At 33.8% G+C, this 51,545-nt stretch overlaps 6 protein-coding genes and 1 long non-coding RNA gene across 17 annotated transcripts; 5 read left to right on the top strand and 2 right to left on the bottom strand.

Annotated features, from left to right (window-relative positions):
* Positions 1 to 1,309: 1,309 nt before the first annotated feature.
* On the top strand, positions 1,310 to 4,408 carry LOC131660905 (uncharacterized). The gene is made up of 7 exons (XM_058930262.1): positions 1,310 to 1,491; positions 1,588 to 1,657; positions 1,746 to 1,805; positions 2,941 to 3,055; positions 3,212 to 3,327; positions 3,603 to 3,727; positions 4,152 to 4,408. The coding sequence occupies exons 1-7, from the start codon at positions 1,415 to 1,417 to the stop codon at positions 4,273 to 4,275; spliced, it is 687 nt and encodes a 228-aa protein (XP_058786245.1). The 5' UTR covers positions 1,310 to 1,414; the 3' UTR covers positions 4,276 to 4,408.
* Positions 4,409 to 7,403: 2,995 nt separating this feature from the next.
* On the top strand, positions 7,404 to 10,080 carry LOC131660904 (pollen-specific leucine-rich repeat extensin-like protein 3). The gene has a single exon (XM_058930261.1). It carries the CDS (start codon positions 7,530 to 7,532, stop codon positions 9,846 to 9,848), a length of 2,319 nt encoding a protein of 772 aa, XP_058786244.1. The 5' UTR covers positions 7,404 to 7,529; the 3' UTR covers positions 9,849 to 10,080.
* A 245-nt stretch (positions 10,081 to 10,325) lies between these two features.
* Positions 10,326 to 13,564, top strand: LOC131660903 (uncharacterized). 11 transcript variants are annotated; one of them, XR_009301074.1, is made up of 9 exons: positions 10,328 to 10,709; positions 10,803 to 11,164; positions 11,409 to 11,533; positions 11,637 to 11,710; positions 11,790 to 12,272; positions 12,574 to 12,732; positions 12,889 to 12,983; positions 13,102 to 13,149; positions 13,278 to 13,564. It is a non-coding gene; the product is annotated as an uncharacterized LOC131660903 (long non-coding RNA). The 11 variants fall into 11 exon arrangements; XR_009301070.1 differs by having other exon boundaries at positions 10,327 to 10,709; positions 12,574 to 12,983; XR_009301078.1 differs by having other exon boundaries at positions 10,326 to 10,709; positions 10,803 to 10,942; positions 11,115 to 11,164; positions 12,574 to 13,564.
* Positions 13,565 to 20,996: 7,432 nt separating this feature from the next.
* On the top strand, positions 20,997 to 26,410 carry LOC131657845 (uncharacterized). The gene is made up of 2 exons (XM_058927201.1): positions 20,997 to 21,247; positions 24,022 to 26,410. The coding sequence occupies exons 1-2, from the start codon at positions 20,997 to 20,999 to the stop codon at positions 26,408 to 26,410; spliced, it is 2,640 nt and encodes an 879-aa protein (XP_058783184.1).
* Positions 26,411 to 31,720: 5,310 nt separating this feature from the next.
* On the top strand, positions 31,721 to 34,208 carry LOC131660902 (thylakoidal processing peptidase 1, chloroplastic-like). The gene is made up of 6 exons (XM_058930260.1): positions 31,721 to 32,736; positions 32,817 to 32,885; positions 32,991 to 33,059; positions 33,163 to 33,249; positions 33,336 to 33,403; positions 33,629 to 34,208. The coding sequence occupies exons 1-6, from the start codon at positions 32,056 to 32,058 to the stop codon at positions 33,753 to 33,755; spliced, it is 1,101 nt and encodes a 366-aa protein (XP_058786243.1). The 5' UTR covers positions 31,721 to 32,055; the 3' UTR covers positions 33,756 to 34,208.
* A 2,372-nt stretch (positions 34,209 to 36,580) lies between these two features.
* On the bottom strand, positions 36,581 to 39,212 carry LOC131660901 (serpin-ZX-like). Its single transcript, XM_058930259.1, has 2 exons — positions 38,688 to 39,212; positions 36,581 to 38,512 (listed from the first exon to the last, which is right to left on the bottom strand). The coding sequence occupies exons 1-2, from the start codon at positions 39,117 to 39,119 to the stop codon at positions 37,742 to 37,744; spliced, it is 1,203 nt and encodes a 400-aa protein (XP_058786242.1). The 5' UTR covers positions 39,120 to 39,212; the 3' UTR covers positions 36,581 to 37,741.
* Positions 39,213 to 42,147: 2,935 nt separating this feature from the next.
* Positions 42,148 to 45,012, bottom strand: LOC131655354 (protein NRT1/ PTR FAMILY 4.5-like). Its single transcript, XM_058925234.1, has 6 exons — positions 44,735 to 45,012; positions 44,527 to 44,605; positions 44,212 to 44,429; positions 43,395 to 43,841; positions 43,180 to 43,304; positions 42,148 to 43,079 (listed from the first exon to the last, which is right to left on the bottom strand). Exons 1-6 carry the CDS (start codon positions 44,735 to 44,737, stop codon positions 42,245 to 42,247), a joined length of 1,707 nt encoding a protein of 568 aa, XP_058781217.1. The 5' UTR covers positions 44,738 to 45,012; the 3' UTR covers positions 42,148 to 42,244.
* Between the last annotated feature and the right edge of the window lie 6,533 nt (positions 45,013 to 51,545).

The raw sequence follows: 51,545 nt of genomic DNA, 5'->3' as shown, positions 1-51,545 counted from the left end.
AAATCCATCAAAAGCCAAGTCAGATATTAAAAATCCATCAAGATTGTTAGGTAGACAGAAGTTGACTTTTTTTTAGAAAAATTAACGGAAAAGACTAATTTGACTAACAGAACAGTTTTCAAGGGATTACTATGTGATATTGTTTAGTTAAGAGACTAAAGTGAAACATTAAACTAAGTTAAAAGATCAAAAGATGCATTAAGCCTAAACACAACCAAAAATCATAGTTCTAAAAGGTTTATAGCATCACCACCCTTCTACATATCACGACACAAATGTGTCGAGTCTATCTTGATTTCATCACAACGACTACTAGAATAAAGATAAGAACCACCATAAGATTTGCTCCCTCCATCCCAAATTATAAGACACTTTGCACATTTCACACAAATTAAAAAACACAATAAATTTTGTACGTGAAAGAGAAATTATATATGATTTTAATATTGTCTTTTATTAATTATAAAGAAAAGAGAAATTAAGAGAATTGGAAGAAGGAAGAGTAATAAATAGTAAATGGGTATATTAGAAAAAAGACTATTAATATTGTATTAAAATTGTAGAATGCCTTATATTTTGAGAAAAAAAATTTCTTTAAAAAAAAACTTATAATTTAGCGTGTGTTTGGTTCTGCGGTGAGAAAAATTGATTTTGAGTGAATTAATTATGTGAAATTGATTTTAGATAAAAGTGAGTTAAAAGTAAAGTGATTTATGTTTGGAGAAATTCTTGCAAAAGTGAGTTGAACAATAAATCTCAGTATAAAAATCACGTTTGATCAAAAACTATAAATCCTAACTTCAAGTAAAATCAATTCTTGAAAGCATAATCATTTCTGCTTAAAATCAACCAAACACGTCAAAATCAATTCTAGACATCCAGAATCAATCCTGGATGTCTCAAACATGAAATCAAACATAGACTTAAGACTCTAAAATTTACAAGCACTCACTTATATTTTAATGTGTGTTATAATGAAGTAGGAGTGTCATTAATTCGTTAAAATGAGTTGTTTTAAGTAGTTTTTTTTAGACTTCTTTGCATTAATATTTTTTGTTTTTGTTTGAATGAATAGTTTTTCAAGTTTTTGAAATTAAAACTAATTTAATTTAATATAAATTTTTAAAACTTGTAAGTTTTATTTGTTGTAAAAAATTTTAAGTTATTTAAAAATAATCTTTAAATTATTTTATTTTAATCTTAAAGAAACATGTGACTAAACACATCTGGTAATTAAACTATAATATGTAAAAAAAATTGTGTAAAATACAATAGAGTAAAAGATTTAGATTAACGAAGAAGAAAAAAATATTATAAGAGTGGTTTGAGTTGGGAACGGGAAGGTGAAGTGGAAGTGAGCCTCTTGTTGTGTTTTTCGCCGTGAAATTTTGAAAACCAGAAGCAGAAAGATCAGATGACGGTGTTTCACTTCTTCAACTGCGCGATTCTCACCTTCGGCCCTCACGCCGTCTACTACTCCGCCACACCACTGTAAGTTTTTCATCCTCAACAAACCAGATCTATTCTTCAATCGCTTCAACAATTCATCTTTCAATTTTCAATTCCCCAATTCGATTGTTTATGCAGATCTGAGTATGATACACTCGGTACTTCTGTTAAAGCCGCAGTTGTTTATCTCGCAACTGCGTTAGTAAAGGTTGCTAATTACACTCAATTTGTTCAACTCTTTTGTTGCGTCTCGATTCTCGAAACCTAATTAACTGTTTAAGTTGTTTTTCTGGCAGCTTATTTGTTTAGCTACTTTTCTCAAAGTATCTGAGAGTGATAGCTTTGATCCATATCAGGTATTTTTTTTCTTTCTGAATTGTGTTAATTATGGTTTAATTCATAGTTTTACCCTAAATTATAAGGTCTAGGGATAGTGAAACTGATATAATTCGTGTTACGGTCTCTTGCGATTGCGCATTACTTGATAGAAGGAACATTAATCAAAACCTTTTTAACCAACGAAGCAGTAGAATGGGGTTCTTTCCTATGTAGGCTCAGATAGAAATGACCATTTCATGTCTGTTTTTCGGTCATACTGAGAGGCCTAACTCTTTGAATAGTCTGCAGTATCTCTACCAGTGTATAATTAGTGAGAGTAGGTATATTTGCTTATAACTGAATCTAAAGAGAGTATATGGTAAAGATAGACACCCTCCAGCGATTAGATCCTCTGTGACAATAAATGATATGACAGGCGTTGGGCTGAAGAGGTGAGATACAAGAGAATATTTTTGGCCTTGTGGGGAATTTTCTTGTAACTGTCTAGCTATGTGGCAGCAGGGGTTAGAGGAATGAGGAAGATATATATTTCCTGGTAGAGAAAATAGTTCAAACTTCAAAGCAGGGATAGGGAGAGAGGGAATGTGGCAGTCATCAAGTAGGGATTTGGGGCCACAGGACGGGAAGAAGCAAACCCCTTGAAGAGTCTGCAGTATCTCTACCAGTGCCATCTTTTCTTTATCCCTGAGATTTAACATTAAATTGCTTATACGTCTTCATCTAAAAGCTTAAGCTTTGCGCATATGTTGTTTATAATATTAACATATTAGAACTTGTGCAACGAAGTGGTCAAGACTCTAGCATTTGATCCTTTCTGTTTTCATTTATTATGATAAAAACTTAAATTTCAACATAAGTAGGCCGTCATGTGATATTATCCATGCCTAAAGCCAAAAGGGCTCTTGTGCAAGTGTACATATTAGATATGAAGTATATTAGTTATTACTAGTGTCCTTTCACTTAAAAGCTTTAGCATTCAGGTAGTTGGTTCACGACATTTCATTTGTTGTTTTGCTTATGTTTTGAGGAACTACAAATCTACAATGGTCTTCATTTGATTTTAGGAGTTGATTTTTGTATATTCTTATTGAAATTCAATTTTTATAATGCCTGCTGCTATCTTGAATAATAATAGATGGTTTTATTCTTCAGGAAATTTTGAAGGCCTTAATAGGTTTTATTGATGTTGCTGGGCTTTATTTTGCCTTAACCCAGTTGACTCACAGAAATATCTCTCAAAATCATAAATTTCAAGCAGTTGGACTAGGTATATAAATGACACACTATTTCATTTTAAACGTAAATTAATTTGAATCTATGTATCTTGGAAGCGATGTTCTCTTTCCTAGATCAGCCTCCTGTGTTTCTTGTGTTAATCTGCTTCTCTAATCTTCATTTGTTGGTGCCACTTTTGTTTTGGCAGGCTGGGCGTTTGCTGATTCTGTACTGCATAGGTTGGCTCCTCTTTGGGTGGGTGCCAGAGGATTAGAATTTACCTGGGAGTACATTTTACAGGGTCTAGAGGCTAATGCAAATTTGGTACGTTGTCAAAAGTCCCTTTTCTCTCCCAGATAATGTTTTGTGGCTGCCAAGTCAGTCAGTCTTTAACTCAAACTGAATAGTTTAGTCTCTAATATTCTTCCAGAGTTTGGATCTTTTTATAATTTAACATTAATTGAAATGATACAGCAGTTTGTCAATGTTGTTTTCTGGTATAGGTGAAAGCACTGAACAAATAACACTTTGCTTGCAGTTTGTCTTATATGATTCATTTATCTAGAATCTTAAAGGTTTCTGAACTTGTATTTGTACAGGTTTTGAGCATATCCCTCGCCGCACTTGGATCTTTGATGTGGCTCCGAAAGAATAAACCCAAGACCCTCATTCCTATTATATACTTGTGTGCTGTGATTGTAGCTACCATGCCATCTATCACAAGGTCTTTAACAACTGACTCATTACACTTACTTATTATGACGTTGATGTGAAAATGCGCTATTTAATTATAACTTAGTATTTTCTCTTTAAAATCATTATTTTGAATCTAAACCAAGCATAAAAGCTTGAATTGAAAACACCAACCTCTACCTCTCCTTCCACTTAGACTATTGCTGCCAAATACATCATCTTTCTTTGACCCATATTTTTGCTCATAATTAGAAATGGAAAGAGAGAGAATCATTTACCTTATCACGTCCCTGCATAAATGGCATAAATATTCTATCATGATATAAAGACATGTTGTTTTGAATACAAGCACCGGTCTATTAGACATGTTGCTTGGTAGTGATTATTTTGAAAATCACAACATGGATTTTTATGTGCCATTTACTGTAGTGTTTTCTAAACTGTGTTTTCTGCAGCTACTTGAGACGTGGATTGGGGTGGCAGCTTCCCAAAGTTGTAGGTTTTGAGCTCTTCACATCCCTGGTGATGGCCTTCATAAGTTGGCAACTATTTTCTGCATGTCAGAGACCTTCAGTATGAGAAAGATTGTTACCTAGTGATTAAATCCTACATAACTATTTTCTGACTAGAGTTGTGCTCCAATGTATACTTCTTTTGGCAGCAGCCATGCAGTTTCCTTAAGTTTCATTATTTATCAATTGCAGTTTTTCAATATTTTGGTCTTATTTAACACGATTACTAATTTTTCTTGTTGTAGAATGTTGGCTGCAATTCATTAGAAATTTTTGTCCCAGAAAATGATAGGCTATAATCCCACCCGTGTTTGGAATGATTCGTAGTTAAACAAATTATCTTTGAGACTTGTTGAATGTCTCTAGTGTTATCTCTCTTCATTAATTTTTTAATTTTCCGCTTAATTTCTACTACATTTTAAATGTTTATTTAAAATATTTTTAAACTCTATTTTAGAAGATATATTTATTTTAAATTATCAATTTTAAAATCTCCATGATTTACCCCCTTTTATATATGAAGTTGCATGTTCAAAAAATTTTGTTCTCGAGCTTTGGCCAAGAAAGTCCATGAGTTGGGTACTATAGGTCAACCATGGTTCAAAATGCTAAGGATTATGTGAAGAGATGTGAGGAATACCAACGACTCAGAGACATTGACAGCGCTCACTGTCATAGCTGCACAATTCACATTGGCTTTTTTCACAGTGGGGCATGAAATAAAACTGTAGGCAGATAAATGATGAAACAAAATTGTAGGAGGATAAACGATTGAACAAAATCATTGGAAAACAAAGCGATAAAACTAAATCATAGACAAACAAGCAATACAACACACTAGAAAAAAAAAAGCAAATAAAATACATGAAACAAAAGTCTTGTTCAAAGTAAATTGCAGGAACCTTAAAGACATTAAAAATATTACAAAACCATCTCACTTCCTCCTCAGTCTCCTCGTGGTCGCTGACGATTTCCCCATTAGCAACCTTCTTTTGTAGGTGGCCTCAACATCCGTTTCTCAAATCCGATGAAGGATATCCCGAGTTTCTACAGAGTAAAAACTCATTATTAAAAAAAAAGGATATGACACCTATCAAAAAAGTTGCAGATCCTTTGCTAGTATCAACATGTTAGAGAAAGGACCCATTGTACGTGAGCATCCACTTTATTAACACTACTAAAATAAAAGATTATCCCCACCAGTTCGGTGTCCGTCTAGTGATACTGGCGAGTGTCCGCCGACTCCACTAAACCTGTCAATCCACGTCAAACCAATGCCTCCCGACTATCATGAAAAATGTAATGTTGGTCAGAAACTATAGATATATTCTCCAAAAAGTATGGTGGTCTCTAATCTCTATGTCACTAGGGTCCCATCCATGTATTGCCCTAAAGGTAATAACTAAATAGTGAGCTCCTTATTCATTTCGAGTTGCTATAGCAATATTTGGATCTGTCTGAGACGTGGTAGAGGAATAAGATTGTCAAAATTCCTCTCTCCATCTTCTTCAAAAGATCCATCAACACTCTCGATCAAACCCTCAACAAGCATAAAAATATCACCAAGTACAACAAGATTGGGGCTGAGACGGTTAACCTCTAAAGGGTCAGAGCTTGGGACTTTTATATATTTCTGATAATATAGAGTTTCCACTATCAGGTTCATTCATTAAGTTCCTAGGTATATTTTATATATTTGCTCTGGTGAAGACAAGAAAACAAAGCAATAACTATAAGGAAAATGAGCTAGAAATGGTACCTGAGTAAAGAAGTAGAGTGAAGAAACAATTAGAAGCAAAAGAAACTTGAAAATAAGGATGAATCTGAAACAATGGACCCAAACATCAAAGACATGTAGCACAGTCAAAGGTTACCAGGTCTTCGAAAAAGAAGAAAGACTTTGAAAGAAACGTAAGTCTTAGTTGAAAAAAGGAACGTAAGTTGTTTGAAAGGTCATGACAAGTGACAACCTTTATATAATGAAGTATGATTGATGAATTAACGCTGCAGATTGAAAGAAAATGGAAAGATGAAAAAACAACAATCACATTTCACCTAAAAAAATGTAATGGCACTTGAGTACACTCGAGCACCCTAGAGGGATGTGTCATGCCCTAACCTAGGGTCACATGTGAACAGACAAAACATCTCAATGATGAGACTAACATTTAATGCAATTGTCCCTAAATCTCTTCCACTTCTCAATGCAAGATTTCGACTAAGAGACCTAACCCAGTTCCTTGAAAGCCTTCTCGTACATCACGTCACGACAAGCCTTGGTGCCAAGTGTTATGGGTCGGCCGCAAGTTCAATCCCGCGCAAGCCCAATTGTCATTCATAGTATATAATTCACTAAGCATATATCCAAAGGTATGATTCTATTCATAATTGACTATATCTCTTTTCATTCATTCAGTGACTTGAACGTTAAAGTGTTAATTTTATAGGTTCATTCCGCACAACTGCATCATAATAGTCTGCACCACCACATCAAAAATCAACATCAATAATTATGGTTCTTGAACAGAACATATTTATTACCAAATATGATTATTTTAGTAAAACTATTATGTCAATTTTTTTATTTTATTTTAATTTTTGAATGACTATCATCATGTACATTGTATATTTGAATTTTTGTTATGTTTTGATACAACATATATTTGAAATTTATTGACGTATTTGTTGAAGTCCTATCCATACATTCCATGCAAACTAAACTTTTTCACTTCTTTTCAAGACTATAATAAGACATTTTAATCTTGCTTTAATGGTTGTCAAATTTATATCTCTTTAACCAACACTAGATTACTAGTAAGTGACCAAAATAATTTCTAAAATTTGTCACTCCCGTAAAATTCAGTTATATATAGAAAAACAAACAACCACTAGAGAGAAAATAGGAAAACAGAAGTGTTTGTGAAACACTCTTCCAAATTTAGAAAACCAAAACTAAATGCAAATAATCATAGGCCTATTTCCCTCTTAGATATTAACCTCTAATATGCATTACATGAATCGCAAATTTAGGTAATGAAAACATTTAATTGCCAAATTAAGCCTAACAAAACCATAGTTGAAACCACCCTCTAAAAATAGAGACACGACAACGTTGGGTTGAGAATATGAGACAAAGAACAAACCTTCTAATTTTATGTCACCAACGTTTTGTATAAAGCTTGTTACATTGTGGATCCACAAATATTTGCATAGCCTCTCGTAAATGGCTTAAAACACAAGTTTTCTTTCTCTCTCAAAAATAATTATAACCCTTTCTAATTTACTTCCCTCTTGGAGGTATACTGGTGGCATTGTCACAAAATGCAAGCCTCTGGCTGCTTTTTCTTGTTCTTATTCTTCCTCTTTTCTTCGACATCTTTTCTCTCACACGCAATCTCCAATGACGAAGCATCTTCTATCGCCCGTCGTCAGATGTTACACCTAGAAGAAAACGACGATTTGCCGGACAATTACGCGGAAATTGTTAAGACAGAATTCACTTTTCCTAATCCCAATCTTAAACGCGCTTATGTAGCGCTTCAAGCGTGGAAGAAAGCGATCTATTCTGATCCAACGGGTGTGACCGAGAATTGGGTTGGTGCTGATGTTTGTTCCTACAAGGGAGTTTTCTGTGCACCTTCTGTTAATGATCCGAAAATCGAAGTTGTGGCTGGGATTGATCTTAATCATGCAGACATTGCAGGCTACATTCCTCCTGAGATTGGTTTGTTAACAGATCTTGCTCTCTTTCACATTAACACAAACAGATTCTGTGGGATTATTCCGAAAAGTTTTTCCAAGTTAGTACTTTTGCATGAGGTTGATATTAGTAACAACCGTTTTGTTGGAGAGTTTCCTCAACCTCTTCTTCCGCTTCCGGATGTAAAATTTATAGATATTAGGTTCAATAATTTCGAAGGAGAACTTCCGGGCGAGCTTTTCAATAAACCGCTCGACGCGATATTCTTAAACGACAATAGATTTACACATACAATTCCAGAGAATCTTGGAAATTCTCCGGCATCCGTTGTTGTTATTGCCAATAATGAGATCAGCGGTTGTATTCCTTCGAGCATTGGCGAGATGAAAACTACATTGGATGAGTTTGTTGCAACCAACAACAACCTTACCGGTTGTTTACCGGCTGAAGTTGGAAAGCTTGAAACAGCATACGTATTTGATGTGAGTGAAAATACGTTGGTTGGTGTGTTGCCAAGGACTTTGAAGGGAATGCAGAAAGTGGAAGTTTTGGCTATTGCGGATAATAAACTAACCGGTTTTGTTCCGAAGAGTGTGTGTACTTTGCCTAGTTTGGTAAACTTTACATTCTCTACAAATTATTTTAATGGTGAAGAAGAAGGTTGTGTGCCTCCAGGAAAAGATGTTTTGTTGGAGGATAAGGATAATTGTATACCTGGGAGGCCTAAACAGAAGACAGCAAATGATTGTAATGTGGTTATAAGTAAACCTGTTGATTGTAGCAAGGCACAATGTGGTCATGGTAGTGGAAGTGATCAAAAACAAACACCAAGTGAGAACCCATCACCTTCTGTGCCTAAGCCAGAGCCACAACCTACACCTTCTCCTTCAAAGCCTGATCCCAAACCTACACCTTCACCTTCACCTTCTAAACCAAGTGAGACTCCAACACCAATTCCGCAACCCAAACCAACTCCATCAAATGATAAGCCGGAACCCGAACCAACTCCATCCAAGCCGGAACCCAAACCAACTCCGGAACCTAAACCAACCCCAACTCCGTCGAAAGAAAAGCCGGAACCAGAACCTACCCCATCTAAAGAGAAGCCGGAACCAGAACCCACACCAACCCCAGAGACACCCAAAGCAGAACCACCTGAAGAGGATCCTCACAATGAAGCACCCAAAACAAGAACAAGATCTCCACCGCCGGTTCAATCCCCACCACCACCAGTTCAATCTCCACCACCTCCGGTTCAGTCACCTCCTCCACCAGTTCAATCTCCACCACCTCCTGTCAAATCACCTCCTCCACCAGTTCACTCTCCACCACCTCCGGTTCATTCACCACCACCTCCCGTCAGTTCACCTCCTCCACCAGTCCACTCTCCACCACCTCCAGTTCATTCACCACCACCTCCAGTCAAATCACCTCCTCCTCCAGTTCACTCTCCACCACCTCCGGTTCATTCCCCACCACCTCCCGTTAAATCTCCACCACCACCAGTCCACTCTCCACCTCCACCAGTACATTCTCCTCCTCCTCCAGTCCACTCCCCACCTCCACCAGTAAAATCACCACCACCTCCCGTCCACTCTCCACCTCCACCAGTAAAATCACCCCCACCTCCCGTCCACTCTCCTCCCCCACCAGTCCATTCTCCACCACCCCCAGTTCACTCTCCACCACCACCAGTTAACTCTCCACCTCCACCAGTCCACTCCCCACCCCCACCAGTAAAGTCTCCACCACCACCAGTCCACTCCCCACCACCACCAGTTTTCTCACCTCCACCACCAGTCCAATCTCCACCTCCACCGACTCAATCCCCTCCTCCTCCAGTTCAAGCACCACCTCCAGATTACGAAGATGTCATTCTCCCACCAGACTTTGGCTCTTCCTACGCTTCACCACCTCCACCAATCATCGCTGGATACTAAATCCAAAGATGATCCGCAACTTTATTAGATCCTATTCTAGTCTCGAAAGCTGATGCATCATCACAGTGCAACAAGAATCTTCTTTTTTGTCTTGTGAAATGTAAACTGTTGTACATTCGCTTTTATTACAAAAGCAAAACCAAGACTTTATGCAGATAAATGTTTCTAAATTGTAATTTACCATTTCCATTTTTTTGTTCTATCAAATTATAATATTAACCATATAGTATAATCTATGGTAGAGATAGAAGTTTCAGGAATGAATTTTCATCATACAATTGTATATGATTGATGAGATTAAGTTTAAATGAAACCATTCTTACTTATTTTTGCATAATCATACTAATTAACTCATGATAACTTGTTTGAACTACTTTGTTTAAAGTTAATTATTGTCTCAAATTATTTTATTTACATTTTGATGTAAAAATGTCTGAAATTTACTATACTTGAATCAAAATCAACTATCTACCCAATACTAAAGTGTTGCCCAAACTGACCTTTTCGCCCTTCCAAGCAAATATTTTTTCCCATGCTAAAGGTTATTCCAGTAATTAACAAAATAAAAATAGCTTCATGCCAATTGTTCTCTTCTCATTGGTCACTTCAATGATCTGTTGTACTTTCAGTTTACTTTTCATCTCACACGTTTTCTCTTCTCTCTCACACGTTTTCTCCCCTCTCTCACACGTTTTCTCTTTTCTCTTTCCTTTTCCCTTCAAACCCTAGCACAGCCACCCCTTTCTCCATCTTCAGCGCTGCTGAAACTATTTGGGAAAAGGAGGACGAAGCAACTCGCAACAAATCTTTGATTTCAGAAGAAAGAAACAACTAAGCAATACATCTTTTCAGTGGATAGCAGTATACATCCTGGTCTCCATTTCACCTGATATGAATTTCCAACTTTGAATTTATATTAGGTTTTGAAACAGTTTTCTATTTTGATTTTTGCAGAATGTTTTTTGATAATTTTAACACACAACATACTTGGGACTACAACAAACTCACAACTGCAGATTTCTATGGTTGAGTTTGATGGTGAAGAAACTGGATCTGGATCTAAGGTTTTCAAGTACCATGTCCAAGTGAGTTAGGTATGTGCAAACAAAGATCTAAGGTTTTCATTCATTGTTATACACACAACATAAAATGGATTCAACATATAATGCATTTCGAAACTATTTCACATGGCCTTTCTATTCATCACACGGTCTACATCTCTATCTGCTGGTGTTGGCGATGACGGGGTTTTTCGTTCATCGATAGCTTATGTCTTTGTCATGTCCATACATCTCACTGATACCACACATGAAAAGGTAATCACAATTTCTTGAGTTGCCTAGGCCCTCAGATTCGAGAAAAATTATATTTTTGTAGAGATATCACTTGTCTAACTATAAAAAGTTAACTCACTGCAAGGTTATTCTTTTTTGTGGAACAGTGGAAGCATTATTGACCATTTGTTTGTAAAAGTAGTTCTTTGATTAATACTTACTTTCACGTTTCTATGTTATTTATTTTTGTAAGTATAGCTTAATTTTTGTTTCCCTCACCTTCTAGATCTTCGAACTTATTGACGTTGTCTAAGACATGGGATGAGCAGTTGATAAAACAAGTTATCGGTTTCTTCGTTCTTGAAAACATGAGGGTGGATGTTGTCTCAAAGTTGATTCGTAACTCTGAAGGTGAGTTCTTTTTTCTACTTTGTCTAATCTGCAATTGCATAATAAGCCTTTTTCCATTTATCTACATCATTGTGATAGAAACTTGTATTCTCTAATATTTCAGGTTTCTGATTATGCAAAGGAATTGGTGGAGATGAAACATGAAGGAAAGCAAGCATTTATTACAGAACTATGAAGGTTTGTATGAGCTAGCCTATTATATTTAGCACTATATTTTAGTTTCTTGCCTAAAATTGTACTTCTTTTATACCTGCAGAGTAAGCAATGGTTATGCTAGAGGAACTTCCAAATATACTTTTACATTGGTCCACACTTTATGAAGGTTCGAGCTCAAAATCATGTTGGAGAAAGGATTGAAGTTTGAGAATGAAGCTTTATCCGTGCACGCACTTTCATTCTTGACAGTCTTATATACCATCCAAAATTCACGGTCAAGTTTACATCTAGCATGTTCCAGAAATAGGCTTGTGCACAAGTTGTATGCATTTCATTATGTTCCATTTATTAAACTTTTTGGAAGATCAATGCACTCCTCTATTTCAATTTAAATGTTTTATTGCATATTGGTATTCCACATTTGTGAGGGATTGTTGTTATTGTCTTTTGCAGATGACAGTTATGTGGACAAGTGGATATGGTATAACTGAAGCTACAACTTTTGTTGAATGGGGTTCTGAGGGAAAAACACACGGGCAAAGTCCTGCTGGAACATTGACATTTGATCGTAATAGCATGTGTGGTATGGTTTATTTAATCTACTTAGCAGGGCATTACATTAGATTATTAATATGTCCGGCTATAGCATGTGTGGTATTTTTATTGTATCACATGGTATTTTAACATAACCTATTTCTTGATTGTGCCCCTTGGAATCTAATTTGAAATGCTAATCATGTATTTGCTATATGTTAAAAAGTTAGAATTCTGTATTGCTGTTTTTTTATCATTTCCAAAACGGTTCTCTTTCAATAGAAACTTAGAGTGGACTCTTTTGTATCGGCACTGCATAATCTGGTCTGTTTCTTACTTCCACTTTGCAGGTTCACATGCCCAAACGGTTGGTTGGCGTGACCCTGGTTTCATACACACAATTTTTCTCAAAAATCTGTGGCCAAATTTAGTGTATGCATTCATAAATCAATTTATGTTCATGACACAACAAGCATTTGCAGAGTTTGTTTTATAGTTTTCTTCAAACTGTGAGTATATAACACCTCTTAAGAATTAAGATCCTACATATTTTACATCTCTTCTACATTGATTATTGTTGAAAATCTAAGATATAAAAAAGTCCATTTCTTGATAATGCATTTATATTTCTGATGAACAGCTTATTTTATGTATGTTGCTTTCAGATTTTGATAACTATTATTTTGGATTGTTTTCTTTTCAATTCAAACATCCATTGCCGCTAATACATGGGTTGTTAGTGGTGCTCCTCAAACCAAAGGTAAGATAATACACACTTCATATATTTACTAGGCATTGCTGCTAATACACGGGTTGTTAATGGTGCTCTTCAAACCAAGAGTAAGATAATACACTCACTTACTTCATATATTTACTAGGCATTGCTGCTAATATATGGGGTGTTAATGGTGCTCCCTAAACCAAGAGTAAGATAATACACTCACTTCATATATTTACTAGCCATTGCTTCCCACTATTTATATAATGTAGTGCTTGTCTTTTGGCTGATTATTTACCGTCGTATGAAACTAAAATTTAATTTTCCCTAATGCAGAATTGCAGGACATACTCCCTAGCATTGATGAGTCACATGCTTCTATTTTACTTACTTTTCTTATTATACCAATATTGTTAAATTGTGTCTCTAATGGTTCTACATCATATCAGTATTAGATGCAATTCACAATTGTTTTTGACAGTTGCATAGCAGAATGAGCAAAACTAGGATTTTATGTGATTTTCCATTGACAACATTGTACTAAATATATCTGCATGTTGATGGATATTCATGTATCTGTAACCACTAATTACAATTTATTTAAACTTTAAAATATTTTATGATGTTCCTATTTTCTGTTATTTGACAGGTGCTTTTGTATTGTAAATCTATATTTGTTTGTGTAGTGTTGCACATGTATATTTAGTGTGTATCAGTTTCTAATAGCTTACTAGGTTTTAATAAGTATCATGCCATTTCTTATTACATCAGTATTGTTAAACCGCGGCTCTAACGGTGCTACATCATATTGGTATTTGAACAAATTCACCACTGTTTGTGACAAAGTTGCATAGCAGGGGGAAATTCATGTTTAAATAGCAGGTACTAATTAGCTCCTTCAAAAAAGAAAGGGTAAAAAGAAAGGTTGAATTTCTTAACAAATTCATGTGCATCAGTTGAAAATCTTTATATATGTGGAATAATTCTTCATCATTTGGACTAATCTAATGTAAAGTAAAATTTAAGAGTTAGTGTGGTATGTTCATTTAATCATTTGGACAAATACTTCAATTTATTATTCAAAAAATAGTATGGCCACTAATAATTGTGATGGAAAATTTATTATTCAAATGCTTTATTATAAAAAACATTCAGTTTATTAGTAATGTTGAGGTTTTTCTTTAGAAGTTAAGATAATTATTCTTTGTTATTCCATAGTACTTCACTTCGAACGAAATTAACTCATTTATATTTTATCTGGTTTTTTTTAAGTATAACAAATAGAAATGATTCTTTTTTATGAGAAAAAACCAAAACGAAAAATTATTCTATCAGTGAATATCTCATCACATTGGATTTAGAATTTAACTTATATTAGTTAAAAGTAGTTGAGTATAATTTTGTAAATATTAGTACAGTCACTCAAGATAGTTTTAAACACTTAGACATTCACAAAACTTCGTAGGATAAATTATAATAAAATGATATTGATTTAAAAACTAACGATTTAAGATATAAATTAATTATCTTGTGTGGATATTGATTTGAAAACTAACGATTTAAGATATAAATTAGCTATCTTGTGTGGACATCTGAGACATTTTACGGAATATTATAAACATATGCACGAGTCATTTCACGGAAAATTATAAATACGATATTTATTTTATTTTAGTCAACAAATATCTTTATTTAAGAAACAAAATTCTAATTTTTAAATGTCAAATTTTTTTTTTGTATGGTTATTTAATTCAATTGAACTCATGATTATTGTTTAACTTAAAATTAAGTAATTTATTTCAAATTTAGTATCTAAATATATTTTATATCGCAACAAATAAACTTACCCGTACAGATGCACCAGTCATAACCAATTAGATCCAAACAAAAAAGTATGCGTAAAAATTACTCTTGATGATGAATATTTTTTTAGTTAATAATTATATTTATTTGATAGACAAAATACTTATATTCAAATGTTAAACTTTTAATTAATATAATTTAATTTTACGATAATTTTATATTTTATAATTAAATAACTTATTTTAAATTTACATGTGTATCTAAATATATTTTATACAATATTAAATAAATTTATATTTTATTAGGCTGTATTTTACGGGTCACTATCAACATAACATTTAAGTATTTAATTAATAATTTTTTCCATCTTATAGGTCAATTTTTTGGGTGTAATTATTTAATAATTAAGTAATTCATTTCGAATTTATTTGTATTTAAATAATTTCATACCATATCAATTGCATGATAGTTAAATGTATTTTTTTAATTTAATAATATTAAAAATATATTTATCTCAAATTTTGTATTTATATCTAAAATTTTATATTTGCATTTGATAATATCTAAGTGTTATGACATTAAGACCCATTTATGTGTTATCACATTAACAAATATTTTGTTTTTTATTTTTATTTCAGGATTATTATTTGAAGATTCTAAATTATTACATTTTTTTTAATTATTTACACAATATCATAATTCAATTACCCGTGCGGGAGGACGGGTCTCTTACTAGTTTATATTATACAATTTTTAACGGTCCTACCATGTAAAATTTTAGTGATCAAAACACACTAGTTATGAATTTTGAAAATAGTTTGTCAATTTGCCCTAAAATATACAAAGAGTTTATGGATAATGTATTTTAACATAGTACTATTTGAATGTATAGAGGCTAGGTTGAGAAACAAAATAAATTTTGTATGGTCACGAATCACGATACTAAACATAAATAGTTTAGACACAATCATAAAATATTAACTTCATTTATTTATACTTATTTCAGAAACCATTATAAACTCATTCTAAATTTTTGTTTTTTTAATATAAACTATGTCTAAACTCATAGAATACTTGCTCTGACAGACAATATATGTTTATGCATAATTTTAGTTTCTATAATATATATGACTTTTGTAAGTTTTTTTTTTTCTATTTAAATTTAGTCTTTACAAATTCAAAAGCAAGTGCTTTCAATTTTTGAATTTCCGATAATCGATTCTAAAAAAAAAAAACTTACTTGCATGTATAATAACTTCTTTTTTATTTATAAATTTAATTTTAATAGTGGGAATTAATTTAATTTGTTATTATAATATTTATTATAAATTGTTAACAAAATTAAAAGTTAAAAATATATTTAGAAAAAACAATTAATACAATTAAAATTTTAAAATATATATAAGAAGAGAAAAAAGTTTAATATATATATATATATATATATATATATATATATATATATATATATATATATATATATATATATATATATATATATATATATATATATATATATATATATATATATATATATATATATATATATATATATATATAAAACAAATAAAGTAGAATTATAAATGTTAATTTATTCAATAATAAACGACAAGCTTTATAGCTTTTCTCTACTGTAAATTCTTTTATTAATTAATTGTATTGTTAGATATATGTGTGTGTGATATAATAAAACAATAAATTTTATGTTCGACCAATTTGTCCTGTTTGATATATCAAAGATATTATGTATTATACAATATTATAATCTAAATATTTTATGTTTATTTAATAAAAAATAGATATATAATATATAAGGGTTGTTAAAAGTCCACGCAATAATAGGAAGCGAATCAAGACATGCATAAGATGTAGACATGGCAACAAAATTCATACCTGCGGGTATCCGACCGAACCCGCCTCGAAGTTAACGGGGAAAATCCACTTTGATTGGATTTGGGTTCGGGTTCGGGTTTTCCCCGATTATAAAATATGAGGTTGGGTCAGGTAATGGGGATACTAGTACCCACCTGAACCCGTCCCCGAACCCGCCCCGTTTATTTCATTATGTACATTATTATTTATATTTGATACTTTATATCATTAAATATGTGACTAATGTTTTGATAATATGATTTGTATTTATTATTTAAAATATTTGAAATGTATGTATGAAATTTTTTGAGATTTTTTTATTTTATTATTTATAATATAATTTGATTTTTGAAAAAAATAAATATTTGTATTAAAAAATTGATTTTATTAAATGGATGGTGGCGGGGCGGGGATATCCGAGCCCGTTTGGGACGGGTATGGGTTTTAATTACTCATCTCTGATTAGGTTTGAGGCGAGGAACGGAGATTGTGTGGGGATTTGGGTTTGGGGAGGTAAAAACCGTCCCCGACCCGCCTCGTTGTCATGTCTAATAAGATGAAAAGAAAAAGCAAATAACATGAACACAAACGATAACAAAGTCTCAAATCAAGCAAAGATGTAAAGCATCTGGCCTAATAAAACATATAGACAAAACAAAAAACACAACACCAAAGAAGATCTACAAAAATTAGATCTCACACAAAATGAATCGCCATTAATAGGAAAAAAATTCTTCCATAGAAAACACCAAGAATATTTTACCACAAGATAAAAACAATCAAACTGCTATTGCTTCAACTAGAGAACACGGTTTATAAGCCAAGCATAGAAGAAAATATATGAGTTAATCACATACTTACCGAGATACTATTTTTAAGTTAGAAAGATTTTCTTCCAAGTCTTTTTGAGTAATAGGCGTACCTGAAAACACAATCATTATAGGATTTTCATATTGACTACACATTTGTCTTCCGAATTACAAAGATGTCACCCTTAATCCTTCACAATCTCCCAATAGAATAAACATATTAAATATAAACAAGTGATTCATATGAAGAATTAAACACCATTCTCAATCATCTAAAGACGTTAAATTAGACAAACGTCACACCTCACAAGTTGCAAATATATAAGAGGCTGACACGAACATCCCATGCACATAGGATAAAAAACACCCTCCAGATTCACTAGAATCCTTCATTTGAGCAAGTTCTCTCTGTTAGGAACTTTATCTTGAATGAGTTGTAAAAAAAACACAACCACCGTGGAAGGAGCCTAATTATTTCAAACGCGAGAAAGAACTAAGTCAACATGATTAAGTGGAAAACACTACGAAAATCAAGCTCGAGAAGGGATGAATAATCTGTGTCTATTAAATGAATATCATCCTTAGCATGCCGCCACCACCACCTATCATTATTGAACTTGTAAAAAGTATAGTACATGACAACCCCTAGTGATTAAGGGTTGTCAGAAGCTTTAGAGTTTGTTGTAGGGCTTGGATCTAGCTCACATAGGGAGCTGAGAAGCTATGTGTATCTAGTATTTGTATTAATCAAAGATCCTCCATCTCAACCTCTAGGTTGAGGTATTTATAGGAGCTTTTGGTCTTGGATCACATGCGTCTAGGTAGTAACAACCACTCCTTAGAGAACGTGGGAACACATAGTTAATCCAATATTGTTCATGAGAGTATGGTTAATTTCCTATGACTTTTTCCAAACCGTTGTGGACTAAGGAGACGTCACTTTCCACGTCTTCCCGCTTCGAATGAGTTATACCGGAAATGGGTGACATATTTGAGGAAGGGGCGTCATATCTAATGAATATGCGATTGATCTAAAATATGGACGATCAAGAAGGAGTTGTAGGCAAGGTGTTCCATCATTTTACTTCCACATTTCTCCTTGTAGGCCCTTCAGAAATGTATCAATACATAGTCCCTCAAGCACGAGAGCTTGGAAAGGACAAAATGACTTAATCTCATTTTTCCTCCCCTGATCTTGATGAACCCATATTGCATGAGGAAATTTCCTTTTGTACGAGGTGAGTCCCTATTAGACTAATCCCTCTTGTATGAAACGAGTCCCTCTTGTATGAGGTTGGAATACATCTCCAAGTGTCAAAGATGTGAATCCTACGTCAGTTGGTGAAGCTCCCTAAATGTCACCTAAGGGAAAATCGTGCGAAGTATTAATGCTATCAATGATGACTTAGTCTTAAGACACCAAATTGGATTTAATCTCTCACGTGTGTCAGAAACGTGAATAGCCTTTTTTTATGTGTGATGGGAAACCTATGAAACTCTAGGTCATTCCTAATTTCCCAACCCCATTAAAGGGATTCAACCTTAACTCCTTCACCTTTTCACACAATTTCTCATTGAAGCTCTGATGAAATTTTAATTAAGTGGGTAAAATATTTTATATCGTCTCCACATGGATTAGAGCAATATCACCGTCATTCCATAATTACTTTGATTTTAAGTTAAGGTTTGAAAGGGTTTTGGTTATGAAGTGTATCAATTGCATGAAAATTATGTAAAAACATTAAAAGATTGAGAATTTAATGGTTAAAGAGAACATGTCAAGATTAGATTTCATTAATCTATTTCGTATATATTTAAATAATCTAGCATGTGAACTTGTTATTAATCAATATAATCATGTATCACTCATTAATACCGCTTACGTCTAATCGGTGTTACGGGTTTTACTGTATTATTTAATCGATGATTGTAAGAATAAGATTTGGTTTTGCATCTGGCCTTATGTTTTGATGATAACATTACATGATACCTTAGAGAATAATTTAGTACTCTAATGATTTTAGTCTAGTGCGTAGCTATTGATAACAAGTTCTAACTCTAAAGAAAAGACGTGTGACGTCATCAGGTTCTGGAATAAAAACACTTTGACTTTACAAGAAACCAGTGGTGTTTACAGACCCAGTCAAGTTCTTTAATGCTTATATAACAACAATTATGATGAACGTTAGTGATAGAACTTTTTGATCGCGACTTTTGTGGAAGAGCTTCTATAGACTCCTTTAGCTCTGAGATTTTATTGTCTAAGTTCTGAAGATTCCGAATACAAGGTTCTAGAAGAACAAGTTCTGAAGATTCTGAAGACAGGGATATTGAAGACAGAGATTATGAAGACCAAGTGTTGAAAGACTCTGAAGACAAGGTTCTAGATGAACAAGTTCTCAAGACTCTGAAAACTTAGGTTCTGAAGATTCAAGTTTTCGTCCTTCTAAACATGCTTCATCATCAACTATCAGAAGCCTTTGAAGATTAGAAGATAAGATTAAAATTGGTTTACGTGAGGAAATAATATGAGGTACATATGTTTCCACTACCCAGATAGGGTGGCACAAGGACTATTTTATGGTACTATGTTGTCGACCCCCCCCCCCCCTCATTAACCGTTATTTATGGGCAAAACAGCTGGAATTAAGTATTTTTATTCTACCCTTCACCGAATTTCTTTTTTGCTATAAAAGGAAGACTTAAAAGATTGAAGAAAATGGTGCAAAAAATAATCAAAATACAAAACTTACGCTAAAACGCTGCATAATTTTCTCTGATTTATTCTTTGTATAGTTTTGTAAGCAAGTGAACTTTTGTTCATTAGCTTGCAGCAAGTGAGCTTTTGTTCATAAACTTGCTTAATACTTTTGTGTTATTTGGTTGTATTAAAATTTGTGTAATCTACTTTCAAGAAGTATCTCTGTAAACATAACCTTTGCATTCAACTTTTAAGTTGATAGTTCCTTGAGAGACTAGGGTATAGTCAGATTTTTCAAGAACACATTGACGGGTAGTCTTTGTGGTTTCCAACATTGATAGTTGGTCTTTGTTGTGGTGTATGTAATTATTTCGGTTATTGTGGATTAAGTCATTATTGAAAAGGCAAAACCACCTTGGTGGATGCACTGGATTAACATCTTTAACAGTGAACCAGGATAAAAATAATTGTGTCATTTATTTTTGTTCTTGTGTTCTTTGTTTTTGACTTAGGAGGACTTTGATTTTAAACCTTGAAACCCAATTCAAACCCTTTATTTCTTGTGTTTCATGCACCTTCAATTGCCATCAGAGCTCTAGTTCTAGTATTGATTTTTTTCAAACACTTAACCGTATGAGATAAAGATCCATAATTTTTCTATGGAACACTATAGCCATTCCACCATCACCGCCACCAGTTATCAATGAAAAAGATCATTATGACGCCAAACCTCCGATCTTTGATGGATAAAGATGTGATTACTAGAAGGACATAATATAAAGTTTCTTTCGTGCTTATGATGTTGATCTATGAGATATGGTAGTTGATGGCTAAGAAGATCATGTTGATGCAAGTGGAAACATTATTGAAAGAATGATGAACGATCAACAAAAGAAAGAGTATAAGAATCATCATAAAGCAATAACCATTCTGTTGAATGCAATTTCTTATAATGAGTATGAAAATATAACAAACAGAGATTTTGCTAAGTCTATATTTGATTCTTTGAAAATGACTCGTGAGGGTAACACTCAAGTAAAGAAGAACAAGGTGCTTGCCTTGATTCAGAAGTATGAAGCCTTCAAGATGGAAGACGATGAAACTATCGATAACATATTCTCAAGGTTACAAACTCTTGTATTACGATTAAAGGTTTTTAACAAAGGGTGTTCTACTTCAGATCACGTGAAGAATATTATCAAAATCTTGCCAACCAGATGAAGGCTGATGGTAACTGCACTCAAACTTGCCAAAGATCTGAACAACATTTCTCTTGAAGAACTTACTAGTTCTTTAAGAAGTCATGAAATAGAGCTGAAGCAAGATAAACCTTGGAAGAGAGGAAAATCTATTGCTCTAAAGTGTGGCAGAAAGTCTAAGAAGACTAAATCTTTTCAAGCTAAAGAGGAGAAATAATCAGAAGATTCTGATGAAGATGAAAATGAGATATCATTTATTTCTATAAGGTTCAACCAACTCTAGAAGAGGAAGCAAGGCAATAAGTTCAAAGGAGCAAGAAGTACAAGTGGCCGCTTTGAGTCTACATCTGGACTAAAGAAGTCGAGTATCATCAAAGATGTTACTTGCTATGAGACAAAGAGCCATGCCATTTCAAGAATGAGTGCCCCAAGCTCCAGAAGGAGAAGCCAAAAAACATCTTCAAAGGCAAGAAGAAAAGGCTTATGGCAACATGGGATGATTCTGACTCTTTAGAAGATGACTCCGAAGAATAGTAAGTTGATGTGCATTAATGGCCAACATTAAAGGATCTGATGAGAAGATCGAACCAGAAGTTGAACCAGATATGACTTAGATGTAGAAGAGGTATTTTCTGACGTATCTCATTCTGATTTAACTTATTCTTTATTTGAGATTTTGGATAAACATCAGGAATTTCATGTAAGGACGATATTTGGTTCTGCATCTGGCCTTATGTTTTGATGATAACATTATATAATATCTTAGAGAATAATTTAGTACTCTAACAGTTTTTGTCTAGTGTGTAGCTTTTGTTAATAGGTTCTGACTTTGAAGAAAAGGTGTGTGACTTCATTAGATTTTGAACTCAACACACTCTGACTCTAGAAGAAATCAACGGGGTTTACAAAGACTCAGTCAAATTCTAGAATGCTTCTATAATAATGGTTATGATGAACGTTAGTGATAGAGCTTCTGTTCGTGACTCTTGTGTTAGAGCTTCTGAAGAATCTTTATACATAAGTTTCTGTTGTCCCAGTTCTGAAGATTCTGAATACAAGGTTCTGAAAGAACAAGTTCTGAAGATTCTGAATACAAATATTATGTTGTCCAAGTTCTGAAGATTCTAAAGACAAGGTTCTGGAAGAACAAGTTATGAATATCCTGAAGACAAGGATTCCGAAGACCAAGTGCTGAAGACTCTGAAAACAAGGTTTTGGATGAACAAGTTCTGAAGACTCTGAAGACTTAGACTCTGAAGATTCAATTTTTGGTTCTTCTAATAATGTTTCATCAAAAACTATCAGAAGCCTCTAAATATTATAATATAAGATTAAAATTAGTTTACGTGAGAAAATAGTACGAGGTACATATGTTTTCACTACCTGAAAAAAAGAGTGCATTTGAACCACGTGTTTTTTAAAACCGTCGGTTTACCGGTTTTGGCCGGTTCTCACCGGTTCAATAGCATATTTGGTCCAACAATCAGACCAGACCAGTGACCTATCCGATTCCCAGTCTGACTGGTCTGATCGGCCGGTTCGGTCCGATTTTTAAAACACTTATCTTAAACACATACGATTCCAAAAAAATAACTTTTTTTTGGCTTTACAGCTCTTTCCATCAAGAATCAAATTCGGTATTTTCTAAGTGTAGTTCTTTACCGAGCTCTTTTATTATTGAAGTCCAACTTAATTGATTTAATTTAATTTCTTAAAATTCACTATTAAAGATGCTCTAAGAATTTAAGAACCAAATCATATAGGAATTTAAAAACCAAATCAATAACTAGATTGATTCCCCGATCCAATCCAAATTAATTAAATTAGTTTGATTTTGTCTTCGACTCATGTTGATATAAAGTATCTAATAAAATCAATCAAAACTGATCCTTTTAAATTATGTATCAATTTCTCGTTATTCAAAGTGAATCATCCTAATTGTTACCAAAAAAAAAAAAAGTGAATCATCCTAATACCCTATACTCAGGGGCGGATACACATGGATGAGAGTGGGGGCTCATGACCCCACAAAGAAAAAAAATTTCATTTAATAATTAGTATTAATTATTTATTCAGCCCCCATATAACTCCAACAAACTCACTAACGTGTACTATGTAACTACCAGATCCTACTTTAACTCTTCAAATTCTTTCTCTTAATTATTACCATTTATTATTTTTATTTTTTTAATTGTTTTAATTTTTCAAATTCAATTAACGTGTACTTTGTAACTACCCAATCCTACTTTAACTCTTCAAATTCTTTTTCTTAATTATTACCATTTACTATTTCTATTTTTTTAAATTGTTTTAACTTTTCAAATTCAATTACAATCTCCACTCATTCTCTCTCTTAACTTTATTCACACTCTCTCACAATTCTCACGGTTTACTCTCACATTTTGACATAACACTTTTTTGTTTCTTCCTTTTCCATTATTTCATTCAAGAGTTCAAATTCAACACCAATTTAGTTTTGTGACTTTGTCTAATTAAGGCATTTGCAACTGATATATAGAGGTATGTTTTTTCTTTAATAAATTTATTTTTGCCATTTATTTATGTTTAACATAACATTGTAAAATTATAGAAATAGTTTTTTTATTAGGTGTTTATTATAAGAACAACAAAGAGTATTTGAATTAAGATAAATGTATGTTCTTTTTCACTTTTTGATATAAATTTCTATATTTTTTTAGTGTGCTAGAAATGGAGAGATATTTTAAAAGGAAATTTACATCAGAGTCTCCAGAAAATGTTGAAAGTAGAAAGTTATCAACACCTTTAAGGTCAATTATTGGTGGGGAAAAGAGATTTTTAGAAGTTGATTTGAACAATCTTCCAGCTGATCCAGGAGAGAGGAAACAAATTTCATGTTATCATCCAAATGACCGAGATAACATTCGAAGAGCTTATTTGCAAAAAGGACCTTGTCAGCCTAGAGATCATGATTTTCCAAAAAGAAAAATTGGACCTCTTTTTAGGAAGTTTAATCCTGATTGGTTTTTGGAATTTGGAAATTGGTTAGAATATAGTGTCTCAAAAGATGCTGTATTTTGTTTATGTTGTTATCTCATGAGATCTGATATTGGAGAACAAAAAAGTAGTGATGCTTTTTCGATTGACGGTTTTTCAAATTGGAAGAAAAAGGAAAGGTTGGATATACATGTTGGAAATTTTAACAGTGCTCACAATCAAGCTTGGAGAAGTTGTGAGGCCTTAATGAATCAAAAACAACATATTGAAGTTGCTATCAGTAAACAATCAGACTTGATGAAAAGAGAATATAGGATTCATTTGACTTCAGTAATTGATTGTATTCGATACCTATTGAAGCAAGGATTGGCATTTCGTGGACACGACGAGTCAATTAATTCAAAAAATAAAGGTAATTTTCTTGAGCTTATTCATTTAGTTTCAATACATGATAAAGAGTTTGATATGATTCTAAAAAATGCTCGTGGGAATCTTAAATTAATGTCACCTTCAATTCAAAAGGACATTGTGACAGCTGCAGCTTGTGAGACCACCAAAGTTATTGTTGATAGTGTTAGAGATGATTTCTTTTCCATTTTAATTGATGAATCTCGAGATACATCAACTAAGGAACAAATGTCTGTTGTTTTGCGTTATGTTGATAAAAAAGGAAGTGTCATTGAGCGGTTTCTTGGTCTTGTTCATGTTGCAAATACAAGTGCTATATCTTTAAAATTAGCATTGGAGTCATTGTTTGCAACACATAATTTAAGTTTGTCAAGAGTGCGTGGACAAGGTTATGATGGGGCTAGTAATATGCAAGGTGAATTTAATGGACTGAAAAGTTTGATCTTGAAAGAAAATAGTTCTGCATTCTATGTTCATTGTTTTGCTCACCAACTTCAATTAGCACTTGTTGCTGTTGCCAAGAAGCAAGTTGATGTTGGTTGTTTTTTTAGTTTGGTTAACAATGTATCTAACATTGTTGGAGGTTCATGTAAACGTCAAGAGATTCTTAGAGAAAGTCAAATGCTTAAAGTTCAAGAAGCTTTATTGAATGGTGAAATTTCTAGTGGTTCTGGATTTAATCAAGAAGCTACATTGAAACGTGCTGGAGATACAAGATGGGGCTCACATTATGGTACATTACTTAGCTTGATCTCTTTGTTTACTTCAGTAATTGATGTCCTCGAATTTGTTGAGGAAAATGGCTCATCATCAGATCAACAAATTGAAGCTTGTCATTTATTGAAAAGTATACAGTCTTTTGAATTTATTTTTAACTTGCACTTGATGAAAAATATATTTGGAATTACTAATGATTTATCTCAAGCATTGCAAAGAAGTGATCAAGATATTGTAAATGCTATATCATTAGTTAGAGTTTGCAAAGGCAGGTTACAAGGTATGAGAGATAATGGTTGGCATACTTTACTAAATGAAGTATCATTATTTTGTGAGAAACAAAATATTAGCATTCCAAATATGGATGATGCACTCATTACACAAGGAAGATCGAAGCGTAAAGCTCAAAAAAATTCAAATCTACATCGTTTTCAAGTTGAGTTATTTTATGAAGTGATTGATAGACAACTTCAAGAGCTTAACAATAGATTTAACGAGGTGAACACTGAGTTGCTTCTTTGTGTAGCAAGCTTAAATCCAAGAGATTCATTTTTTGCATTTGATAAGGAGAAGTTGATTCATTTGGCTAAGTTTTATCCATCAGAATTTTCTCATGTGGAGCTTATTGTGCTTGATAGTCAGCTTGAGACTTTTATCATAGATCTTCGGTCTGATGATAAATTTTCAAAGTTAAATGGAATCACTGAACTTTCTGAAATGTTGGTGAAAACTAAAAAGCATATTGTGTATCCAATGATATTCTTACTTGTGAGGTTAGCTTTGATTTTACCTGTGGCAACTGCAACTGTTGAAAGATCTTTCTCTGCCATGAATTTTGTGAAGAATGGTTTACGCAATCGCATGGGAGATGAGTGGTTGAATGATTGTTTAGTTACATATATAGAGAGTGACATATTTGATGAAGTGGACAATGAAAAAATCATTGAACATTTTCAAAATATGAAAACTCGTAGAGGACAATTGTAAGCTTTTTTGTATTTTAAATTTTTTTGTCGTTATATTATGTATTTTGGAACAATTTGAAATATTTTTCTTTAGTCAAAATATATCCATTATTTTTAAGCCCCCACCATAGAAAAGTTCTGGATCCGCCACTGCCTATACTTAATATTATTTCACAGCAACAAACTTGTTATTATTGTTTTTCTTTTATTGTTGGAAAGTTAGCTTCATTGTTAAGACACTACTACGAGGCTTGTACTCTTTGACTTGTTGAGTGACATAGGCACTTACGTCCTTCATGACATGTGCAGCTACGGTGAACCGCAATTTTAAATAATTTTTTAAATATATTAACAAAAATAGTTAGTACTGTACTGCATTATCTAAATAATTTTGTCAAAAAAGAAGAAGTATTCTTGTATAATAAAACTCTTTTGTCAAAACAAAAAAAGAAAAACTTTGGAGCGACATGGGTAAATATACTTGAAAAAAACAGGGATAATTCCTAAAAAAGACATAGATAAGTTTAATGTTCACGGACACTTTACGATGACAGTTTCTTTTAATTATTCTAATCAATATAGATAGTTTAGTTTCAACACATTATTTATTATAAAAATTAATATAATTAATCACTTTTAACAAATACTATGGATTATTCAAAATGACACTTAGTTATTATAAAATAAATAGAGTAACTAATATAGAAATTTGGTCAAATGCGAAGAACAGTAATGGCGCACAATAGAAAGTGAAAAAATGGAGTAGAATAAAATAAAATTATTAAGAATTGCCGCGGTAAGCTGATATAAATTAATTTTATTTCAAATTTTCAATAGTGATTTCAATATATATATATATATATATATATATATATATATATATATATATATATATATATATATATATATATATATATGGGGACGACTCAAGTGAGAACACTTCGTTATTATGGGAAATGAGAACAATGAATAACGACCATTAAATTTGATTTTAATGGACTGGATTGATTTCTCTTTCTATGTTAATTTAAAATAAATATTAAGGATCATAGAAAGAGAAACCAATCCAGTCCATTAAAATCAAATTTAATGGTCATGATTTATTGTTCTCATTTCTCATAATAACCAAGTGTTCTCACTTGAGTCGTCCCCTATATATATATATATATATATATATATATATATATATATATATATATATATATATATATATATATATATATATATATATATATATATATATATATATATATATAATTCAATTAATTCATATTTTACTTTATGAATTATCAAAATTAATATTATTTAATGATAAGTAATATATTTTTACAAAAATTTAAACAATATTATTATAAACAATAAACGTTTAACTTTTAAGGGTTTGTTTAGTGGCGGGAGGCTTGGATCTTGAAAGTGTGTTCTTCTCGAATCATATTAGGTGCTAACAATCTTTGTGTTGAGTCAATTCATCCTTATGTTGGGACCGTTCATATAATTGACCGATAGAAAGACACGACAGGGGTACAACCACAATTTGAAAAAGATATTTAAAAAAAGTAATTAAGAAAATCTTCTTTAGCAATTTTTAAAAATATAATAATATAATAATATAAATAAATTGTAATAATATCTATTTTAATAAAAGAATTATTATTAGATCTATTTTAATAAACTTTGTTGAAGTGTTGGGTTGGAAAATTAACTATTTATTACTATTATTAAAAATATTATAAATCAACTTATCAATCACGTTTATTTTTATTTATTTCTTCTCTAATTTTTTTATTTCTTTTCGTGTGTATATATATATATATATATATATATATATATATATATATATATATATATATATATATATATATATATATATATATATATATATATATATATATATATATATACACACACACACAAAGACCCATGATAAGGTGTATTGGACCAAGCCTCCTAAGGCGATCACCCTAGAAAATGACACTTAAGCTTGACCCTTACTTTTTTGGGTACTCATCACGATGAGAAATATGGGATTACATGTACATAAACTATAATCACATGTGCAATAAGTTATGGTCACAATCTCTTAAGAAGTAGGCAATTAATTGATTTTCTAGTTAGGAACCCCCAAATTCAGGCTCATAAGCTTCTATAAATATCCCAACTCTAAGGTTGAGGAGGATAATTCAAAATACACACAAAACACCTAAAAAGATACAAAGTTTCTCACCTTACGTGAGCTTACTCTATACATACTAAACTCACCTTAAAACAATGTTTCTCACAAACCGTGAACTTGCTCTAAAAATTTTCTCCTCTTCAGCGTGAGCATGTGCTTTTAAAGCCATATTCTTGGCGAGGTATCACAAATTATTCCGCTTTTGGCCACAACTTTCACTATTTTCTAAGGCTCTTGAATGCTCTCTATGATGAAATCAAGCCCGAATTACAACCCACCAATTATTTGTAGGTGTTTTCCCACAAACTCTTTCAACTATGAGGCATCTCAGTATTTGAACCCCTAAAAGGCTCGTCAAATAGGAAGGAGACTTATTGTGAAGTGACTGATAATCGCCATAAAATTCTCTGAAAGAGGAGATAACGTCTGAAGAACTTTATCGCATTGAAGGAAGGGTCATTCCATAATGAGGGGCGAGGAGATCAAATCGTTGGAACAGACCCCCCATATGTCTTTCCTCCTTTATCGATTGTCTAACAGCCTCCAGAAGGCCCTGAGGGACCATCATCCAACTTTTAGCTCTTTGGAGGGAAAACTTCTTCATCATGAGGTGTCTTGCCTTACCTCTTTTCTCCTTCAGCCAACGAATCTCTATGGAAAGTCCAAGGCATGGTCGTTGGTCGTTGTTCGATTTGCATCCAAACCAAGCTACCCCTTCTCTTATCGAGCGAGATTCTAGACATATCCCTTATAAAACAACGATGTTAAATCGTATAAAGCAGTAAGGAAGAGATCAAATCAGAAGGTTCATTTCATATCCTAAAGCTTAACCATGTAATTCTCGACCCTATCGTCATCTTTTCGTCGAAGGTGGTTAGAGTATGAGAGCTCACAAGCTAGAAATAACTCAAAACTTGGATCACCTCTCGCTGAAAGGGGAAAAAGGTGTTGGAGTCTATCCCATTTATAAGACGAGGAATCATTGTCCACGCCAAAGGAAATCAAAACGTACCTATCGCCTCCGTAGCCACCATGGAAGTGTCGTCTCACCCTCTGACCCACACAATTATATCTTTTCAATCCTTATAGGGCTCAGCCCAAGGTTCCAACAAATTCCTACTTGGAAAAGAGCGTAAACTTTTCCAACCATATATGGGGAGGATCTCTATGCCATAAAAAGAAAGGAATATCGTGACGGTAGGGAGGACGCCCAAATTACAACAGATGATCTTGAAAAGCCTAGGAGATACTCCACACGTCGAGCGTGATTTGGGAGGGGTGACATTAGCTGTCGCCAGAAAGTCTACCTTAAAAGGCGTATAATGAATCATATCCCCTAACCCATTAATATTTGGGAGATGTAAGTAAAAATAAGGAGTGGACAAATCACCCATGGTTGCTCTTTCCCTTTCTAAACAGGGATCCATGATTACATATTCTTTGTGACTTGTATTGATAAACCTCGTGATAATGTCAAAGGTACAATATAGATAAATAATGTCTCAAACTTGAACATCTTCAATTTTTGACGAGAGGTAAGAGGTCAAAAAAATGTGTTTCTTAGATCCCTAAGAGACTAACAAACCCCATAATTCCGCTCCTGCTATCGGAACTTAAAGAAATATCATTATGCTAGTGAACTTTCTGTGATTAAACAAAACGGAAATTCTAAAATAGAAGGTAGAAGAAAATGTTTTCCTGAAAAGTAAACTAGGCCCCTTTATCGGAAAAAAAATAATGGTTTAAGCAACATACTTGCCTAATAGCATAATTTTTACAAGAAGTGAAAGGGGTTCCATGCGTTAAGGACATGTGTAAGGAAATAAACTAGACCAGGTTTCCCCAAGAAAATCATCATTAGCAACATTAAATGCCACACACTTCTTTTCCACCAAATGATAATTTTTGCAACTGACTGACGTTTTGACGTATCTTAATCATTTGAATGATGTTTTACATTCCCCAACTGACTCACAAGATACATAGAAAACACTTGGTTGATGATTCACCCCTAATTGAGGGACTCATACTTAAATGAGGGATTCGACCTTAATTGAGGGGGTCAATCGAAAGAAATGATCAGTTTAAAACATTTTACCCTTTATAACGCTCGTACTTTAGAGAATGTGTAGTGATATATTTGTATAGGCCCGTGGCAAGGCAGTATTGGACCAAGCTTCATTAGACGATTGCCCAAAAAATGGCACCCATGCCCCAATGACACGTAACTCCCACTTCACCGGCTACTCGCCCCGATGAGAAACATGGGGGTTATGTGTACATAACCCATAATCGTATGTACAAGAAGTCATGGTCACGATCCCCTAAGAAGTAGGCAGTCAACAGCTTTCCAAGTCAAGGTGAAACGATTACCACTCCTCAAGAGCCCCCAAATCCAAACCCATAAGCCTCTATAAATATCTAAACTCTAGAGTTGAGGATATCAATTAAAAATATACACGAAACACCTCGATAAGATATAGAGAAGTCTCAGTCTACGTGATCTTGTTATCTATATACTAAAATTACTCGAAAATAGAATTTCTCATAACCATGAGTTTGTCCTAATCCGCCGAAAATTCTAAAAATCTCCGGCCTTCCCTACTAGGGTGCCAATGCCATATGCATATGTACTTTTTGGTTAATACACTTTTAATTTTATCATCTTTTTATTAAAAATATGAAATAAAAATACAATTAAAATAAAGTAAGATTAAGAGAGTAATGAAATTTTTATCAAAAATAAGTATTTAAATTTGTATTTTTTTAAGAGATTAATTGTTATGCACTATCAATGTAAAAAATTTTATACCATCAATTTCTCACAATTATTTATAATTATTAATTTATATATAATTAAAATAAAAATTAAATATAATTTAAAATTTGACAGTTATATTCTAATTAAATTTTTTCCTTAAATTATTTTTATAAAATATAAAAGAAATTAATTGATATATTCTACCGACGTAAAAATTTTAGATTATAAATAGATTATAATCAAATACTTTAAATGTGATTAAAATTAAAAAAAAATAAAAATTCGGGTAGAGTAGAGGCAAGGCAAGACAATATCGTAAATATGGAATGATACATGCCACGTAATGAAAATAGAGGTTCCTGGCAGTCGCCGTCTTTATTTTTAAAACCTAAAATCCACTCATTCTCTCTCTAACCATTTCCAATTCGATTGAAAATTTTGACTCTCTCTCTGTTTCTCAATTTTGCTCCTTCTCTGCTCTTTCTCTCTCTTCAAAACGACGTAGCTTTCCCTCTGCGCCACCTTCTCCTCCGGCAATCGGGGGAGTCGCGCCGCCGTCGTTTCCCTTCCCTGATTCCCTCACCAGCCTTCAATTCAACCTTTCCGGGTTCCCTTCACTGATTTCTTCTCACAAAATGGCTTACCTCACTTGCTAGGGTTTCACCCTTCCCAAATCTTTCTCATCAAAACCACCCTGTACCTTTTCTTCCTCAACCTAATTCACTTCATCCTCATGGCTATCCGTGTAACCTTCTCCTTCTCAGGCTATGTCGCCCAAAATCTAGTTTCCTCCGCCGGCGTTCGAGTCGCCAATTCTCGTTGTGTCCAAGAATGCTGCATCCTTTCCCGCTTCTTCGGAACCAACCAGAAACGCGATCTCGAACGTTCCGGCGGCGTTCGCAGTCTCTATCCCGATCTCAGGAGACCTAAAACTTCTGCCTATTCTACCCTCGCCGGAGAGATTCTCTCCGAAGGCTGTTCGAATCCGATCGTATTAGGTTTGATTTCGATGATGAAGTCAACGAGTGTTGTATCGGGGTCAACTTCGGCGGCTATGGGTATTATGGGAATTGCACCGTTCAAAACCTCTTCGATTATACCCTTTTTGCAGGGTTCCAAGTGGCTTCCTTGTAACGAGTCTGTTCCTGTTCCTGATTCTACAACGTGGGAGGTTGATAAAGGTGGAACGGAGTGTGTTACTGTTTCTACCACAAAATCGCGTTTGAGTCAGAAGGAAACTACTAGTGGTTGGATTTCGAAATTGTTGAATGTTTGTTCTGAAGATGCTAAAGCTGTTTTCACTGCTGTTACTGTTAGTTTTCTGTTTAAATCGTTTTTGGCTGAACCGAAATCTATTCCTTCTGCTTCTATGTATCCAACTCTTGAAGTTGGTGATCGTGTTTTAACAGAAAAGGTTGGTTTCAATTATTTGTCTCATGTGTTTGTTTGTTTATTGATGTTTTGAACTGACTAAGGTTGTTGTTTCTGTAACAGTTTTCTTTCTTCTTTAGAAAGCCAGATGTTTCTGATATTGTGATTTTCAAAGCACCTCCTTGTTTGAAGGTATGTTTACATGCTACATCAGTCCAATTATTGTAGTTTTTTGGTTTGTTTTCTGGGCATTTGTCGATGAATTTGGATGTTTCTTGTTTGATTTCTCTTATGTAGAAATATGGTTTTAGTTCATCTGATGTTTTTATAAAAAGGGTTGTGGCTAAGGCTGGTGATGTTGTCGAAGTAAGTTTTTTTTTTTTTTAATTTGTTGAATAGTAATTAGTAATTGATCACATTTAAAGTGTTGTGCATTGATCTCTGATATGTTATACATTTTTTGTGGCAGGTTCGTGGTGGTAAACTACTAGTAAATGGTGTTGCTGAAGAAGAGGAATTTGTATTAGAACCTCTTGATTATGAGTTGGCTCCAATGGTAATACTATTTTGGTGTATTGGTGCATTGTTTATTGATTGTGCTGCTCGGCAACATGGTTAATATTGTTCTTTTAATGTTTACAGGTTGTGCCAAAAGGACATGTGTTTGTGATGGGGGACAATCGTAACAAGAGTTTTGATTCTCATAACTGGTAAGTTTTCCGTTCTTTTCTTACTGATTTTCTCTTTTGTTTTGGAGAATATAGATTATATTGCTTTAGGTGGACAACACACTTGGCCTATTTGTTGATGCTGTTCTCGAAACTTCTATGTAAACATGCTCTCAGATCTTAGAAGTTTGTATTTAGTTGTATATGTATGCACTTAATTATAATGCCCGATGTTAATATCTGCTGTTTTTTTTTTGTGTCCATCAGGGGTCCACTCCCGATTGAGAACATTGTTGGTAGGTCCATGTTTCGCTACTGGCCTCCATCCAAAGTTGTGGACACTGTCTCCGTTCATAACTCCCCACCTGGAAATAAGTCTGTGGCAGTTTCTTGACATGATTTCCACTACATTCTGAGGAGATGAAAGATTATTGATACATTCATTTATTCTGAATGAATTGCTACTCCCGTTTTGGCCTGGGAGTGAGCTGTTACTCAACAGTTCTCCAAGACGAGTCCGCTTGTCTTGATTATTGTTTGAGATGAATATCTTATTCATTGATGCAATTTTGTCAATGACCTCATAATACTGTTTTTTTAGTGCTATCCTGAGATGTATGGCCCCTTGCCAAAGTTGGGGGAATAGAAAAATTGAAGAAACATGATGGTGGATTTTTGTTGTATTCTTTCATGTGTTTTTTTAAATCTGAATGCTAGAAACTTGAGGAAAGCTTCGACATGGAGCTATTTGACTCCTTGTAAGTAAGTTTCATAATAAAATTGCCTCATTGTTTGTAATTGATATGAAAAAATTTATCTGAGCATGGTTTTTGTTTCAAATTTCAGATTAACGTACCATTTCTATGTAATTTTACAATGTTCTGTAATGTGTGGTGATTGTTAATTGGATCAGATTTTGTTATTTTAATGTTCCCTAAGTATCACCTATCATTGGAATTTCGTTATAACAATATTTTATTTTTAAAAAGCTTATTTTTTTGAATCTAGGCCCAACTTATTTGCTATCTCAACTGATAAAATATCGTCATACCTGCTGCAGCATCTTCAAGTTTTATAAGGAAAGTGTGAAGGTATAGTTGACATGTTTTTAAAATGATTAAGTGAAACACAGTTAACATCTTTTAGTCAAAAGTCTACAATTGCGACTGTATTCACCAAGTTTCAGCTTGTTTAGCAAGTCTTTGGCAGTGTCTCATCTGACTTTGTGGATGAAGTCTCAAGTGCGGCAACATCTTTTGATTCAATGAATGATTCAAAGAATTGAAGTAGAGAAAATTCAAGTGTATATATCACTGGGTTAAACTGTTATTAAAGGGATAACCTAGCCTATATACTCAACTTAGGCAAGACATTAGAAATAAGTAAAAGCACTAGCTATAGAAGAAACTAACTTCTAACCAAAAGTAACTAACTCTATTAGTTGATCAAACTCCCAATAATTTAGTGCTTTCAATCAGTTTAGCCAAACACATCTAATAGCTCCCCTCAAGCTCAAGGGGAGTGGACTTCAAAAGTGACTTTGAGCTTGAATCTCAAATCTTGAAAGGCAATAGTTTCAAGCAGAGTATCTGTTATCTGGGCAGCAATAGGAACATGTTGTATGAGCAGCCTCTTGGACACTACTATTTCACGAACAAAATGAATATTCAATTCTATGCGTTTGGTGCTGGCATGTATTACAAGATTATGTGAAAGTAAAACACCACTCAAATTATCACACAAAAGTGTAGGTGTATAGACAGGAACACCAAGTTCATCCGAGAGAAATTCTAACCATAGAAGTTCATAGGTATAATGTGCTGCTACTTATATTTTCAAAAAATCAAATTTGGACTAACGATTATATACAAGTATCAGAGGTTGATCTTCTATTCTATGTGTCACTTGCCTAGTCTGAATCACTATAAACTCTGAGTGAAGACTTTAGAGCAAAAACATAAGTATATAACAACATGTCATGAGTTCTATTCTATGTGTCACTTGCCTAGTCTGATCACTATAAACTCTGAGTGAAAACTTTAGAGCAAAAACATAAGTATATAACAACATGTCATGAGTCATCGTGCCACTAAGATATCACAATATTCTTCTAACAGCAACCCAATGAGAATCTAGAGGGGAAACCATAAACTAACAAGCTTTGTTGACACTAAAAGATGTGTCTGGCCTGGTCAGAGTCTCATATTGTAAAACACCTACAATTGACCTATAAAGTTGAGGATTAGAGAAAATCCCCAAGTCATATTTGCAAAGCACCTACAATTGACCTATAAAGTTGAGGATTAGAGAAAATCCCCAAGTCATATTTGCTCAACTTGCAGGTGCTAAGCATAGGAGTTGGAACTTCATTAACATTGTTCATCTTAGCCTTGGAAAGGAGATATCTTATGTATTTAGACTATGTAAGCAACAAGGAGCCATTGGTCTAAAACTTAATCTCTATACCTAGAATGTATGAAGGCCTGCCAAGTCTTTTTAAAGCAAATGTAACATTCATTTTGTTGATTAGATTATGAATAAGAGCAGAGTTAGAACCAATTATAAGTATGTCATCCACATACATAAGAACATAGAAAAAATACCTTATATAAAATACACAAAAAATGAATGATCATACTTAGAATGAGTAAATACAAATTGAAGAAGAGTTTGAGTTAACTTTTCATACAATGCCCTTGGTGCTTGCTTAATACCATGGAGGGCATTGCGGAGTTTGAAAACAAGGATCTTATCAGAACTAACAAAACTAGTTGGCTGAGTCATATAGACTTCTTCATGAAGTGTACCATTCAAAAAGGCATTGTTCACATCTACCTGTTGGATTACCCATTCATGAAGTGAGAATCAATCTGATTTTTTGTTGGCTTAACCACTGGAGAAAAGGTCTCAGTTTTGGTAAAACTTTGTTCTTGACAATAACCCTTGACAACCAACCTAGGCTTATACTTTTGTATGCTACCATCAGAGTATTTCTTGATTTTGAATACTCACATGCAAACCTCAACCTTTCTTTGTGGAGGTAAGGTAGTGAGAGTCCAGGTTCCATTGGTTATTAAAGCATTAACTCCGTTTGCATTGCTTGTGCCCATTCATGTTTGGTTAAATCTTGTTTAGCACTAGTTGGTTCAAACTTAGTGTGAGCAACAAAAATCTTAAGTTTTGACTTGCTAGTTTTGGCCATAGTTACCATAGCATGATCATTTTGAAGGAGATGACTAACTGGTTTACTACTATGAATTGATGGGGACAAGGACAGATTAACCATTGGAACATTTGTAGACATGTTTGAAAGATTTTGATCAGTGTTAGAACTTTGTTCTTTATTTAAAGCATGTAGCTGATATGGTTCATTATCCTCATGATAATTTGTGGAACCAGGTCTACTGTCAAGAGATACAAAAGTAGTAGTAATAGTGTTATGTGGTGGTTTGTAATCATCAGGATAACTTGTGGAACCAGGTATGTTGTCCAGTGGTACAAATATAGTAGTACTATTGACCTTATCAATATGAGTAGGTAGTGGATCAGACAGTCAAAATCAATGCCATGCACCTGATCCACTACCTAGTCAAAATAAAGCCTAGAGCCGACTTAACTGTGCTCTTAAATTGGACTTGGACAAACATGTGGAAGAGTTTCAAAGCTTGCAAGGCTCTAGGCTTTTGTTTTATAAAATACAACCACGTGTACTTAGTGTAACCATCCACAAAAGCAACATAGTACCTATTCCTGCAAAACACATTTGGACTACCTCCCTGAAGCAAATTCGGTAAGATCGCAACTATATAGGTTAAACTAAGAAGATGATTGAGTTTGTTAAGGGATTCGAGCAGCACGATAGACGTATGCATGAGCTCAAGAGTGAGTATGTCTTGCTTATCCCTCAGGTGGGAGCCCTTATTTATACCTCTAACATGATGAATTGCAGCCTTTATGAAGTGACTCTTAGAGACCCTCAGTAATGACAATAATCGTAACCCTCGTAGCCGACTATGATAATCGGCCATCGAGGTGATGATTGGATGATCCCTCTGACATGGGAAATGTTCTGAGTACAGAAGATGATCCGAGTAAAGGACCTCTTATAGAAGTGAATATTATGAAAAACAAGCTGAAAATATCATATCTTATTTTTATACTCTTACAAACATTAACAAAAATACTTAGTTGATATATAATATATTAAAAAAAACTCCTCTTCTATACTCCTCCCATTCCCTTAATACATGACAGTAACATGTGGATCATATCAAACTCGATATAGTAAGGTATTATTTTCTTCCTAAATCTAGTTGATGAATGAGAAAACAAGTTAATTATTCATCTTTCATGATTCTAATAGATGGTGGTTGGCTAAGATCATCCATCAAGAGGATTGAGCACCTGACCAACAAATAAGATTGCTCCACTCAAGTCTTCTCTAATCACAAATATGAAAGGATGGTCAGCTGCAAAGTCTATTGGCACACGTCTACATCTCATTAGCATATATGCTGTTGAGGCTGCAGCAGCTTCTGTGCCTTCTTCATTCACTTCAATAAAAGACTTATGAAATATATTAGAAACACAAAGGTTTTGACCCTCAAGAGAATCTACCATTTTTGTAAAACCTCCGGTAGAGAAAGGTAGAACTACTCCCAACTCTTTTAGTACATCAGAAATTTCAAGCCCAAATGAAATTTTGAATCTTGGAATCTTGAAGTCACCTACTTCCACTTGATGAGAAGGAAGCCGATCAAGTAACTCAGCTTCGGAAGCCACCTTCTCAACCAAAGCTGACAATCCATCTTTTGCATTCGGAAGAAAAATATACATGGAGAATCGACGGTTATCTTCACCTTGCTTATAAGGAAGACCGAGGACTTTAAAATCATTGAATTTTCTAATAAACTGCATCTTCTTGCTGGTCATGAAGGGAACTTTGACTGCACTACCATTCAAAAGGTGAAAATCGTTATCTTTTGTTAACGAAACATCAAACTTGTTATTCCATACTCCTTTAAAGTATAGTGCATTAGCAAAAACGAGCCTGGTGTCGCTGTCGATTGATCCTTGAGGAACAAGTTCTTTAATGAGGTCATTAGTCTCTTTTTCAGCCCATAAATTCACTTCATTGGTCACTTCATCAGCCTTTAAAACCAGATTATACAAATAGATCAGTTGAATTATCTTCACACATTAATGTTTCTAAACTTGTTTGATGTTTAGAAGTAAGGAGATGAGAATTGTTTCTTGATTTTTTTGCATAGGAATTTATACATGTTGCTCCTATAGTACTAGAACATGCATGACATATTAGACATACCTTGTTCTGGAAATCAACGGAAGACAAGTTGGCTTTGAAATCAGTAGAGACGATTTGCTTAAATGAAGGTTGAAGAGATAGTGTTTGTTCAATCCATACACCGTTGACGAAAGAGAGGAGAGGTCCGCCGGCTGGAGCAGCATCGGTGAGGACATCGGAAACGAGCTGAGAGGCGAAGGAGTTAAGATGATCGGTGGATTTGGATTGGAGGAATTCAAGAAGCTGTTGTTGTGTGGAACCCTCAGAGCCGGCAGCGATGATGCTAAGCACAAGTTGGAGAGAAAGTGGAGAAAACACGACGTTGTTATCTTTATGAGATTCTTTGGAGAACAAATGGTTGGCGATGGTGAAAGAAACGTTGGTTTGGTTGGTAGTTGATTCACGGAGGTCCATTGTTTCTTGTTTTGAATTTAAACAGAAATAAAACTTCATGAAGTTGGTTATTTAATGCTAGTGTATTTCACAGTATGTAGTGTGCGTATGTGCCACTGTGTGTGTCGCTTACGGTGCTGGCGTCTTGTTCTCCTACTGACTAAGTTTCCGAGGCTTAGCGACTAAGTTTGGAATTTCATACTCTCTACTTTTTGGCTTTAAGAATTCTGAAATTGAAATGCATCTATATTCATATATTATTATTTCTCAATTAATTCTAATATCTCAAGAAAGAGTTTATTAAGGATCTTCGCCTAAAGCAACCTCAAATACATATGTTGCACATACTTCAGGTATCAATAATTATAGCGGTCAAAATGGATCCGGTCTACCGGGCCAACATATAAGCTCAATAGTTTAGGGCATGGATCGAGCCGCAAAATATCTTAAGAGAATTTCTCTCTACACCCATATAAGATGAAAAACACCTATAAAAACCTCAAAATACCATTCGGATATGCATATCCGAAGACACTCTTTTCACATTTTAAGATGTTTCAGATATGCATATCCGAAAACACCCTAAATCACTTTCGGATATGCATTTGCGAAATGTGCTCTGAGTATTTCATTTTTTTAAAAAAACTACAAAACTACAAAACTACGAAATGTGCACACGAGTGTTTCAAAAATGTGCAAGAGCCTGTCAACTGTCTAGTCATCCAGTTGCATGATTCATTCAGCTTCTGATATAGGTATACCAGAATGGCGCCCCCTAGTTCCACTCATGAACTGTACTCAAATCCATAAAGTACCTAAGGTATGTCACTTCCACGTACGTTGCACTTTTGTCCACAAAGAGAGATGTGCCAACCAAGAACATGAACCAACACCACTGAGCACAATCGCGGTGGTACTAAACAAAAACCGTATCCTCCTCATCCTTGGCCCCAGCCGCCGCAACCAAATGGTGCTCATAAAGCTCTTTCAGGGTGGAGAACCGGACATGCGCTCTGTTCGTTGTTCTGCACTCATAATCGGTCATATATGGGTCCATACCTAGATAATCCACCATCCACTCAATGGTCTCAACCCTCTGTATTCGAAAATGGTCCAACAACCTCCCTATGATAGGCAGGTGGAACAGACAGGCCAGATCATGGAGTGTGATCGTCAACTCCCCAACAAGAAAGTGGAAAGACGAAGTCTCCTTGTGCCATATTTCGAAAAATGCCCCTAGCATGCCGTGTCTAATGGTAACATATTCGGTACAGCATAATCCTCCAAATTCTGGATCCAGATACAACATTATCAAACCACTCAGCCTGTGGTTTAAAGAGATCAAATATTTTTCGCGAATAGTTCACAGATTTTATGGGCAACCGTTCTTGTCACCAAAAAAAAAACAATGTTAGTTGTTGGATCATGAAACAATTGTTTAAATTCATCGTCATGCTCGGGGTGAACCTCATCCTCAAGTACCTCACCATGCTCAAGTACTTCCTCCTCCCGACTAACCTCACGAGAGGAAGACACCCGAGAAAGGCGACTACTCGGTGCAGTTGAGGATCCTGTAGGCGCCTCCTCCACTTGGACTTGGACTCTTTCCCATCTCTGAGCTACTCCTTGCTGTGCGGCTCTCTCGCGCTGAGTCGATGCGTTCTGGGTTGGCCTCTCCCGTCTTAGTCGATCGATCGATGCCTGGTTGTTTGTCATTTTTCTGAAAAAATGCCACTGGTTAATAACAGTTAAAGTTCGAGTATGAAACAAAATTGAAAATTAAAAAAAAAAACAACTCATAGCACATTTCGCAATTGCATATGCAAAACTGGTAAGAAGGGATTTCGGATATGCACTTTCGAAATAACCTGCGAACAACCATTTTTGAGAAACTTTCATTTCTTGCCCTAACTCATCCAAAATCCATTTTTTTTACATCTAAACACCAACATTGAACTACAATAAGATCGACCTACACATTGTCCTAAAATCTAACAACCCTAAATCCAAACTTTGAACTTGAGATAAGGGTATTGAAAACTTACAAATTGGTTACGCTTTGAGTTAAAGTTGGAATGCTTGAATGGAGGTTGTGGAGTGTGAATGTTCAATAGAACTTTTGGTAAAAATGAATTTTTGTTGTTGTAGGGAGTATTTGGTTTTGAAGAGAATGCAGAGAGTGAGGGGTGTTTGTTTGCGTTTTCTAAAATAACACAACTTATTTCGGATATAAGACACCTTTTTTTTTAAAAAGGTGACTTTCCATATGCATATCCGAAATCACTTTTTTTTTTTTTGTAAAATAGGGCGACTTTGGATATGCACATGCGAAGTCACCCTTTTTAAAAAAATGTGTCTTTGGAGATACATATCCGAAATATAAGGGTATTTTAGGATTTTCACCAAGGGTCTGCGAGGAAGCATATGAGTGCAATGAGAATTTCCCATACCTTAAAAAATACGATCCTATTTTTTGCCAAGCTCTTCGGACCTATGTTTTTTATGGATCAGGCTGGGCTGGTCAGCACCCATTAAGGTACGATTGCATAAGTGTGCTTGCAAGTGATAAAAAATTTAAAGAGAATAAAGATATATTTTCAAGATGATGTGATCAAAAAAATAGTTGTAAGATGAAGAGAAAATTTGATAAGTATTGGTGATAATATTAAATTAGTCTACACTTTTATATGAATGTTTTTGTGGTATATATATATATATATATATATATATATATATATATATATATATATATATATATATATATATATATATATATATATATATATATTATGGATTTTAATTTGATTAATATTTTAAACATCACTTATAATGACTCTCAACTTATGTTATGTAACTTTTATCCATTACATCATTTTTTATAAAATTATAACTATAATATTGAATAACGGGCCACACGGGCCTTTGAAAATTGGACCCGGACTCATTTTGTGTAGTCCATTAAACAATCATGCCGATCCACTTCATCCCATTTAAACGTTTTGGTCCATCTGATCGAAGCGGGCTGGGCCAGGCTGACCATTTGACAGCTCAGCTCTATCTATAATGTTAACTTAAACTTACCAAATCCTTGTGAAGTGATTCAAGTTTATTTATAATAACTCTTTTTATACAAGAACATAAATACATAAATTACATGTAGATTAAACAGTCCAAGAAATCTAATATTAAACCTTAACTATATCAGCCTCATCTTTTGAATCACCTTGTTTGTCTTCCACTGTTTTGTATCTATACCAAGAAGCACAAAACAAGTAAAATCCAAAGTTTACAACACTTATAACAGACAACAACCAATAAAAGTAGTTAAGCTTGTCTCTATTCAAGTTGTTACTTTCCAACCACCCTCCACTCACTTTGTTAACAACCTCAACAACCACAGTGCTTGTAAAATAACCAAATGCAACAGAACACCAAGAAATAGCAGTACTTAGTGATTTCATTCCAGCTGAACTTTCTGCATAGAAAAACTCTAGAAGTCCAATAAGAGTAAACATATCCGCAGCACCAAAAATAGCATATTGAAAACCCAACCAAAACACTGTCATTGGTAAAGGCTCATTGCTGTCTACCATGTTGTGTTCTATTGCTACGGATTTTCGACGCGTTTCAATGAAACCGGCAATTAACATTGATACTGCTGAGAGAACTAGTCCAATTCCTATTCTTTGAAGGTGTCGAATTCCGGTCGGTATCCCTGTGAATCTTCGGATAAACGGGACGAAAAATCGGTCGTATAGAGGGATTAGGACAAACATGAATAGTAAAGGGATGATTGGGAGAGAGGGTCCTGGCATTTTGAATCCTAGGATGTTTGTGTTCATGGTTGTGCTTTGTTGTATGCTGAATGTTTGAAGCTGTGCTAAACATGTGTTCATGAATATTGTGCTTAATATTATTGGTAGCATTCGGACTAGGATTTTTGTTTCTTCTACTTGTGTCAATGTGCAAAGGTTCCATGATCCTGTACTGTTTTGACCAATTGCTGCCCTATCCAAGAATCTGATAATCCATTTTTCCACAAAAGAAAGAAACAAGTTAGTACTTATCAGAGCTTATCTACCGTCGTGTTTAGATTGACTTAATTGAACGTATCTATAACCTGAATTGGTCCGTCCTTTTAAGTAATTCATAATTTTCGCCTCTTTCTTTTTCATGAATCTCATGCATTTCATCTTCATTCTCTGGAATTTGGAGTTTTCTGTTTTTGAAAGCTGCCACAAACACCTGAAAGTTCAACAAACTTAAATCACACACAAATTCCATTAATACAATAACATTTTAAAGCATGTAGAAAAAAAAAGTAATGTTATTCACCTGTATGATTCTAATTAGAGGACTTCCTTTAGGAGTGTTATTTCTATATAGTGACTTTCCCATGCAAATAGACAGAATTGAGAACAAGACTGCAATAGTGCAGACAGTAAAACTCCAGGACCATCCTTGATTAGTACTAATCCAAACAATGACAGTAACACCAACTATTGCTCCTGTTGTAAGACTAAACAAGAACCAATTAAAGAAGCTTGACAATTGAGATGCTTCCTTTGGATCTTTATCATCAAATTGATCAGCTCCTAAGGCTGGTAACGCCGCTTTAATACCACTTGTTCCTAATGCAACAAGATATAGTCCTGTATAAAGTATAGCAGCTTGGCTTCCAGCAGCAGGCTTGCATTGGCTCATATGAATTGGTGCTATATCTTTGCAGGGTATCGGTCTTAATTGTTGGAAACGTGCTTGAACTGTTAGGATACCATATCCCTGCGGATAAAAGAGTGAGTTGTATTAGGTCACAGTGGCTTAGTACCAGAGCCGTCTTAAGTTTTTGGAGGCCCTATATAGATTAACCACAGTTCAACCACGACAAAACAATTAAAGGCCCTAAGTAACTACAGTATAAGAAGACAAATATTTTTTAAGGCTCTATTTAGCAACGATTTAACAGTATCCTGTGTGATAGTCCGCCATATACTCCCTTTAAGACGGCCCTGCCTAGTGGGCACACACACGGAAAGGGTGGAAACTTATGATCGTTCAGAGACACATGCATAAAACGTCCAGAAAGCCAAACTACTAGGATGTGACATCGAGGACGACTGAAGTACTAGTAAGAGAAATTGATTAAACTTACCAACAATTCCATGCATGCAAACAAAACACAAGTCTTGAACCTAGACAAATATGTATCACAAATTAATCCCCCAACAAGTGGTAGTAAAAATGCAGTTCCCATAAAGTTGGTTAGTGTAGTAGCTGATTTTGTTAAGCTGAAGTTCATATCTCCAAGGAAGTAAGTTATTAAGCTCACTGCATTGGCAACAAACGCCATGTTCTCTAACCCTTCCATAGCTGCAACATTCACAAAATCAAAACTTTTACAAAACAAAACAAAACATTTTCAACAACATTAAAAAAAGAACAAAAAAAGGATTTTCCAAGATGTTACCATATACAAAAAGTGCAGCTCTCTTTCCACCTAGTCTTCTTTGCATCCTTGGTTGCATGCACATATCTCTGCAGATTCCCTAGCAAGTCATCAAACAAATCAGATTAATCAAAGCAAGTTAAGAATCATTCTAAGCAGACAATTCGACAACTCGGTTAGTGAGCTAAGAGACACTGACATAAAAATATCCAAAGATTAGTTTAGTTACCATGGTTAGTATCTTCTTTGATATGAAAGTGAGAACCTTCTTCTTTAGGTACCTACTAGCAGTTCATTTGCCATGAACTTATATAAAAAAATGTGCCGCAAATTGTTGATGAAGTAAGCAATAACAAAATCATATGTCAAGTTGACATTATAAAAATAAATTTGGTGACATTTTGTTAAGGGAAGCTAAGTTTCTGCTTTTTTTTCTTCTCTTTTTCCATGTCCCTATAACGTGGATGTTTTGAGTTTATTAGTTGACTTAAATAATTTTTTATGACTAGAATGAATCAATAATTAGTTTTTGTATAGTACTTACACCTATATTATTGATTGCCATGTCTGAACTACTTTGTTCATGAATGCTTATTTATATATGGAGTTCATGTCACCTAATGACAGTCAATCATGCATTGGCTGCATTTTCAACTAGTTTTGTCAAGTTTGTCAACAATGCATGTGTTTGTCGGTTTTATATTTTATTTTTGAGGCAAGTGTCTGTTAGTATAGGGTGGTAATTATATGACTATAAATATAAAGTGTTTGCCCCATACATACACATTTAATTCGGGAAAGGAGCGGAAAGAAAATGAGAAGAGTGTAATGAAACGAAATAGAATGAGAGTTTTATATCAGTTTACTCCACCATGTACCGTTCGATTTTAGTTGATCTTATAGAATATCACTCAATTTTATCTCGTACCATTCCGCTCCATCCGATTCTATCAAATAAAAAAAATTATATTAATGAAAAAAATTGTCTCAAATTTACACGTGATATATATAAAGATGTGACATTATGATCATCTAACACCAAAATACAAATACAAAATCAGTACGTTGTGTCTATCAATTAGTTAATTTTATTTATATTTATGTTGTGTAATTTTACTTTATATGAAAGTTGTTTAAGTATATCTACAATTTTGTGAAGGTATTGTTTAAAGTGAATATGTTTTTCAACCTTATTGTTTATTGATGAAGATTGTTATTTTTTGTATACCCATTATTTATATAGTGGAAGATTTTACTTGTTTTTCAACCTTTTGAAAATTTGTTTCCATTCTTGTTTAATTGTTTTATGCGCTTTTTGGAATATGAATTTTTTTTTTTTACAAAAGATCGATCACTCACTAAGATTTAAAGAGAACAAATATGATGTGTGAATATTTATCAAATCAAATATTGCAAATCAACTTAATGAAAAATTATTTCTTGCACTTATGGATTTGCTTCAATCGCACGGAAATATACAAACCCTAATGGGCCTTGCAGCCAGACTCTATTGCTATTTAAGGATAAGCTCTCCATTGTAAGACTCAGACTTTGAAAAAAAAGCAAAGTGTGTTTAGTTATGTTGAGTCTTTTATTTTGTGTTTTTAAACTCTATTTGCTAGTCATATTCCTATATTGAGGGATGTAGTATTTTTGAGTTGTAATTCGTTTTATCAATCATTAGTTATTGTAACATTCCAAATACTCGAGAGAGCGTCTGAGAGAAAGTGAGAAGGTCTCATATTCAAGGAGAGTACTGATAAGAACTCACGGGTAGTACTAGAAAAAGAGGCTTTGAACTAGAAGGGTTCAACTAAGACTAATTTGTACTTTTGACTATTAAGAGTGAATTTACTTTCATGGGTTAACACCCTCCAGACGTGGATGACTTTTCAACGAACTGAGTTAACAATTCCTTGTGTCCTTTTACTTATAGTCGTAATTTATTTGTTATTGCATTAATCTTGTCATACACATTATTACAATATTGTGTGTGATATCTTTTTGTTCAAAGAACAAAATTACAATTGGCATGAGAATAGAAACCTTATTATGGTTGGGTGAGCTCCAGGGGATATATTCAGGATATATTCATTCTGGTCATAATGAACAATTCTAAAGGAAGAGGATCTGTAAATCGACAAACTATTCTAAATGACACAAACTATGATTATTGGAAATCCTACATGGTTGCTTTCCTCATATCAATGGATAGAAAAGCATAGAAAATAACCATTAAAGGATTGACACCCCAATGGTTACTGCACAAGATGACACACAATCTCTGAAGCCAGAAGAAGATTGTTCCAAAGAGTAAGATGAAAAAACTCATGGTAATTCTCGAGCACTCAACTCCATATTCAATGCAGTTGACAAAAACATCTTTAGAGTAATCAATACATGTTCCATTACCAAATAAACTTGGTATACTCTGAAGACTACTCATGAATGCACCTCAAAAGTCTGCATGTCAAGACTCCATCTTTTCACTACCAAATTTGAGAACCCGAGGATGAAAGAAGACCAAATAGTTTATTATTTTAATGTTCAACTCCATAATATAGCCAATAACTCATTTGCTCTTGGTGAGAAAAATTCTGAAAAAAATCTAGGTAGAAAAATTCTCAGATCTCTTCTAAAGAGGGTTGACATGAAATTTACAACAATATAAGATGATCAAGACATCGACACTATCAAAGTGGATGAACTTATAGGTTTATCATTAACCTTTGAAATAGAAATCAACGACAAATTGGAGAAAAGAAACAAAGATGTTGCCATCAAAGGTGATGTTGAAAATGTTGAGGAACAAGTAGAAGACAATACTGATGATAACTTTTCTAACTCTATTTAATTACTTGCGAAAATGTTTGGAAAGATTATGAGAAGACATGACAAAATATCAAAGAATAATGTCATGAAAAATGTCAAAGACAAACTACCAACAACTCTAGAGGTTTTACTCATTGGTTCAAAGGCAGAGAAGGAGATAAACCAGACAAAGGTAAAGGCATCTAGTGTCATGAATGTGAAGGGTTTGGACACATTCATGAGTAATGTACCAATTTTATTAAGAAATAAAAGAAGGGACACACTTCCACATTCATGTTGTGATATTTCATATTAATAAATGTCAAATTTTCATACCAGAATCAACAGCAAACCAATTTTGAATTGATATCAAAACTTGTATTACAAGTACACCATTCCATTAAGTACATCAAAATTTGAACACTTCGAGGTATGCAATCTTCCCAACTTCCAAGAGAAAAGATAGAATATAGAATTAAAGAAACAATGATGGTTTTGGTCTAAGAGAAGAAGGTGAAGAATCAGAAGGAACAATATAAAAGCAGAAGAACCAAAACACAAAAACAACTTCATCCAAAGGAATTAACATGTGTTATCCTGCTCAAGCTACCAACAATGCTGAGAATCAAAATGTTAATGTAGAGGGTTGTATGGTGAAAAACCAGCCTCATAATCAAGATGTAGCTGTAGGAATATAAGGAGGAGGAAGCTTACACAACAACTTCATATTTCTTATATTTCTTCTCATTGTATCTCAAACTAGATGAAGTTATTTGCCGGTGTTGTTTCTTCATTAACTAAAATATGTTATTCTTGTTGAGTCCTACATTAACCATGAAAGTTATCAATATGTGAAAACACAAATTTATTTGTCCACACAGTATAAAAACATCTTGTTTGTGAAGCTATGACGAAGAAGTAAAAGGTGGAATAATATATTGATGGTTTTACCATGGTTGGCTGCTCAACCGTTGTTGTATACAATTAATTTTTAATCAAAAAATAAAAATAATATGATAGCACCTTATTTTAGAGATGTCATCACGGTGTAGTGAAGAACCGTGGTGACCACGGCGTTGTTGTTTACACGTTTTATAATAGTGACATGTGTTAGCCATGCTAGATGACTAGGATGATGGTGAGTCTAGTGATGAAGATATCTGAGTTAAAGATGTTACCGAAGCATATAGGCTATTGTATCTCAAGTGAAAATACTAATATGTGTCCAATGAGAAACAAAAGGAAAAAAATAAATGTCCTACTTCAAGACAAGGTAAATCTTATCATAAAATTCTCAGAACTCAAGGAAGTAGTCACACTTCTGAATCCTAAGCTTGAAGGCATGCCCAAGTTAGTTCACATATTGAACTGTGGGTCTGATACCCTTGATGAAATCCTTGGGGTAGGAAAGGTGGCCAGAGATATTAAAGTACGCTTATAGCTCAATGAATGCAAAAAATAAGTTTGTTCCCCATTAGCAGAAGACCAAGTTTGGCTTATAAAAAGAAGATTGAGTTCGTGATGCCAAACTATATGCTATAATATCTTGCTCGACATCATTACCAACACAAAAATGTTTACAAAAGAGCATCATGGATTTAACACTATTGTGGCCAATAAGGGCATCTACCATTACCAACATCATCCCATCATAAATACCTCAAGAAATGGTCGCATGCAACTGGTATGGAAAGTGATCGACGTGACTACAAGTCACATTGCTTATACCTTGCTAAGAGTTCCTTCTCATGAAGATTGGTATTTTGATAGTGGCTTCTCAAGACACATGACTGGTGAGAAGAATTATTCGAAAGATGTAAAACCTTATTATAATAGCTATGTTACTTTTGATGATGGTGCTAGAGGCAAGATCGCGGGAAAAGGAAACTAGACTATCCACGCATCCCTATTTTGAATGATGTTCTTCTAGTTAAATACCCATATGCAAATCTCATCAGTATTAGCTAGCTGTGTGATCAAGAATTATATGTTAACTTCAATCGTTCTGAATATACTGTCACCAACAAAAAATATGGATCAAATCATGAAGGATACTAGATCATCAAGTAATTTCTACATGTGTAGTTCTAAATCAAATGATCAACCTCTAACCTTCATGATCACTAAATAGGATGAAACCTAGATGTGACACAAGAATCATGGTCATCTAAATCTCAGAAGCATGAGGAAGATTATCTTTGAAAAAATCTATAAGTGGTTTGCCTAACCTTAATATTGAAGAAGGAAAATTTTGCGGAGACTTTCAGATAGGTAAACAGACTAAGATGTTACACAAGAAGATACAACTTCTTACCACCTCAAAGGTGATCACTGACTTACTTCACTTGGATCTCACGGGGCCTATTCAGGTAGAAAATTTGGGTGGAAGAAGATATATTTTTGTGTGTGTTGATGATTACTAAAGATACACCTTTATTGACTTTCTCAAAGAAAAATTTGACACCTTTAGCACATTTGGAAGATCGGGCCAACGTATTTAGCGTGAGAAAGTGAAAGATATTGGCAAGATAATTTGAATATCGAGTGACCATGGAATATAATTTGAGAATTTTAGGTTCTCAAAATTATGCTCTTCTGAAGGGATTGCTCATGAGTTTTCCGCACCTATCACTCAATACCAAAATAGAATAGTTGAACGCAAAAATAAAACTCTATAAGAAATGGATAGAGTCATGCTTCATGCTAAGAATCCCCCTTATCATTTATGGGATGAAGCTATGAATACGACCTGACACATCCTATTTACTGGTGTTTTTAGCAAACAAATCACAAGTTTTAGCTCACTTAAAAGGATTAAATTTTAAAAAAAATTCTAAGGACAATTTGCGCGGGATGCTTAAGAATTACTACCACAACCTACGTTACCACGGTCCATCACCCGTGGTGAAATCATATTTCCAACCATTGTGAAATGTAATTTTTGTAATAGTGTTAGTTCTTAAGTCGTCAGTTCAGTTCATAAGGTCAACCCGTGTAAAAGTTTACTTCAGTTCGAGATCAACCCAGTTAAAAATCTCACATCGGTTCGTGAGTTCAGTCTAGTTTAAAATCTTACTTTGGTTCAAGATAAGATTAGTTTAAAATCTCAACTTGGTTCGTGGTCAGCCTGATCAACCCCATTTATGTTCGTGAGTTCAACCTGGTTAAAAGCTCATTCTGATTCGAGATAAGTTCGTAGAAAATCTCGTTTTAGCATGGTGACTAACCACTTCAATTTTTTATTTGAAAGGAAGACTAACTTGTTCTCTTTGCAAGTCTATGTTTGAAAGGAAGACTAATCGCTTATCTCTGCAAGTTCGTGTTTGAAATTAAACGCTTCTCTCTGTTGTCTGTTGTTTAAGTGGAAGTTAGCCTGAAACTTTATTTTTCCTTATATAAGGGGGTTCGAGAGTTTAACCTACTAAAAGTTCTTAAGCATTACTGTATACTCTAAAGATCAAATCTTGGGGCATGGTTAAGTCTTCTTGACCGAGCCTGTGTAAATCATTAGTGTCAGTTCTCTTACCTTTAACTCTTTACTTTCCACATATTTATTTTTTCGCTACCATAACCAAATGTTTTTTATGAAAATAGTTTTTAACTCGAAAAAAAAATAATATTTTGTTTTCAAACTACCGTTTTTCTAAATCTCACAATTCACCCCTTCTTGTGTATGGAGTCATATATCCAACAAAAATTAATTTTTTTCACTACAGAACCAAACATAACTTAAAAGGTAGTGACACCTCATTTTTTTATAGATGTTAACATAGTCATAGTTGCATGTGTTTGGTTTTACGACAAAAATTGATTATGACGAATTAAGTTTGATAAAATTAATTTTATTTAAAAATGTTTTAAATTTAAATTGATTTATGTTTGAATACACCAACATAACAACATAAGTGTGATTTTTAACATTTTTATGGTTTGGATAATTCGAATCAAAATTGATTTTGGATGTATCCATAGAGAATAGAAAACATTTAAAAAATTAAACATTATTAGATATAATTATATCTTAAAAAATTTAATGAGTATAATAATTAAATAGAAGAGATTTAAAGAAAAATTACATGTAAATAAAATATACAAAAATTATTTTTTAAAATAATAATAATAATAGTAATAAGAATAAGGATAATGATATACAACGCAAATGTAATGTAGAGTTCGTTGAACTCACGCGAATGAGGTGGTAACACACTGTTCATAAATTTTATAATTCT

The sequence above is a fragment of the Vicia villosa genome, linkage group LG3 (genome assembly GCF_029867415.1).
Source record: "Vicia villosa cultivar HV-30 ecotype Madison, WI linkage group LG3, Vvil1.0, whole genome shotgun sequence".
NCBI lineage: Eukaryota > Viridiplantae > Streptophyta > Magnoliopsida > Fabales > Fabaceae > Vicia > Vicia villosa.
This window is presented reverse-complemented; position numbering and strand designations above follow the sequence as displayed.

What these genes read in the sequence shown, in the direction of transcription:
- LOC131660902 (XM_058930260.1), top strand. Translation starts at nt 32,056, where the DNA reads ATGGCTATCCGTGTAACCTTCTCCTTCTCAGGCTATGTCGCCCAAAAT. An exon ending in AGGCTGGTGATGTTGTCGAA is followed by an intron (nt 33,060 to 33,162) that starts GTAAGTTTTTTT and finishes TTTTTGTGGCAG; the next exon opens with GTTCGTGGTGGTAAACTACT. An exon ending in AGTTTTGATTCTCATAACTG is followed by an intron (nt 33,404 to 33,628) that starts GTAAGTTTTCCG and finishes TGTGTCCATCAG; the next exon opens with GGGTCCACTCCCGATTGAGA.
- LOC131660901 (XM_058930259.1), bottom strand. Translation starts at nt 39,119, where the DNA reads ATGAAGTTTTATTTCTGTTTAAATTCAAAACAAGAAACAATGGACCTC. An exon ending in CCGTTGATTTCCAGAACAAG is followed by an intron (nt 38,513 to 38,687) that starts GTATGTCTAATA and finishes CTGGTTTTAAAG; the next exon opens with GCTGATGAAGTGACCAATGA.
- LOC131660904 (XM_058930261.1), top strand. Translation starts at nt 7,530, where the DNA reads ATGCAAGCCTCTGGCTGCTTTTTCTTGTTCTTATTCTTCCTCTTTTCT.
- LOC131655354 (XM_058925234.1), bottom strand. An exon ending in TTGCATGCATGGAATTGTTG is followed by an intron (nt 43,842 to 44,211) that starts GTAAGTTTAATC and finishes TTTTATCCGCAG; the next exon opens with GGATATGGTATCCTAACAGT. An exon ending in AAAAGGACGGACCAATTCAG is followed by an intron (nt 43,080 to 43,179) that starts GTTATAGATACG and finishes ATGGATTATCAG; the next exon opens with ATTCTTGGATAGGGCAGCAA.
- LOC131657845 (XM_058927201.1), top strand. Translation starts at nt 20,997, where the DNA reads ATGATGAACGATCAACAAAAGAAAGAGTATAAGAATCATCATAAAGCA. An exon ending in ATCGATAACATATTCTCAAG is followed by an intron (nt 21,248 to 24,021) that starts GTTACAAACTCT and finishes ATATTTTTTTAG; the next exon opens with TGTGCTAGAAATGGAGAGAT.
- LOC131660905 (XM_058930262.1), top strand. Translation starts at nt 1,415, where the DNA reads ATGACGGTGTTTCACTTCTTCAACTGCGCGATTCTCACCTTCGGCCCT. An exon ending in ATAGCTTTGATCCATATCAG is followed by an intron (nt 1,806 to 2,940) that starts GTATTTTTTTTC and finishes TTTATTCTTCAG; the next exon opens with GAAATTTTGAAGGCCTTAAT. An exon ending in ACCATGCCATCTATCACAAG is followed by an intron (nt 3,728 to 4,151) that starts GTCTTTAACAAC and finishes TGTTTTCTGCAG; the next exon opens with CTACTTGAGACGTGGATTGG.